Here is a 72,089-nt window from a genome sequence, read left to right as displayed (position 1 = left end):
TGATTAAGAGGTTACCCATTAGAAGCCCGGGGGCACAACATCACACATTAGAAGACTAGAAGCACAACATCCTGACTTTGTGGGTTTCAAGACTCCTCAACGTTCTGGCCTTGTGGCTTCCAAGACCCTGGGGCTAACAGACCGAGAGCCGCATGTGTAGAACATGCCCTTTCCTCTTCCACCTCTGCCCCAGGGTAACCCCTAGACTCATTATAATGCATTTGCATCGCTGTGTAGCCTAGCCCACGCCGCTATGGGGGAAGGCTGCAATCATGGTTCTAGTACAAACTTCGTAGGGTCAAAAACTCCCCCTTCCTATGGGAAGACACCCCCAAATGACTGGAAGCAGCCTCCATTAGAGACCACCCTGTCCATGACCCAAGACTCCACTCAGATAAAAGGAAAGGACCCCTGTAGTCTGAGGGCAGCTGCCACCTCTGGGCCTGCCTGCTCTCCCACTTTGAAAGTATACCATCCTTAGTAAATCCCCATAAGAGATGTGCTAAAAGTCCATCTGTTTTATTGGTTTGATCAAAGTACTAGATCTTGGGTCTACTCATCTTTTCATTTCTCACCCCCACCCCCACCCATGGTCATCTCTTCTATTTGATCTTGCATAATTTCAAAAATTTACACTTCTCTATTGCCTTCATATTGCCTATTTCACCTCCTTCCTTTCCATGAACAGTTTCCTGGTCTCAATGGAGGTGAAATAAACACTTGAAGAGATATATGTGCTATGTTCATTCAAACATTATTCACAATAGCCAATGAAAACAACCTATATGTCATTTAACAGATGAATGGATAAATAAATTTCCTTAATGGAATACTATTAAGGTTTAAAAAGGAGATCCTGCCATTTGCAACAACATGGATGAACCTGGAAGATATCACGTTAAGTAAAAAAAAAGCCAGACACAAAGAAAAATACCCTACAGTCTCAATTATATGTGGAATGTAAAGAAGTTGATTCATAGAAGTGGAGAGTAGAACAGTGGTTACTAGAGGTGGAGAACTTTTGGTCAAAGTATACAAAATTACGAGTATACAAAAGTTAAGTAGGACGAGTAAGTTCCAGGAATTTAATGTACAGCATGAAGACTATAGTTAATATTGTATTATATACTAGAAATTTACTAAGAAAGTAGATTTCAGGTGCTCTTACCATACACGCACACAAAATGGTAACTATGTAATTATGTAAGGAGATGGATATTTAATTTCTATGACTATAGTAACCATTATACTATGTATATCAAAACATTATGTTGTACACTTTAGATATATACAATTTTTATAAAAGAACAAAAAAAATATTTTTTTAAAAGTTTCCTTGATCTCTACTCTACCTGTCATGCAGAAGCTACGAAATGGGGACTATCTCTCTCCACTGGGAAACAAACTTACTTACATTTCTTTTACAATGGAAGAGGTGAGCCTTCTAAGATGCTCCTCTCTATTGTGCCTCCTTATCAACTCAACTATTGTGCTTATGTGACCTTGCTTTTAGCTGTACAGCAAACCGCATTCCCTCTCCTAAGTTTTTTGCATCATCCTTGAAATATTTTCTACTGTTTTCTACTTTAAAAAAATAAAACAGAAGTATTCATTGCATCACATCACATTCTTCCTTACATTATCATTCAGCCCTGACCTTTCCTTCTAGTTTGTCTTACCTACTTTTAAAGTTGAATTTCTTGAAAGAAAAGTCTATATGAATTTTATGTGTCTCTCTACTTTCTACTCATTATCAAATGTCACTAATCTGGCTTCTGTCTTCATTGATCCTCTAGAAACTTCTATTTTTAACGTCACCAGGAACTTCCATGTTTTAAAATTCAAAAGCAACTTTTTTTAAAAAAGATTTATTTATTTATTTGTGAGAAAGAGAGAGAGCATGTAAGTGGGGAAATAGGCAGAGGGAGGGAGAGAAATCCTCAAGCAGACTCCCCCCTGAGCACAGAGCCCAATATGCAGCTCAATCCCAAAACCATGAGATCAGACCTGAGCCGAAACCAAGAGTCAGACAATCAACTGACTGAGCCACCCAGGTGCCCGGAAAAAGAACTTCTTAAACAGTTGCTCTGCCTATCGTCCCTTTCTTAATGTACTCCCTTTGTATGATTTCTCTGATATCATACCAATTTCCTTCCTAACCTTTTTGTTCCACTTCCTTTAAATTACCGCTTTTTACATCCTCCATGTAGTCCTTAAATATTAGAGTTCATCATTGTTTTGCCTTAAGTTTTCTTCTCTTCTAACTTTACACATTTTTCCTAAATCATTGTTTTAATCCCAATATTGCTAATTATTATGGCTATGCTTACAACTCTAAAATGTGTATTAATTCACTTCTTTCCAACTTGAAGATCCAATATCCAATTTCTATGGATGTCCCCAGTTTATGAAACCACATGTTTCAGGTGCTACATAACTAAAATTACATATCATCTCAAAACCAAATTTTTCTCCAGTCTTGTTAGTCACTAGTATGCTCTCATCATCCATTTAATTTCTTGTATTCAATACAGTGCTGGCTATCCTCTGCCTATGTAATCAATACAAAAGTCCTCTGGATTCTACCCGGAATAACACGAGACTTTATGTACTTCTTTGCACATGCACACTGTCAAAACTCTAGTTTAAGTCCACATAGGCTTTCACCGAAATATTGCCTCCGAATTTGTTGTTTGTTTTTTCAGACACAATGTCTCTGTAAAGTTCATTCTCCTTACTGAGGCAAGAGAGATGTTCCAAAAAGGGAAACTATATCATGCTATGTTTGGGTTTTCCTTTTGCCTTTATGTTAAAAAGAAAAAAAAAAGCAAGCCATTCACATGCCCACAAGATGTTTGCTGCCTGACTACCATGGACTGGCCTCCCAAGTCTCAGGGTAGCTCCTTCCTTGCTGCCTTTTCCAGCTACCTTTCTTTTCATCTATTACAACATGCTCTTTCCCCTCTTGAGATCTTTACATACACTCTTCTTTTGGCTTACAGTTCTCTTAAACCATCCATACTTAACACACACCAAAATCAAACTCCTTTGTACTCCCATTCAGCAAGCTGAAGTCAATGCACTTGTCAAATCTTAGCTTAAACCTCACATATTCAGAGAGCATTTGTCTGCCCATCCTGATTAGATGAGCCCTCCTCGGTATACTCTTCCACAGCACACTGCAACTTCCGTAAGTTAGCACAGTTCTAGTTAAATGTAATATAAAAATGTTAGTTTAGTTTCTGCTTCTCAATTTAGACTATGAGTTACTTAAGAGCAGGAACAATGTCATCCTCCTGGATATATTCTCAGTACAAAGAATAGCATCTGGAAGGCAGACATGAAATATGAATTTGTAGAATGAAGAAAAAGTAACAGTGTTTGAAAGTCATCACTTTCTTGCTTTTAGAAAGCAAGAATACCAGCAGTCTTTCTCTTCCTTCTGGGAACTACCTTCTACTCTTACCCTAGGCAAAGGTCTATCTTTTCCATTGCTGTAAAGGCCAATAGTTAAGGCATCATTCTAGTGTTATTTGCCATCGCATTTTACTGTTATTTCAACAAATCAATACATTCTGGTATAATAAAGAATGCTGAATTAATTAATTTTCTATATAGAATTTAAGCAGTGGAAAAAGTCAATTTCTTGTAAAAAAAGCGGGGTAGGGGTATTATGGACATGGAGAACTAGAAATATATGTCACTTCAATAGCTGAATAGTTATTTAGTTTTAAGTAAATGAAAATACATAACCTAATGGCTTAATTACTTAAAACGCTTCAGGCAATTTCATTACTTTTCCTAATTTATTTATAATCAAGTTATTTGCAATTCAATTTTATTTAAAAGAAACACATCTAGGATTTTTCCTCTATCCAATACTAAGCATTATAAGATTTCATCTGGAGAAGGAAGATTCAATGTTAGTAGATATATAACATTTATATATTAAGCCAAAACGACATCTACTCTCTCTCATTTTACTCATTTTCAGTTAAAAGCCATTTTTTTGTTTTAATTTGATCAAATTGTTAACATTGGTTTCACCTTCTCCAAATAGATTAACCTGGCACAAATAATATGTCTTTTAAATTGATGTTGCTTCAGTTAATGATAGAGACTATTAACAGCTCCAGTTTCAAGAAGTGCCATTAGATAATGAATTGGTCCTTTTCTTGGTTTTAGAAATGGCCTCGGGAAGGCTTATCATGATGAAGTCAATGATTTCTTCTTAGAATAAGGATTGAAGAGTAATGACAATTTTTGTCAATAATAAATTAAAGACCCAGAAAAGAATGAAATATTAGGAATATAAAGAACAACAGAAGCTCCAAATAGTGTAACAAGAAACCAGAACAATGGGTAAATTAAGAGGAGGGAAAAAAATCAATGGGTTTCCCATGACTGTATAGTAAATCACTCATTGAGCAGAATTTATGACATGTTGGACTCCATTATTAACTCTTTTAAAAAGCAAAATAGTTTTCTTCTTAAATTTGGGGAAAATTTACATTTTTAAAGTTTAAATGTAAGTGTGTTTTCTCCTCTGACTTTTGTTTCATTAATAAAAGTAGTGATAATTAAGTTGTCAATTTGTCTAGTTTGGGTGACATATACATATAAATTCTTAACGATGTGACTATATTGCATATTGTATTTCTATCAAGAAATCGTATTATTTCTTTATATAGGCCCTAATTAAAGTAATAAGATGGTAGTGATATTAGGATGATAATAATGATAAGAGGTTAGCAATCATAAAGCAAATACTGTTGTTAAAAGTTGTTCTAATAGAGATACTAAATCATTTGATTCTTACAATAAGCCTCATGGTGAAGGTACCATTACCATCTTCATTCTTCTAGATAAACACCTAACTTCAAAGATTTGCCCCAGGTCAAGCAGCTGTTAAGTATACATACAAATACATTCATGTTCAATGAATATTTTTAAGTACCTATGCTGTGTCAGGTAATATGCTATATAAGTTCACACTTTGCCTCATTTTATCCTCACAATACACCAGAGAGGGAGATAATATTTAATCCTGACTCTTCTAAAGAAGAAGTTGGGTTATAGAAACATTTAAGCAGCTTACCCAACAAAGACTAGAGGGACATGAACCCAGCATCCAGACTCCAAAACTGAGCTCCTATTACTATGCAACCTTGTCTACAGGTAGATTTTAAATAGTATTCAGTTCTCCAAAGTGATAAAACCCTAATTTTCACATTTTTGTTGTACTGAGCTCATATTCAACAGTATTTAATGATCTACACAATTATCTTCTGCCCACCACATGCTAAAAGAAAGCAAAGGTTTTAGGTCTGTTCATTGGGTAGGATCATTGCTATAGAATCTAAAGGTTTGAAAAGAGAAGAAAATCTCTAGTCATGATCTGGCACTTTATTTTTCAATATGCCACAAAAGTTGACATTAAGAAATCTGTTTTAAAGCAAAGAATCAAAAAGTTGTCTTTCAGTGTTTTGTTAGTTTGTTCTCGAGGCTTCAGATAGCTTTTGCAGGATAGCTGAAAAAGAGAATCATAATATTTGGGATTAAAGTTGCTGAAGTGTCCGAACGACAACCCTGTATTATTAATGAGCTGGTACTGAATTCAATTATTTGAGAAGTGCTTCTACCTGGGAAGGATTAGCTGAGGCCAACTTTATCAGTCACTGTACAGCCCCACATGTGCCTTGTATTGATTGGAATTGAAGAGGAAAATTAAAGGGATTGTGGCATGGAACAGTAGAATCCTGGAGTTAAAACAGCATTTGACTGAGAATTCCAATTCTGGTTCTACCTCTAACATGGTCTTTTAAACTTTCCAGTCTAAATATCCTCAAAGGCTAAAATACAGGAATCAGAGTAGACTGTATTTAAGGTCGCATCCTGCTTAACAGATTATGTTTCAATAGCAATGCCTATATTATTGGAGATGAGATGGCTAATTTCCATCCTTCCAACTTTTAATGAAAATGGACAAGTAATCTGACACATCTACGCTTCAGTTTTCTGAAGCTTCATTTACATGAGAAGTAAATACAATCTTTTTTATGCTTCTCGATCAGTGCTGTCCAGTAGAAATATAACATGAGCCATCACATGATTTTTAAATTTTTAGTAGCTACATTTAAAAAGTAAAAAGAAACAGGTGAAATTTATTTTTATAAGATTTTAATTCAATATTATCATTTTAGCAGATAATCAATATAAAAATACTGATGATACATTTTATAGACACTAAGTCTTTGAGATCTGATATATATTTTACATTATAGTTCATCACAATTCAGACTAGCCACATTTGAAATGCTCATTAGCCACACGTGACTAGTGGCCACTAGTGGCTAGAATTACATAATCTATCACAGGATGTGACAGATAATGATGCAATTAGTATTATAATTGTTTTTATGATCTGCCTTATCTTATTTATACCATTTACTACTATGGCATTTATAAAAAGAAAACACAAAAATAGAAATTATAACTACAACTTGGAGTTTAATATTTTAAGCTAGATGTGTATAATACCACTCCCTGAAAGTGAGGGGCAATACAGTAGAGAAGATGGAGGTTGGGCTTTAAAATCCGAAAAACCTGAATCAAGGCCGACCTCCTTCACATAGAAGGTGCATACCTGTATGCATATATCTGTGTGCATTCCTTTCATACAGTACTCCCTCTCTGAACTGTGTTTCTTTCATCTGTAAAGTGAGAATAACAACACTTTACATGCAGGAATGCTAAAATGATTCCTGGCATACAAAAAATTCTCCTCAAATACGATTCTCTTCCTTCAGCATACTCTCCCATCTCTTGCATTTGATTCAATCTTTGTCACTCTCCAGGATCTTACAGCTGCCTACAGAGATACCAAGCATAGTTAAGTATTATATCACAAAATTTAAGTACATTGGAACTTTGTTTCATAGAATTTAAGAGTTGATGGGTGTCCTTTATTTATAAATAAAAATCCATGTAACTCCATCAGCCAGCTAACGTTATGAACTGCCAGAGAAGTTAGCAGTAATAACATTGATTCTAAGGCTAATCCTTACCTACCATTGAAGGTGTACATATCTATATCTATCTATTTCTCTACCTGTCTACCTACATATCCACCTATGACTCCATATTGGAAATTTTTCAGACATTTCATTTGATTCACAAGAATCATATGGTGATATGACTATTGTTTTTCATTTTATTAACTTAGGAACTGAGTTTTACACTGTCAATTTGCTAAATAACATGTCTGCCTCTAAGCCTGTGAAGTTTAAATTTTGTCTTGTTGCCTCTCAACATCCAGACAAGAATTGCATCAAAGTATCTTACTTCTTCCTAGAATCATAGAATGCTGGCGGGAAAACAGCCTAAAAGTTCATTTTACTCCAATTACTAATTCAATAGTAGAACCTACCCATCAACATTCTGGACATTTTGGGGATCTGAGAAGAGACTAAAATTATTTTGAAATCAAATGAGGAAGGTCTTATACTAATAGGTATACAAATATTTCATAATGGTTACAGTCCTTTGAACAGTATGCCTGATACTGGTACAAAGATATAATATAGAAAATATAATGAATAGTCAAGAAAGAAACCCAAGGAATATATGAACTTAATAGGTGCTGAAGTTAGCATTTTGAGTCTGTGAGCTTAAAATGGGTTTTTGATACATGGCATCACTTGCTGGAATACTGAGCATTATTTGAAAACTTCTGCTCAGTGCCTGGCATTTTCTATGCATTGTCTCATTTGATCTTAACAATGACCATAAGGTTTCAAAATTGAATATTATTTAAACCTTACAGGTCAGACGAACAGCTTGGAAAGGTTTAGTGACTTTCTTGTTCTCATGCAGAGAGAAAATTGCAGATCCCAGGTTCATACCCAGATCTCTTTGATAATAATTTTTGTTTTTTGAAAATCAGTAAGATTTCTCCCTAATGTCTTGAAGAGAAGTCTGATTACCCCTTGATATGTAACCTTTTATAGGACACTTAATTTTCTGCTTCTTTTTTTAAAATATAGTTTTGTTTCTCTTTCTCTCATCTCTTCCTCTTCATGTTTTTTTTTTCTTCTTGTATTTCTTCTCCTCCTTCTTTTTGTCCTTCCACTCAATCTTCTCCCGGAACATGACTGACCTCACTGACCCCATCATTTCCTGTATCTCCTACATAAATTAGGGGGTTTGGTGGTGCTGGTGGTTGGTGTTAGCTGGGGATCCTTCCCTGACATCTTAGCTGTGGTTTTTTCCTTTCTATGCAGTAAATCACTGTTGGCAGTTTCCCTCCTCCAACTAGTCTTGCCCGTATTTGCCTGAGATATAAATACGAAGTTTCAGGCATGAAGATGGTATGTAGATTGTATTTACCAAAAATGGCCACACATTTTTTTCCAGTTCATATGCAAATCCAGAGTCTGGGGGATTCCCCTAAAGAGGGGGTGTTCATTGCCCTCCCAGTGAACCTGGATGGCTTTTTCTCATTGTTCTACAAGTACAATGTGGCATAAGTGACTGTATGTGACATCTGAGAGCTGGTCTTAAAAGTGATACAGTTTCTGCTTATCTATCTCTATTGAGATATTAGCCTTTGAAGCCTTGAGCCACCAAATAAAAGTCCAGCTACCCTAAAGCTGCTGTCCTGGAGAGAACGTGTGGAAAGAACACCCAGCTAGAAAGGGGTTTCCTAGAGGGACCTCAGCTTTTCCAGTTTAACTGGCTGATTTAATCTTCCCATCCCAAGTGTCTCCCAAGTATGAGAGTCTTCAGATGAGCCCAGCCCCGTACTGTCTGACTGCAAACACATGAAACCCTGAGTGATGGCTACCTAGCTGAGCCCAGTCAACTTGAGAACTATGAGACATAAAAAAAATAAAATGGTTGGTATTTGTTTTAAAGCACTAAGTTTGGAGCTGATTTTTTATGAACCAATAGATAACTGGAACATACAATAACTTCCTAACATTAATGGTGGGATATAATTTTCAAAATACATATAAAATTCCTATTTTCATTTCCATGGAAATTTAGGAGAAGTGGAATTCTTTCATTTAAGGTCCACATTTTGTACTATAAATCTCTCTGGTTTATTTTGTTAATTAGGTAAAAAAGCTACTGATGCATTTTTCATCTGGCCGTCATTGAATGGTACTTTGCAGACTTTGCACCGCGCTCATGTGGTTTCATAATTAAGCTTTTTAAATTAATTAGGCCAATAAAAACAATTAAATCACAGAAAGACTTCCTGGGTCACTTGGTCCAAGTTCCTTCCTACATTAATAAAGTTTTCAGAGAGAAGGCAATGACCACCAAGTGTCAGTATGTTCAGGAGATTTCAAGGTCTGGGAAAGAGAAGGACGATCCTAAATTATGCCACTTAAAATTACGAATTCTTCACAATTTTGGGGACCTGCCATGTATACTGCTTCACTAAAAAATAACAGCCATAAAATACTGAAGACAAAAGGTGATTTTTATAAACATATGTTGTGTTCATGAAATCTAATGGAATCATAAATTTATTTTTAAGTCAAAGAGACTAAGAGAACAAACCTAACATTTCTATTCTGCTTGGTGAAAAAGAATAACTGTAAATGTTTTCTAACCCTGGCTAATGAAGGGCAGGACTTCAACCTTCCACACAATGAGTGTTAAGTATTCCTTTTCCCCTTGATCTGCAGCTCCAACTCTGTGCTTCCCACTGGACATTCACAAATAGAAGCCCTTGCATTTTCATTTACACTTTGTCTGCTTAGGTTGCTTTGTTCGTACAAGTGTAGCACAAGGCCTGTTAAGTAATACTCAGGGAACGTTAGATGATGGTGATAGTTACGATAACAGCTATGATGATAAGAATGTTTTTCTTAAGTCTTTAGAGTTTTAAGAGTATAGTTTATCAGTTTCTTTTTTTAATTTTTAAGTAGATGTTCAGAATTTATGGAAATTTCTCAAGCTGAAAGAGCCTCTGATGTTCAATCTACTTGATGCATATTGTATAGAAATACAAGTTTATACTTTAAAATATAATAAATTATGTAATATATAAAGTACATCTAATAATAATTACACAATGAAATATCATTTTTTCTTATATAATTTCACTCATCATTCCAACTACTAAGGACATTCTTCTATTCAACTATCCTGAGATTTTAAAACTCCAACTAAAAAGACATATGCATTAAGCTGTCCAAGAATTATCCATTAATGGATTGAAAGGGACCACAGTTCTATGGGTTCCAGCAGTTTCTGAAGTGTGCATAATGGATGCCAAGACTAAGAGACTATCCTCTGACCTAAATAAACCTGAAGCATTAATTTTAGTGGAAGTTCCACTAAAAATAAACAACAATGAAGAAAGAATGTGGCCTTCTTTAACTATAAATAAATTATAACTGAATAATGCAGTCCAAATTAGACAAAAATACTTTTTTCCAAGAAGAAAAAATATCTTTGAATACTGAAGTAAGTACAGATATAGTTCCCAGGAGTGTTAGGACATTCACAAAATTCATGTTCATAAATGCAACTCTGATGATTGATAAGTGTCCTTTCTTTATCATTTTTTATATCCATCAACTGAGATAATTAAAAGATCAGTTTACTTTCCAATTCTAGCACATTTCATTTATAGCAATATTCAAACACCACATGGTATTAAAACCATACAAACTTACTTTAAAAGCCAACTATAGTCTGCGTTCGGCTCAGGTCATGATCTCGGGGTCCTGGTATTGAGCCCCTGGTCATTGGGTTCCCTGCTTAGGAGAGAGTCTGTTTCTCCCTCTCTGTCTTCCCCTCCCCCACCTCATGTGTTTGTGCATGTGCACTGTCTCTCAAATAAATAAAGAAAAGAAAAAGAAAAGATGAAGCTCATTATAGATCAAGAAAACTACAAAAAAAGGATAAGTGGTAGCAAATTATGAATGTGATTAGCTGAATCCTTTGGTTTGACTCAAATCTTACCCAATACAATATATTTTATAGAGCCTGAAAAAGGAATGCCCAATTCTTTTCACTTATTCCTCATTCCCACAATTTTCAATTAGAAAATGCCTCTTTTAAAAGTTATTTTAAAATTCTAAAATTATTTTTTCATAAGATTTAAATCATCTATTTGAACCCTGAACATTTCTAATATTCTTTAACCATAGTATTTAACAATAGCTTAATTTCACTAAGTTATCTTAAAAATTAATGTTATTCTTAAGATTAATTTATGGATAGAATATTCAAATACTCAAGTGGTTCATTCCAAATAACTTAGTCTAAAGGGGCCAAAATAAAGAATTATTGAATTTCTGATGTTTTCTAATTATTATTTGCTAAAGAGTAGAAGATATAAAAAATAATTTTATCAAATGGTTGGGAATAATTCACAAGGTTAAAGAAAAACAGGGAAAAATAATGTAAGTACAATGACCTAGTTTCATCATTAGGAACAATACACTTATTAGACCATATAGAGGGTAGTACAATCCTAGAAGCTTTTCAGCCTCATGAATGAGAAAAAGTGGTACCTGCTAATGTTTACATACAATAGACCCTTGTGCCACCAGGGTCTGTTGCTTACCAGGAAAACTGTGAAAAGCAATATAGTTGATTCTAAAATTTATAAAGTCTAAATTTTAACTTCTATACTACCCAATGTTTCTTCCTGATGGGAATGTGTATATAGTAAAGAGGGAAAATGAAATTAGAGATATTTGATAGGGAGAATGTGTAACTTACAGATATATATACCATTCACTAATTTAATAAATGTTATTGAGAAAATATTGCATGCAAAAACTGCATTAAAATCTACTGGAGATATCTCTCTCCCAAACATCCAAACTTCATGACATTTTTTTTTGAAAACATAATAGATTAAGATCATTCTTTCATTTCCTGCCCTTCGTGCATTAGGATGAAGACAGAGTTTGCTTTTTATCTGAATTCAGAACACTAACCTATGACTACTGCTCAACATTCTTTCCTCTCTTCAAACCCAGACTGACTTTTATTTATTCTAACTGGTGATCTTAACAATTTAGTCAATAACCACAATAACCTTCCTGTTTTCCTCTCCATTCTTTTCATAATTTCCTCAGCAACACATTAGTAACTCAATCTTCTTGACCTCATCATTATCCAAGTGGAAAATTCAGTAACACTGCAATGTTCTTTTCCATCACGTCATTTCTCCTTCAGCTCAGTAAAACTTGAATCTACTCAGCATGACTATTTCTTATAAAACATACTCCTTTTCTATAATATATAATATTATAATAATTAATATTAATAATAATTGAATATTATTAGCTACATATAAATATATCTGAATAAATACCCTCGTAACTACTATATACAAGAATATCCAGTATCTTGATGAAGAAAATTCAAAACTTTAAATAGGATTAATTAATAAGCAAAAACATGTGAACTCCTCCAAATGATACCACTTGTCTCATAGATTAGTTTACCAAATTTTCATGAAGTTGATAATCTTTTTATGCAAATTTTTTAGAGAACAGAAAACAAGGAAACCTTCACAACTACTGCATTTCAAATATCCTAAGATTCATTTTTGTTTATATGAAAATATTTTTGAAATTGTGATGCACCTTACAACTGATGTGACAAAAAAAAAAAACATTCAAAGTTTAAATGACATTTCATTTTTAATTGTAATAAAATAATGGTACATCTTACAATTAAATGACATCTTAGGTTCAATGAAATAATCATAGTGCTGTAAAAGCTAATATAATCATTACACCTGTATTTTCCTAATGTTATTGCTGTTCCTATTAGTTTGAAATTCCTACACACTTAATGACTTCAAAGAACACAAATTTGGTATGTTACAGTTCTGGAGGTCAGAATTCTGAAATGGGTTTCACTGACCTAAAATCAAGATTTTAGCCCTTCTTTATTCCTTTATTAGAGGTTTTAGGAGAGAATCCATTTCCTTGCCTTTTTTTTTTTAAGACTTTATTTTTTAAGACTTTATTATTGAGTGAGAGAGAGAGAGAGCACATGCAAGCGAGTGCATGCATGAGTTGGGGGAAGGGGCAGAGGGCCAAGCCTCCTCCCCGCTGAGAGGGGAGACCAATGCTTGGCTCGATCCCAGGACCCTGAGATCATGACCTGAGCCGATGTCAGATGCTTAACTGACTGAGCCACCCAGGTGTCCCCATTTCCTTGCCTTCTACAGCTTCTACAGACTGCCCACATTCCTTGGCTCCTGGTCCCCTTCCAACTTCAAAGTCTGCAATGCCTCGTTGAGTCTTTCTCACATAACATCACTCTAACACTGACTCTTCCACCTTTCTTTTCCATGTTTTAAATATTCTATGATTACATTAGGCCCACCTGGATCATTCAGGATAATTTTCTTGTCTTAAAGTTAGCTGATTAGCGACCTTAATTCCATCTGCAACCTTAATTCTCTCTTTCCCTGTGACACAATATAGGTACATGTTCTAGGTATTAAAACATGGGGATCTTTGGGAGAGTAATTATTTTGCTTACCACAATACCCAAATTAGATAACACTGGAATAAGAAAGTGTTGACTTGCACTGTATGAACACAGGTGCAAAATAGCAAATATAAATCAATTATAGAACTCTATAATATATATAATATCTACATATAATTCACACATATATGTAATCATGAATGTGTGTGTGAATGTTATGTGTGTATCATGACTAGTAAAGTTTATTCTGGAAATGCAAGGATAGGTCAGATAATAACATTTATCAGTATAACTTCCCATCATTAAAAGGTTCTCAAAACACATGGAAATTTAAATTGATTCAATCCATTTATTCAGTAAAACATAATACAAATTCATAATTTTAAAAATTATACTGCTAATTAAAGGAGGACACAGTTACTTCTTATCAGAACTACTATATCATGCAGCCTAATTTTAAAAGTGGTACAATGTGAAGAAACAAGAAGTGTTCATCTTAGAAGTGACAGAGTGCATTATGTGGGCAGATGTTCTTTTTTCTTTTACTCTCTAAATTACACTAAGAGCTGGCAACAAGAAATTTTTTAATGCAGTAAAATGAATCTAGCATCGACCTAATAGCAAATATTCCACTTACGATGAAAACTTTACTACAGAGAATCAGCAACAAGATGAGATAGATGTCTGCTCTCAAATCAGTTATTCAGGTTTAGTAATGCGATTCCAAGAGTAAAATAAATAAGATATAAGAAACAATAACTTTCAAAAATTACTGAAAGCCACAAAATATACCCAAATAACTGGAATGTTGTGTTAGAATAATAGATAGGAAATATTACTATTTTAATGATGTCTGTTATTCGTAATTTTTTCTGCAAATCCAATATATTTTTTTAAAAATTATCAAAACAAAAAAAACAAGGAATTTTATGAAAACTGAAAAGTGATCTTAAAATTCAAATGAAAGAGGCAAGTTCCCAGATATGTTAAGATAATTTTGAAGAATACATTGAGAATGTATACCTTCTCAATAGCAAGACTAATGATAGACATAATTGCAGTTTGGTATTGTCACAGTGATAGACAAATAGATCAGTGGAACAGAATTGTGAAATAAGAAACAGACTCATACATGTATGGAAATAACATATGACAGGGCTGACATTGCAAATCATTGGAGAAGGAAAATGTAAATATCAAATTCTCCAGAAAGCACCATACTTAGGAGTGAAATCTTCAAATATTTCTAAAATAAAAAAATGAGATGGAATGCCTGCTAAAACTGATTTTATTCAACATTGTACTGCAGGATTTAGAGCCTTAAGAAAAGAAACTAGAAGATAAAGAAAAGATAAAAGAATTAAAGAGAAAGAATAAAACTCATTTAATAAGCAAATGATAGGATTTGCTGAACAAACAGTTTAAAAGTACACATATTTTGGGGCACCTGGGTGGCTCAGTTGGTGAAGCGTCTGCCTTCAGCTCAGGTCATAATTCCAGGGTCTGACTTTACTGAAAGATTTTGAAACATAAAACCAATGGACAGATTCACTGTATCTGTGTTCAGGAAGAGTCAGTGTAATAAAGGTATTTATTCTCTCCAAGTTTAATGTGATTTCAATCACAACCCATCAGAAGTTTTCATGTAAATTGGTAAGCTAATTCTACAATGCGTGCAAAGTGCCAAAATCCCTGGAGACAAAACTGAATTAAGGACATTCACCATTTCAGATCTCACAGACTCTATAAAAGTACAGTAATAAAAACTACAGTATTGACTTAAGTGATTACTTTAGGAATATATTGGAAAATAGTAAGAAATGTAGATAAATATATATTTGTACCTACACCCATATATGGATATCAGTTACTATTTCACTTAAAGTAACAAGAAATAGAAAATGTCTAACAGCAAATGTTTGGTTTAAGAAACTATAATTATGTGATATACAGAGATGCTCTTTAAAATCAAGAGGTAGAAGAAAGTTTTAAATCATGAGGTATTAGCCATAATTATGTCTAATGAAAATATGATAAATATTATTGCATCTCATTTTTGAAATATGAAATGTGTACATATCTATATGTCCATATATCTCTATAGCTATGCATAGAAATGACCAAAGATGCACAAACTCAGACATGTACCCATTTTCATGTCTGTGTGGTGGGACTGAGGTGCTATGTGGGCTTTTAATCTACAAGATTACTTTGCAAGTGTTCTCTTTACATGCATTACTCTTTAAATTAATGAAGATTCGATTATTTTGATAAAACAGTGTCATGGAAAAAATGCTGAGACTTTAAATTAAAGCCTTCAAAATATATGTAGAACAAGACAGAGCTTATTATTCAAATTTTAATATAAGCAAAATTAAAATATGTGTACGTATGCTGGAGTTTAATGTTCTTTTTATAGTTATTTTCTCTGCAATAATTTTAACTTACATATTTTTTTTTCTCATTTTCATTGTTACCATAAATGAATATTACAGCAACTTTGGTCAAGAATACCTGCTGACTGCCTGACAAAATGGGTTTGGCGCATTTATCATCAGTGAGGTCTTTGTTCAGATGATATGTACGATGACTAGGTTGTAAGAGAAGAGGCAAAATGCGCGAAGAGGGAGCAAAGGCAAGGAGGATGACCAAATTAGATATGCCTACTAAAGACTACCACATAATTATGAAGTTTTCATTTTATAACAAAAAAGAGGAAAAGCAATTATATATAAATCTGCTTGGCCTCAAGAACTTTTCTTTATGCTGCTTTTAACACTTTAGTGCTGTTATGTTTCCCTTTGTGTAAAAGAAATTAAAAGCAATGTAAAATGCTCGTGGTTCTTTTGGGCATAATAAAGTGAACTCATGAAGCGGAGTCTATTTGTCTGTTTTGTGAACTCTGACCGTTTTATCTAATGATAGCTCAACCATACCCAGAATGCTTTAACAGGATTTCCAGAGAACCTCTCCTTTCCCACTTTGTGGTGGAATATCATGTGGCTTGGACTTAGACAAGTAATTAAACTCCAGCAGAAACCTTGGTAACATTTCAAGCTGTTTTGTATCATATGCCATGAACCTTCTCTCACTATTGGAAGGAAAATATTACCCAGATCAAATTTTGCTACTTGGAATCACCGTACCTAAGTTTAGAGAAAGAGGTTTAACTGACTGAAAAAACAAGAACAAACAAAAAAATTCTAAGAAATACGAAGTCTTCAGTTTGCAATAAAACCCCTAAAGAATCCAAATCCTTGAAAATATGCAGCCACACGGCTTATCACTGCAGTACAGACACAGGTCTTTTATCTCAGTCTCTAAGACTATTGCTCTATTTTTCGCCATCAGCTTTAGGAGATCCGCACATCATACTCTTCAGCTTCTGCCAGGTTTTCTGCTGAGCATAACAGTCCCCCTAAAACCACAGCTTGGTTATCTCACTTGTACGGTAGCCTCAGTAGTTCAAAGTCCTCTAATATTACAGATCAGTTTGCTTTGTACATCTCTGAGGCTAGGGAAATATTCACAGTTCCATGCCATTACATTATTTTTAAATTCTTTCCCTGGTTCTTTGAAGATAAAACAAAACACAGAAATATCCTCTTCCTGATCCACCCCAAATTTCTATACTATGATTAATTTCCCTTTGTCACACTTTATCATATAGCTTTACTGGCACTCTTTACCATTAAAAGACAATTGCACAAGTACATTATACCTCTGGGAGAAGGGGGACATAAGTAAGAGATAAAATAAAGATAAAATAAATTTAATACTTATTTCAATACAAATCGACCTGATACTAATCTAATATAATCAAACCAATGCTATGCCACCTGTAGCGATATTCCTATTTCATAGGTAAGAAAACTGAGACTTAGATTTCATAAATTACTGAAGGTGATAAATGGCACAGATGGAACTTGAATCATTTTCTTAATTATGAATTGGTTATTATAATCATTAAATGAAATGATGGACATTTAGTGTCAGAGATTCTCTCAAGATTGCCTGGTACCAAGCCAGCTGAGACTTGTGACTCACTGTCTCCTCAACAGGGAGGGTAGCTCACCATCTTCTCTTTGTACAGGGCCACTAAGTGCCACACTATTATAAGCTTCTTGTTTGCTCATGCTCTAAGTAGGGACCTCTTCCTGGAGTATAACCCAGAGTACACTATACCCTGCCCTCACAGCATCTCTCTGGAAGATGATGCCAGCTCAGAGGACTGACTCCATGTTCTACCCTGCTAACCCACCGCTTTTGAGTTTCTTCAATAGAGTCCATTTCTTTCATCTTTTCTTTCTGTGAGGTATTGTTTCTGCCTTTAATCCCCAGTACATAGCATGTGAAGAACTTGGTAAGTGCTTGGTGAATACTGGCAGTGACTGCTATTATTATTTGTTATCATTATCAGAATGAACTATCAAGTGGAATTTTTTTAAGACTTTATGTATTCATTTGAGACAGAGAGGAGAGAGCATGAGTGAGATGAGGGGCAAAGGTTACAGGATAGGGATAAGCAGACTCTGTACTGAGCATGGAGCCCAATGCAGGGCTCCACCCCACCACCCTGAGATCATGACCTGAGCCGAAATCAAGAGTTGGATGCTCAACCAACTGAGCCACCCACATGCCCCATTTTCCTATGTTCTTTGACTGAGAAACTCCTCCTTTCTTTCTCCAGAAAACTCCCATATCACCTTTAAAGTAGTTGAAATTTCACTTCCTCTCTGACTTCCCCAGGTGGATTTAGACACCTAATTTACATATGGCTATAGTGTGTCCTAAATATACTGCAATGTTATGTCTAAACACACGACTCCTCCACTAGGCTGTGAGCACCTTCAGGTAAAGGTCAAGGTCTTTCCATGTGGATTAAAAATAGAAAGGTTGTTTTTAATCAATACAATGTAAACATTTTTTTTCTTTTAGTCCTAATAACTTAAATTTAACTATTTATTTATCTGGATTTTTTTTTTCTGTATGTTACACAGTAGAAGCATCTATTTATTGATGTCAGTGTGAATCTTCTCTCCTTATTGTTTTTGAATTGTCCTAACAAAGATATAATGTCATAAAACAGGGCTTTTCAGTTACTTTAAGGATGCCTCATGAAATTCTTTTTAGTGATCTTTCAGAATAAATATCTTTTCCCCCAAAATACAAAAGCCAAGTCACTTTCTCTAAACTGGCAGCATCCTAGTGAAAAAATAATCATGTTTGGAATAATAAATATGGAATGTTTAGATCTGGGCATATGTTATGTTCTTTGCCAAGGCTCTGGCATAGCATTTGTTATCATACTGATTTTCCTCAAATCCACTCACAACCCCAGTACTATCTGAAATATATTCCACCTCTTTGACAGAACAAAGAATTATTTCTAACTGATGGAAATCAGGTGGGAAAGCATTTGTCTTTTTATTATTCTGAATAAATACTTAGGGTTCTAAAGGAAGAAATTTAAAAAATAAAATGTATTGGGTAAACTGCTGAGTATCAGAAATCATCTTCAATTAGACATTCAAGACAGATAAATGATAAATAATATGTAAATAGTAAAGAGACAGACAGACAAGACTGACTGACAATCATATAGAGGTTTAAGTATTTCAAATACCATAATCAGGATTGCCATTGGAATATGATTTTTTTTAAATGGTGAAAAAAATCATGTTAGATTTTTCTGAAAGCAAAGTTTAACATTCCTTAGTTTAAAATGGTAGTTGCCTTTCTGAAAATTCAATGTATATTAAAACAATGCAAAAAATATTGGCTGTATTTATGTAACAGACTTAAATTCCGTGTGCATTTTTGAGTGAATTTTTTAAACCAATCCCTTCCTTCTGAATACAGCCCTCAGCCAGGGAACTTGCCTTGGCTGGACTTTGGCCTTACTTGGCCCCTTGGCCAAGCATACTTGTGCTGTAGACAAACATTTACAGAGGTCCTTGTTTTGGCTTCTGATAATAGTAAAAGTTTTTCATTTACTTCAAGACATTATAAGCTAAAGAATATTTCATTATTTCTTACCATAAGCTAGAAAATTCTTCATTATGTAGGACTTTTCTGTTCACCGTAAAGCAACTAGCATCACTGACCAGTGCAGATTTAATTTCAGTAGCTCCTATATTTGCCAACTAAAACTGATACATGCGTCTCTAAAACACACTATAGGATGGTAACACACCCACTGAGAACCCCTGCTTTAATCTTCACTTCACTGGCCTTCAAATAGGAGAAACCATGCTCTCGTATACCTTGGCACACCTTGGATTTTATTAAGAATTCTCTGTTTTGCTTTCACTTGAGCCTCACAATATTGCAGGCAACTGACAGAAGAGATGTTCTTATTCTCAATTTAAAGACAAGAATGATAATGTGACTTTGTGTAACTAGAGAGTTTCAAAACCACGATAAAATCCCTGTTGTCCTGAAGGGTTATTTTCTTACACAGTACTTCCCCTTCAGCATATATTCAGATCTAATCACCTTAGTCAGAGATTTGAGTTCTTGGCTGACCAGAATCATTCTAAAGAATATTTTGAATTCAACTGTTCTCTTGTTTTAAGTCTTATTCCTAAGTGTTTTAATCTGATCAACCTAGCTTGCTCCTTTAGAAGCTGATATTCTCAATTACTAATACTTGCTGGTGAAGTGAAATAATGCAGTGAAAACTGTTCTTATTTTTGGATTTCAAGGAAAAGACAGCTGTAGCTGCTGCTTTGCATTTTGGCTGATGGAAAATGAGAATGCTTGATCTGATCTAGTTAGAGTAAGATTTATGATCCCATCCTTGTTTTAATTTCACAGTCCTCTTATGCCAAATTTTGCTTTAAAAATGTTTTCTCTCCCATATTTGGATTGGTTCATTGCTTACTCACTCCCCAGCAGGAATTAATTAATGTAATTATTTTTTCATTCACTCTACAGCTTTTTTTTTTTTTTTCAATTGCACTCCTCCTATGTAGAAGGCATTGTGCTGGAAAATAAGGATATACAATGACCAAGATATAGTCCCAGACCCCAAAGAAAGTGCAGTCTTCAGGAAAAGACAGAGGAGTAAACAGTAATAAGCACAGAATGGGCACCCAACCTGGTTTGGGGAAGTTAAGAAAGACTTCTCAGAAGAAATGGCATCTATCCTGAGACCATAACGATGAATCAGCTTTATCCTGATTAAGATGATGAAGGATATTTTTAATAAGATAAATTATTTGCAGGGGTGCCTGGGTGGCACAGCGGTTAAGCGTCTGCCTTCAGCTCAGGGAGTGATCCCGGCGTTATGGGATCGAGCCCCACATCAGGCTCCTCCGCTATGAGCCTGCTTCTTTCTCTCCCACTCCCCCTGCTTGTGTTCCCTCTCTCGCTGGCTGTCTCTATCTCTGTCAAATAAATAAATAAAATCTTTAAAAAAAATAAGATAAATTATTTGCAAAGGTGTAGTTTGTGCACCTGATGGATTCCAATTAGTTCAGTAAAACTGAAAAGGAAGAATGAGAGGTGAAGCTTAGACACTAAACTGGACCAATATCATGACTGGTTTCATATGGTATGTCAAGGAATTTGGGCTTCATCCTTAAGCCATGGTGACATGGATGTGAAATATCAGATTTTTGTTTCATAAAAATCTGGCTGGCTGCATTGTGGAATGCAGAAGTTTCAGTTGGAGGAACAAGCCTAAAGACCAATAAAATAATACAAATAAGAAATGATAGTAGACTGAGAGCAAGAGCCTTAGCAGATAATAGGAAGAGAGAAGCAACAGGATCTTGTGTTTCATGAGATGAAGGTTGGTCTGTGGATATGGGAGAAAGAAGAAAGAATTAAAAAAAACACAGATTTTTGGAGTGACTAATAGGATTGAGAGGGACACCTTTCCCTGACATAAGAAACCCAAGCAAAACTGGTAAGATAAGTATTGAGTTCAGTTTCAATTATGTAAACTGAGTTTGAAGAACCTGGGGAACATTTAATTAGAGATATCCAGTGAACATTTAGATGTAGGGATGTGGAGTCCAAGACAGAGGCCCTAGCTAGAGATGCAGTTTTGAGTCATCAGGATGTAGAGAATATAAATCAAGGTTCATGAACTCAGTTATGAGCATGAGAGTTAGACCCAAATGGCTTAGATTCAATTCATGAGTCTCATCTATATTTGTGACCTTCAAAATATTTAACTTTTCTCTGCTTCAGTAGTTTCATATGTAAAACATGTATTATATAATATCTACTTGATGGTTCTCTTGAGTTATTACTCATAATACATTAAATAGTACCTGGCTTATGGTATGGATTAAAAATATCTGTTATGTACAAGAATGTAGCTTTCTGTTTCTATAACTCTGCTTTGGTTTATTTATATATCCCCAGTGTCCAGAACAGTGTGTGGCACATACTAAGGGCTCAATAATTTTTTAAAAATAAATAAGCTACTTTATAATATGAAATTCCATCTGGAAGGGTGGCAAAAACCTAATCTCTAGCACATCTCTCTCCAAATTTGTTGAGGCAACACTTAAATTCCTTGGTGAGCATGTATTACTAGGACATCAAAGCAGAGGTGGTACGAGATGAAAGAAGCAATTAGTCCTCCAGAATATCTGCCAGAAGGAATACATTGTCTGGTCTATCCTCCTGCCTGACCTTTTTTCCACTAGGTTCCCATGAGACATATCTAGCTCTCACCCATAATACCTCTTTGTTTATTATACAAGTATTAACTGAGCATCTAATTATGTGCTTGACAAGTTCTAGGAGCAGGGGAAATAGAGGGGAACAAGGTAAAGTTCCTGTCCCTGTGGAGTCCATGTTTATATGTTTCTCTTTCTAGTCACATGGTCACTTTACATTCAGAAGCTCCCTCTGCTACTCTGGTGCCATTTTGTGGGTGCATGGGGTACACGTGGCTGCTTCTGCAATACTCTGGCACCAGGAATCTTTGCAGTATTGTCCATGGGCCATCTGCCTGGAGGGATCAAGCAGACATTTTCTCTTTCTGGATCATTCCACTTCCACTGGTGTCACGCAGGGTCCTTCTGCTCTCTCACTAACAGGCACCCCTGCAATTGACCTCTCTTCAACTTCCATTCATCCCTCCTGCTGAGGAGACTTCTGTTTTTTTTGTTTTAAATCCTAGTTGGAAAAAAAGCACCAGGCTCTTCCCACTTGTCCCAGATACTTTTGTATATACTGAAAACACTCTCTAAGTTTCTCCAAAGCTCTTCAAAAAAGAAACCAAAGACTCACAGGCATATCTGCTGGCCGCCAACCCCATCTCTCTTTTGAGGAAGCACACTCAGAGCCACTCTCTCCCAGGCAGGGCATGAAGAGAACATTAAAAAAGACGAAACACACGCGCTTTACACATCAAAACATTATTCTGTCACAGACATGTAGAATGACACCTTAAATCATGAAGGTGGATGAGATTATTACTTCATTAATAATTCAGGTTTACCAAACCTCTAATAGAATTAATTTACTTTTACTCATTTTTTTTTCTTAAAGGCCCACTTCCCTTCAGTTCTTCTTTATGCGTTAAATGCCAATATTTCATCACTACAACTTTTAAAATATTTTTTCACTTGCCCTTCCTTCCTTCCTTCCTTCCTTCCTTCCTTCCTTCCTTCCTTCTTCCTTCCTTCCTTCCTTTTTCCTTCTTTCTTTCTCGAGAGTTTCACGTGGCCGGCAAAAAAGTCCCGGGGTGAACAACAAACACCTCGGTGCCCTGGTGCCAGAGGCTCTGCGTCCCTGAAACCGCCAGGGTCTGGCCCATGCCACCTACGAAGCAAGCTCCAATCCTCTTGGACGAGCCTTGCCTTCCCCACTCAGAGTCACAATGTGGTGGCTGCGTCTTGCCTCAGGGGCCCACCAGGTGAGGGGGAGCCGAGCTGACTGCCCCAGGCCAGCACGGGGGAGTGAACTGCGTATGCGCCAGCTGCAAGTGTCTCGCCTACCCGGATACCAAGGACCACTTACTTTTTCGTTAAATCCCATACCGATATTCCTTTTAACATGACCCACCCCCCACCTTTTTTTTCCTTGTGCCTTGTTTCCTGAGCTCCACTCCCAGGTTTTCCACTCATTAATAAGTTCAGTCACCTAGCAGGTGACTTTTTAAGAGCATTTAAAATTCTTAATCCCTCCATCCACTTTTAGTGGATAGACACACCAGTTTATGGCATTTGTTACAGACTCAGTTTTCGGGAGGGGTTTTACTTCTCCCTGCCCCTAGAGTCATCATCGAAGAATGCCAAAGCAGCGTTCCAGATCTAGTTTTTAGGCTTTTCCTTTCATAAACGAGATAATTGAGGTCAGTAGGCTTGCCCAGAGTTCTAACCAGTTGTAGTGAAAACTGGAACTACAACCCAGGGCCCCTGCTTCCACTTGAGGATAAACTCCAATGGGCTAGAAAGTCACAGGTAAAATGATTGAAAATAAAATAACAAGTCTCCCTTTTGTGGCACGTATCAAAATGATATCTAGATTAACAAATCTTGAAATGCTAAAAAGAAAAAGAGAGCAATGTGAGTACAGTTATAGCAATGTTACCCTGTACTTCCAGCAGAGGAACTGAATATGTCATAGTCACTTGGCTGAGGCAAACAGTATAGCGATGGCTTGTGAATGTAAGGTGCTTACTCCCTGTTGGCACTGTTGAATTTGTATAAATGCAATCCTCAAAAAAACTTCCTGAGATTGATAATATTATTCTTCTCATTTTACAGATTAGCAAACTAAGGTGCAGAGAGGGTAAAAACAGATTCAAGTTCACACACAGGCAAGGAATAGAGCTAGAATTTGAACTCAGACTGGTTCCAAGCAATTCTTCTAAGTTCCACAATGCCTCATCATGAGAGGGCTTCATCTACAAAATGATACAAAAACTACTACTATGTTTAATTGCCTTTTAAATAATATTTCAGTTCCTGATGAGGAAATAATATAAAATCTATTAAACCACAAAGTACAGTTGTTACCAGCTAAGCTAACTGGTCATAAACTAATTTCTATTTCAGTGCTTGCTAAAGGATGGAGGATTAATAAATAAGAGGCTTTTTTCCTTCATTGCAGTCTTTCATTGTCTAAATCATACTAATGAGAAATAAAGGTATTTGGAGACTTTTTAAAAAAGATTTATGTCATCTAAGACATTTAAGACTTGTGGAATCCACTGTCAGTGTCCTGTTCTACTAGCATAGACAAGAAGCCAGACCCTGGCTATATCTAGGGCATAGCCATATGAGATCACTCATCCATGCTTCATGCCTGGATGCTGAATGCCAAAAGAGTGACACAAAGAAACAAGGACAGTTCAGTTCCTTGATGGTGCTGGTGTTGACTTCTAGGTTTCTCCAATGGGATGCCTCTTCCTGCAGTGTGATTCTGGCTCTGTTCTTCCATTGTGCAGAGCTACCCAATACCCTTCTAGGAAACACCTTTTCTGATTAGAGTAACCAGAGTAAATATCTGTTGTTTGTAACCAAGAACCATGATTTGAACAAGGCATATAATCCTTGCTTACTGAATAACTTCTGGTTTATAATATGGCCTTAGGTCCTGTATGTCTCACTGCCTGATATTCAGGGCTCAGGTGTTATGAAATTGGCTTTCTTTATTGTCACTTCAACAGTAAATATACGATTTGTCATTTTCATGTATATATTTCCCAGAAGATAGCTTTAGCATATCATAATATATTTTCACTTCTCACCTTTATTCATGTTTTATTTCTTGGAAGTTGGTGAGGGCTCAGTCAAAAATTGTGAGCTAACTCAGACAAAACAGTTCAAGAATAGGTAAACTATTTGAAAATAAGTCCTAAATTGAATCACTAAATTCTACACCTGAAACTAATATTACACGGTATGTTAACTAACTGGAATTTAAATAAAAACTTGAAAAAAAAGACAGGAGTCTCAGCTAATGTTAGTTGTTGGGCTTATTGTTTATTTGCTTATTTTTATTTTTAGAGACTATCCATGTACCTCAAAATCATTTTTCCCCTAACATGTTTACCCATGTAACAATCTAATGTTCATGCTTTTCACATGAATATCTTAAAAACAAAACAAAAGGAAAGAAAATTAAATACGTTTAGCCTTTTAACAAAAAATATGTCCTAGCATTTGTTTATAGAAATAGGATATTCTTAAACAAATTACCAAACAAATAATAAATTATCACACATATTATAAATTATCATATATCAAAAAAAAAAAAAAGTGCCACCCCATTCTGAGGGGAATCATTTCAAGTAGAAAAAGTGAAAGTCCAGGAAATTATTTCAGAATCCTGTTTCCTGTGGTGGCTTTACCTCACTTTATTTATATTTTATATTTTTATTTTTATTTAGATCATCCAATAATTTAAAAATAATATGAGTCCATATAGTACACTGCCACATTCCCTTTTTTTTTTTTTCCTGGAGTAACAGTAAACATTCTTCTGCCCAAATTAATAATCCTGTCTAGGCTACACAAACAAATAACCAGTAAAATATTAATTTTTTTGATCTGTATAAATACTTCCTTGAAAAACAAATTATGTCATCACAGTTCCATCCCAGTAAGTATGAGGGGTCAAAATGTATTTCTTATTTTATGTTTGTGTCTTCTATTTTGACCTATATTTGACCTTCTATTTGACCTCTACCCTTATCTTGGTAATTGTTTTTCATAATAGAAATTGCACTATGAATAACCACATTTATAGACTTATTATGCTTAAATTTTAATACATATATTTCAGTTAACTTAAACTAATTCCATAATATTAGAGCTTCATTTTAAAGTCTTTGTCTCATATTTGCAATACCTGTTATATTTTTAATACTATTAAAAAAGCATATTCAGGAACAAGTAAGACACTGAGATATGGTTGATATTTCACATGGGTTTTTCACCTTATTCTGGTGACAAAGATTTTCATTTCTCATTTATTCATGGGTTCAACAAGCATTTAATGAGTTGCTTCTGTACCAGACTTTGTTCTATGCAATACCATGAATAAACAAGTGTTGTGAAAATTTCATTTTAGTGTAGAGAGCCTGAAAAAAATGATAAACATACAAATAAGTAAATGACAAGTTTACTAGGAGGTGATAAAAGCTATCAGGAGAAGGGGGTTGGAAGTGCATTGGGAAAATGAGCAGCTTGCATTTTTAAACTGGGCTAGTAAGGGCTGAGTTCAATTGTAACTGAACCAACGTGAGTTCGCTCACTTTGTTTACACATGTGTGTCAGAAACTGCACCAGGTTGAGTTATCCATGAAAAAAACTTACTTGCAGCAAATAAGAAGATCACAGAGAATGGCTTCCAAAGCCATGACTCTCTGAGAGAGGGTGAATGGATTCCTTTTGTTTACAGTTAAGATGAATATTTAGGTAGGGAAGCCGTGTCATTTTATGTAGAGGTGGGTGTAAGGTCACACATGTGCCTTAAGGAAACATGCCTATACATACATTGGAATGTTATGTAAATGAGGCTGGTGCTCCTCCCTGGATAGAGATTTTAGTATTATTTTGAAGTAAAGGTGATTATAGGTCATCCCAGAGGTCATCCATGGTCCATCTAAGCAGGTTCCAGTCAAGTTTAGCTGAAAGGGTCAGGGTGATCTTGATGAGGCGTAGGTGAGGTTCAGTGGGGTGCAGTCCGGAGCTGACAACAGAGAAGGAATTTTTTTTTTTTTTTAAGATTTCTTATTTATTTATTCGAGAGAGATAGAGACAGCCAGAGAGAGAGGGAACACAAGCAGGGGGAGTGGGAGAGGAAGAAGCAGGCTCACAGCAGAGGAGCCTGATGTGGGGCTCGATCCCACAACACCAGGATCACGCCCTGAGCTGAAGGCAGACGCTTAACCGCTGTGCCACCCAGGCGCCCCAAGAATTCTTGAGACATGATAGCTTCGTTCTTGGAAACTGCTAAGACTTGTGTAAACTGAAGGAGACTCAAGTCTTGCAAGATTGTGGTATCTATAGGCTGTTTCTTTGTCCTTTATGGCGGCCAGGAGTGCCTGAGGAATGACGCATACATTGGGGGCGGGGAGGGCGTTTACAGGGTGTCAGCTTCTGCTTTGTCCTCAGTTTGCCTTCTGTTCCCTCATTAATCTGGGTCGGTGGGAAGTCTTGTCAGGGCAGTCCATCACCTGGGGGGTAATTTCAGGTTTCATCTGCCTGAGTTAAAAGGAAAGCCAAATGAAAAGGTTAGGGGGAAAATGTAAAGCAAAGGTTAATGAGTACAAGCTGGTGCGCAGTAAAGGCCAGGTCTTCGGCTCTAGCTGGTGATAAAATGAGAAGGTAAGATTTCAGCATAATTTGAGATAGTGCAGAGTTAGATGTGGTGGGCATTTGGGCTAAGAGTAACTCAGCTCAGACGGAAGAAACAGGCTGTGCAAAAGCACGAGGGCACGAATATATGTGAGGACTAGTAAGGGGACTGGTGTGGTAGGAGCAGAGTTAAGGAGGAGAGATGAAGGAAGAGGAAATGGGCCAAATCACACAGAGTTGCTAGTGACATTGATGAGGTTGGGGACTATACGTGACGTTCAGTGGGTTGAGTCCGGAGCCGACGACCGAGAAAGAATTCTCGAGGCATCTTTGGTGCAAAATGGTGGTTTATTAAAGCACAGGGACAGGATCCATGGGCAGAAAGAGCTGCTGCACCGGTGTTGTGCGGAATGGCCCATTATATACCCTCAAATTGGGAGGGGGTTAGGGATAGCGTAAGTCTCTAAGGAATTTTGGAAGCAAGGTTTCCAGGACCCTGAGGGGGCTAGCTACTGTTGGGAAAAGGTCATTTATTACCGTCTAATAAAACCTTAGTCATGAGACCCTTCAGATGTATATTGGTGGACCAGATGCTTGGGGGATGATTACCAACACATATCTTGGGGAGGGGGGATTAGAGATAAAGGAAGTTTCCAAAGGAATTTTTATACATTAAAGTAGACTTACAGGATCTTGGTGGAGGCGAGGGGGTCAGGCTAAGACTGCCTTTTGCCCTTAGCAAGGTATTAACATCGAGGCAGCTGAGTTCCTAGAGGAATGTCACCATGCCTGTTTCAAGGACTTGTCAATGGGCTGTAGGTAGTAAGGACTATTTCTTTGTCCTTTAGGGCAGCCAGGAGTGCCTGAGGAATGTTGCATACATCCCCTTGGGTGTATGCTTCTGATTTGTCTTCAGCTTGCCTTCTGTTCCCTCATCAACATGATTGGACTTACTGATCAGATCAAGTTTCAAAAAGGATACTTTACATTGTGAGAATGTATTTTTGGAGAGGAGGAATTCCAGGAGCAGGGAGACCAATGAAGAGACTACCGCAGTAGTCCAAACTAGAGATGATGACTGGGCCAGGTGATGAAAAGTAATCAAATTGTGAACATATTTTGAAGTTGGAGCCAAGAGGCTTTGTTGATCACCAGCGGTGGGATGTGAGAGAGATGTCAACTCTAACGTTTTTGGCCTGAGCAAGATATAATACATCTTAGATATTCTTTAAAGGAAATAGATGTAGATATGTTACATCCATTTCAATAGCCATTTAATGTGCCATAGTATGGGTACATCATACTTTGTTTATCTATTTTCTTACCAAAGGACAGTTGGTTACTTTCTAACACCATAAATAATGCTTCAATAAAAAGTTTTAGGTAGAGTTTAAATAATTCTGCAAACTTTAAAAGTACTTGCTGCACCATCTGTATTTATTCAGTTCCTGAGGAATATTTGAAATGTGACTCAGTTTCTAATAAATAATTTTTCATTAGCTCCAAACAAAGAATTCACTGACAAAAATGTCCTTAATGTTTTCTTCATCTTGACTAATCCTTAGCCAGGCTTCTTCCTGGCTGTAGGCACCTGGCTCTCCTTTTCATAAAGCATTTACTTTAGAAAACTTGTCATTGCAAGTCTTTTCTCTGCCCTGTTGAGATGTAAATCTTTTTAAAAGCCTCTTGCCACTTTCGCAACTCTGGAATGTCTTTCTGGAAGACCATAAACCATCTCTTTGAAATGCAATCATTAAGGAACCAGCACTCCTCTCTCCCAGTCTCTGTGGGATAGTATGAGCCTAAATTTGGTAGGGGCCATGCTTCACACTGTAAAACCACCTCCTGTCTAAGGACAGGAGAGAAGGTACTTTTCTTTTGAGTAAGGTCAATTAGTGGTTTATGATACCCTCATCCCAGAATCTCTCCAGCCCTTTCTTTCAGTGGCATTGAGTTCAAAATTTAGTTCTAGCCTCTCTTCCTTATTGCAATAGCTTCAGTTGAAAACGTCAGTTATGCAAATCAAAGCTACAATTAGATATCCCCTTACAAGTGTTAGGATGGCTATTACCAAAGAGACAGGAAATACAAATGTTGACAAGATGTGGAGAAAGGTTACCCTTGTACATTGTCGGAGGGAATGTATATTGGTCTAATCATTATAGAAAACTGTATGGAGTTTTCTCCAAAGATTAAAAATAGAACTACCATATGATCCAGCAATCCCATTTCTGAGTATATATCAGAAGAAAAAATCAGTATCTCAAAGACATATCTGCATCCCATGTTCATTACAGCATTATTTCCAATAGCCAAGATACAGGAATAACCTAAGTGTCTGTTAACAAATGAATGGATAAAGTAATTTTTATATACATATATATATATATAGTTTATATGTAATATATATGTCATACATAATATATATGTTATATATGTATATATAGTGTATATGTAATATATATGTGTCTATACACACACAAACACACACACAATGAAATACTATTCAACCATAAAAAAAGAAGAAAATCCTGCCATTTGTGAACAATACAGAAGAAACTGGAGGACGTTATGCTAAGTGAAATAAAATAAGTCATAGAAAGACAAATATTGTCTGGTATCACTTATATATAAAATCTAAAGTAAAATGAACTCATGGAAACAGAAAGTAGAATTGTAGTTGTCAGGGTCTGGGGAGTGGGGGAAATCTGGAGATAGTGGTCAAAAGTTACAAAATTTTAGTTAGAAGACAAATCCTATGTACCTCATGTACAGTATGGTAACTATAGTTAATAATACTCTGTTGAATACATCAAATTTGCCATGAGAGTGGATCTTAGACGTCCTCATTAAAAAAAAGCAACCATATGAGATGGTGATACATTAATTTAATTCACTTGATTGTGGCAATCATTTCATAATGTATACATATATCAAATCATGATACTGTACACTTTAAATAAAAACAATTTTGTCTATCAAGCTTCAATAATTCTAAAAAAAATTTAAAAAATAAAAACAACTTTCCTGTTTAACTTTGTCCAGTGCAATCACACATTTCTCAAGGTCAAAGCTGACAGCTTCCTCAGAAAGAAAACATTACCCTAGAGTTAACACCCTCCCTTGACCATTCTGCTTTCCATCTTTTTGTGTGCCATCTCCAGGAAATGATCATATTGAATGCCTTCATTAAAAAAAGAATTATGAGAATAGTATAATCTATGTTTATGGAGTTAAGAATAGCCTTAAATTATAAAGTTCCTTAAAAAAAAAAAAAAAATCAGTGTCCAGAAATGATTATTCAGTAGAGTGAACCAGGATCAAAATTTCTGCTTCAAGAGTGATAATTAATTAGTTTATTATTATTATTAATTCTCAACAATGTATATATCACCTCTGTGTTAATGCTTTGAAAATAAAGCTAAGAGTGCCTGGAAATATTATTTAAATGTACTCTCAAGCCATACTGTTCAAAAGTTAGCATTAATTCAGAGCATTAGTATCTATACAGTTTACTCCACTCTTTTGGTGATTAGAGAAAGAAATGTACAAAATCTTTATATAAGCTCTGTACAGCTTTAAAAATATTAAATTTATACTGTAATAACTTAGGTTGTAGAAATTTTAACAGAAATAGTAGAAACCATCTACAACCACTGTTTAAAGGCAAACTCCTTTTTACTATTAAAGATCATAAAAAATTTAAGTTTTATCCTTATACTGAATGCACTGTACTACATTGTGAAATATAGCAGTCTTATATGTAATACGTTGCTCTTAGGTATTATTTACAAGTTTATTCTAAAACAGCTGTAACTAAAGTGGCTCCTGTTTTAAATTTCACAGTATTTCATGTGCATATGAGCATATTCTGTAATTCTTTTATTGGTGAGAGGAAGAACTATTCACTAAGAAATAAAAATCCATTTAAAAAGTATAAAATAAAAAATTAGAGTTCCAGAAATGATTTTGTACCCAACTGGGTACTCTGTGCAACCAGCCAAGTAACACAATGTTAAAACCAAGGGGCCAAATCGCTTCTGCTCTTTTAAAGTAAAGGTTACATTTGTAATCATTGTCTCACAGTATTTTTATAAACTGGAGTTGCTAAATTGTTTCTTAACAAAACTCAGGGACCTTTTACACAAACAATAAATGTTTTGTTTTCAAAATACAAAGTTTATTTTTGAAGTAAAGGTTTATGTTCCATGAAGTCTCTGAGCCTGAGAATGCTTTTAGCTCTGGGAAATTCTTGTTGGAGCCCAGAAGTAGCTACTATAAGAATTGAAGTACCCTCCTGGGTGTGACATTCCCAGCTTGATGACTTGATGGTTTAATTTACTTATATGGTGCTCTTCAAAGTGATTTTGTAGCTTTGGGTAGGAAACTGAAACCAGAGTTACTGAGCCTCAAATAAGTGAAATTTACACTTATGAACACTGAAGATTGCTATAATCATTTTCAGGGTGAAAAAAATTTAACCACTGACATCAAATCAAAACTTCAAATGTAGAAAGAAGCTTTACTCTGTGGTTTAAAAAAAGCCAGTGAATAAACTGAGTTCAGTTCATAGGAAGAATTATTGGCAAATGATTTAATTAAAGTCATGTTGACTGTCTATTAACAATTAAAAGAATTTGCTTAATTTGAAGGAAGACTTCCTAGAATAATAACATTCTTTCTTTGCTTAAGAGCCAATTGCTGATTTCTTTCTTTCCTCCTTTCTTTTTTTTAAGATTTTATTTATTTATTTGACAGAGAGACGGCCAGCAAGAGAGGGAACACAAGCAGGGGGAGTGGGGGAGGAAGAAGCAGGCTCCCAGTGGAGAAGCCTGATCCGGGGCTCCATCCCAGAACACTGGGATCAGTCCCTGAGCTGAAGGCAGACGCTTAACGACTGAATCACCCAGGTGCCCCCCAATTGCTGATTTCTGCATTCAAATCTCTCCGATGACCTCCAGTGTCATTTCATTCAAAATCTCACTGGATCATCCAGGATGACACTGAAGGAGGAAAATACAAAGGAGTTTTGAAGGAAAACACTCACAGATAAAGTAATTACTGCTAATTATGGAGCAGAATTGAGAATAGAGCCCATTTATTATTCTGGTTTTGGTATTACCTGGCTTTATTATTTGAAATAGAGCTTGGGGAAAGCTGGAGCCCTATCTCTATCTACCTCTTGGGTGCTCATTTCTGAACTGGGACAATGGAAAGAGTGTTGCTGCCTCCATCTTCATTTTGCCTTCACAAAAATGTATATTGATACAGAAACTCCATATTGGATGCAATTTAAAAAAATAATTCAGAACTGCAAATGCTAAAAAATGTGTAGGTTAACAAAGAGGAAATATTATATTATCATCATCAAATCTGTCCTTAGAGCAATATATACACTCATAAATAGTATTGTCATATGAGAGAATAAAAAATAATGTATATTGGGGTGCCTGGGTGGCACAGCGGTTAAGCGTCTGCCTTCAGCTCAGGGCGTGATCCTGGCGTTCTGGGATCGAGCCCCACGTCAGTCTTCCGCTATGAGCCTGCTTTCTTCCTCTCCCACTCCCCCTGCTTGTGTTCCCTCTCTCGCTGGCTGTCTCTATCTCTGTCAAAAAATAAATAAAATCTATAAAAAAAATTAAAAAAATAATAATGAATATAAAACTTTAGGAAGAGATAAGTCAAAAAACCTAAAGCAGAGGAATAGATTAGATTAGGGCAAATTATTTAGAAATGAGAATAATTTAATTGATAATCAAGTTTTCTTGTAAAAAGATTTATAAAAGATAGATTTTCCTTAAGTAGTAAGGTAAACACAGAGAAACTGAAATGTAAATATGACCTTAGTAATTGAAAGTAAACTTAAAATCTCTTTTTAAAAAATTTTATTTATCTATTTGAGAGAGAGCATGCACGTACAAGTAGGGGAGAGGGGTAAAAGGAGAGGGAGAAGCAGGCTCCCCACTGAGTAGGGAGCCTGACATGGGACTCAAACCCAGGACCCTGGGATCCTGACCTGAGCCAAAGGCAGACACTTAACTGACTGAGCCGCCCAGGTGCCCCTGTAAATTTAAAATCTAATTTAAAAAAGGTGCTGCCAAAATGTACTTCTAATAGTTTGTAAAGTTTATATGAAATAGATTTTTATAAGTATCACCAAATTTACCTAAAGAAGCAAAATAAGTCTCAAATAGATTTCAATTTCATGGATGCCATAAATTTTTTTAACAGCTATCTTTGAAATAGATGGTTTTGCAGGAAAATTCTACAAAACTTTGAGGAAAACAATATTGGTTGTTTATGCAAACAGTTTGTGAGCTGCTATATAAACAGAGAAATCCTCACAGTGCAATTTCTGAAACTAAACTAAGTATAAAATATGACCAAGGTAACCCAATGAGGAGTTCTAAATAACAATTTTAATTGTGGAATCCTATCCTGAATAATGATAAATTATATTTCATAAAATAATGAAATAATAACACAGCATGACTGAATAGAGTAGGGAGGTTTTATTTCTCTAAGAGAGGGCAATATGTAGCAGAGGGCTAGCCAATCTCCAAGAACTTGGTGTTTATAGTTATAAATTTACTGAGGAGTTGGGAGTATTTGTAACCATAAAAAACATAGCCAATCTTATGTGTGTGATACCCAGTAGAAGACTATATAATAAATATATAGTTCTTCAGCTAGAATAAGCAGATAAATTAATCCATCATAGTGGAAATCTAGTGGCAGTTTTAAGTATCTTTAAAAATTTAGTACAAAATAATCCTAATACTTTTAAATAATGTAAAAATATTTTTTACACAATTAAGAGTATTGAGCCAAAAGACTTACCATTTAGAGAGAAAAAGCTTGAATCCTGCTTTACTCTTTAATATTCTAAGGGTAAAAAAAAATATATGTAAAACCCTATAGCACACAACAGATTCAGGTATGATTATCTGCTTATTCTTTGAATGGTGCAGGTCTTTTTAAGCATGAATCCACACATGAAAACTATGTATTTGACTCCATATAATTTTTTAAAACTTCCATGTATTAAATTAATTTTTTAAAATATTTTATTTATTTATTTGACAGAGAGACAGAGCACACAAGCAGGGGGAGCAGCAGGCACAGGAGAAGCAGGATCCCTACTAAGCAAGGACCCCAATGTGGGACACGATCCCAGGACCCTGGGATCATGAACTGAGCTGAAGGCAGCTGCTTAACTGACAGAGCCACCCAGGTGTCTCGTATTAGATTAATTTTAAATATATTAAAAGGTTCATGAGAAACTTGTAAAATACATTTGCATGAAGGTCAATTTACTTGTATTTTTAAAAATAAAATCTTATCAAATTCTTGCTAAGTGCCAATGTTCTGAGAACTTTACATGGCTTACTCAATTAGTGATCACTCATAGCTAGTTGCCTCCTCAGTCTCCTCCCCAAATATTCACCAGAGGACACTGGAGTTCAGAAAGATTTAGTAAACATGTTAATATTTTTTTTTAAAGATTTTCTTTATTTACTTGATAGACAGCCAGCGAGAGAGGGAACACAGGCAGGGGGAGTGGGAGAGGGAGAAGCAGTCTCCCAGCAGAGGAGCCTGATGTGGGGCTAGATCCCAGTACTCCGGGTTCACGCCCCGAGCCGAAGGCAGATGCTTAACGACTGAGCCACCCAGGCGCCCCTAAACATGCTAATATTATCCAGCTAATAATTAGAAAATTCAGGATTCAATCTCCAGTAGCCATCCAATCTGGATCCAAACCTTGCCCTCAGGGCCAGCTTCACGGGCATGTGACCTGTGTCACTGCACAGGGCTCCACACCCAGAAGAGCCCTGAGTTGATTGTTCTTTTGCTACCATCTTGAAATTCTTAATTTTTGAACAGGAGAAGCTGCATTTTCATTTTGCACTAGACCTTGCAAATTATGCAGGTGATCTCTCTTCACCTATCCACAATACTATGTGTGTGTGCATGTGCATGTGCACGAGAGTGTGTGTGTGTATGTTACAAAATATTCCACCGAGATGGGCTTACCATTCCCTTTAGGTTGCCTAAACTTTAGATAGGCTTTGCCTTCCTGCCTCAGGCCCCAACTTCCCTTTTCTTAGAGCATTTTACTTTAGAAAACTTGTAATGGTAAATTCTCACTGCCCCTTTGAGATATAAATCTTTTAAAAGGCTTCTTGCAGATTTTACAACCCAGGAATATCTTCCCCAAGGACCTGGGAGCTATCCCTTTGAAATGCAATCATCAAGGAAGACAGCACCCCTACCTCCTAGTTTCTGTGGAGGATAGGAGGGAACTTGCTCCAAGTTAATAAAACTACCACTTCATGAATAGAGGAGAAAGTTCACTTTTGTTTTAGGCAAAGCCACTTAGAACACAGGTGGCCTAGGATTCCCCATTCCAACTCAAAAACTCCTGCCTTTTGTCTTAGCAGAGTTGTTAGGTATCTAGATTTGGTCTCTGCCTCCTCCCCTATTGAAGTAATAGTTTCAGAATAAAATTAACTTTTTTGGTTATGTTGTCTGGTGCCATTTTTTCTTCAGCATGTTCTATGCATTATTTTTAAGCTAAATGTTTCAGTTAATGATGTATTCCCATAGTCTATCTAAGGCAAAGAATATCAATAGTGAGATCATCATTAAAAAAAAAACAAAAACACAAAACATTGCATACCATTTCATGATGTGGCTAGATAATAATTTACATAATAAAGTTTATACTGTTGGGTGTCAAAGATTTTGGAATTGTATCAGTTTTGAATAAAATTGCTATAAACTTCTGTCCTGATAAATTCATGTGGAATAAAATGTGGGTAATTTCTAAAAAAATAAAATTGGGGGATAAAAATATTAACAGGATTTTCCAGTTTGTTTAAAAATACCATAAAATTTTATTCTCAACTAATTTATTTGCAACTATGCAAAAATCCTGTTTGTCATAATATTTTTGCCCACTAACTTTAACAAGCACTGCTAATTCTAGACTGAGACTAAAGTTTGCCAAATGGTAATTTTTTGTTGTTGTTGCTGTCACTTATTTTAAATTTATTGTTAGGAATTACAACATTTAAAAATTTAACACAATCCCCATTAAAAGTACTGTCAGTTTTTCTTTCTTTAGAAGTTAGGTAAGTTAAATATAAAATTTGTTTGTGAGAACAAACAAGGAAGAATGGACAGGAAAACCCTGAGAATAAAAAAAAGCAAGAAAGAGGAGGTTTCTAGCTTTATTATATATTACATCATATATACCATGAAGTTTATAATATTAGTAATGGCACAGATTCAGAAAAACCAATGAAGAGAATAGAACATTTGGAAAGAGATCTAATTACACATGCAAATTTACTAAATGATAAAGATGCCATCTCAAATTAGTGAAGGAAAGTAACTTTTCACTAAAAAGGCATTTAAAAATATGTAATTGGATCTCACCTATGCATAATATATCACTATAAATTCCAAATGGATCAGAGATTTAAATGTAACAAATGATACTGAAGCAGGAGAGCAAGGTTCTTGTCTCACGGAGTCCAAAGAATGAATCTCACGGACAAAGGAGAATGTGAAAGTGACAAGAGTTTTATTGAGCAAGGATGCAGAAAAAGCTTGCAGGAATGAGAGGGGTCCCAACCAGGTTACCAATGAGGGCTTTTCATTTCTGGCCTTTTATTAGGTCTTTACCAGGAAACTTGCCGATGGTTAGGTCAGTGGCCTGGAAGTAGACATGACACTTATACATTGTATGAGAGTTTTTCTTTCTGTGACATCTATGATCTATAGATATGTATTGCTAGGTCAGGTTGATCTTTATAGTGAACTTTTCCTCTGATCAGTTTTTGTGGTTATTTTTATTATCTGTGTTCACAATGTAATTATTAGAAAAACATTTTAACCCTACTAATTGGGATAGGGTGGTCTAAATTTTCCTGATCTCTTTGTTCTGTTTCAGCGTCTACACACCTGAAATACCCTCCAAGACTTGTCAGGGGCCTCCTGTCTCTCCCTGCCTATACCTTAACCCTTTCCCTACTTAATACCATACAAGTATTATAAGCATTATAAGAAACACAAGAGAATTCCTCTATGAGCTGGAGTGGGGAAAACTTTCCTAACCATTTTACTAAATCCAAGGGGTTGGGGAACATAGATAAATAGGACAATAAACACAAAAGAAAATTTTGCATGTGTGTACACACATGTAGTCAGAATAAAAACAAAAACTTGTATGAAGAAAAAATATTTAATTTACATTAGACTAAAAGTTTGGTATTCTTAATATACAAAAAGTTCTAAAAAAGAAGAAAAAATTCAACAATCTTTTAGAAGAAATAAGTTAGAAATATGGACAGAGAGATCATAAAAAATTAAATGCAAATAGATATTAACTGCATGATAAAATGATCACCCTGGCACATAGCAAAAGCAATACAAAGTGAAATTACAGGGGAATAACATTTTTCACCTATTAAATGGGCAGAAATTCAAAAATTTGACAACATACTCTGCTGGCAAGACTGTGGGGAAATAAGCACTCTCATAATTGCTGGCAGCATTACAAACTGGTACAACATCTAGGGGGGAAATTTGGCAATATCTAGCAAAATTACATATGCAATTACACTTTGATTAGCGATTCTACTTCTAAGAGTCCATTTCAATGACACAGTGGTTAAAAAATAAAAAAGACAGATGTACTATTTGTGATAGTAAAAGACTGGAAGCAACCCAAATGTCCATCAGTAAAAGGCTAATTGAATAAAATATGTTAGAGTAACTAAATGACATACTATGCAGCTGTAAGGTCAGGAATCTAGCTATATATTTTGATGGATGGTCATTAAAATATTTTTAAATAAAAAAAGCAAGAAGAGCAAAATGTTATGGTATTCTATTATTTTTTTAAATATCAAAATCTGAGACTATTTATGTATTTGTATATATACATTTAAATGAAAGGACAATTTATATAATTGTTAAAATATTTACCTATAAGGAGGGGAGAGTGGAACGTATAGGAATAGAAGGTAGATAATTTATGTAATTATAAAACAAAATTATATGGAGGAAAAAATGCCTAAATATAAAAAATGCAAGTAAAAAGAAAGAAGAACCTAAGTGTGTATCTAGTTGGTGGAATGAGCTTACATAAACTGTTTCAAATTACTTTTAAAACAAGTTGTAACTATATATATTCTTGAAGGATACTGTAAGGACAAAAAGTGGGAAAACAGGAGTGCCTGGCTGGCTCAGTGGGTGCAGCATGCAACTCTTGATGTTGGGGTTTTGAGTTTGAGTCCGTGCTGGGTATAGAGATTACTTAAAAATAAAATCTTAAAAAAAAAAAAAAAGAATTAGGAAAACAAAACAAAGTATCCTGTTTTGTTGGTTTTATAATTTGTTGGTTTTGTTATTCAAATATTATGTGGGGTACATTTGAATTAGAATTATCAGTATGAGTTCATGATGTATTTTACCTGTAAAATATTTACCAACCATGTACAATGAAAAGGTATAGAGCCCAGATCGAGTTCTCCAAATACCATTTCCCACTAACAGAAAACAGGACACTTGGGAGAAATGATGAAATCCACGTCTGGGGCATTAAATGTACAAGATAAAACTAAAAAGTGTACCAGTTCCCTCATTTGTAAAATGGGAATAATAGCAGTACTTTCTCTTGGACTCATGAGAATTGAGTAAGTACTCCCAACTTGTAAAATAATACAACAGGCTCAGGCTCAAGGTAGCACTACAACAGAGCATCTATATAAACTCACAGAAAAATTGGAAGTATATAAATGAAATTGCCTTAAGTGTTAAGATTATATTTAATAGTATTTTTTCACTTATAGTTTTCTATAATTTTCTGAACGTTTATGTTAATATATGATGATATTTTATTATAAACATGTAATATATAAATGATAAAAATAATGATGTTATGTAAAAATGAGAGAACAAATTTGAATGCACAAGGATATATGAGCTGCATTTATTTTCAATATCTTTGCAAGATGGAAGTGGAGGGAAAGGGTGTGTACTTTAAAACCAAAAGGGGACGCCTGGGTGGCTCAGCTGGTTAAGCAGCTGCCTTTGGCTCAGGTCATGATCCCAGGGTCCTGGGCTCAAGTCCCACATCTGGCTCCTTGCTCAGCGGGCAGCCTACTTCTCCCTCTGTCTGTCCCTCCCCCTGCCCCTCCCCCTGCTTGTGCTTGCTCAGGCTCGCTGATAAATACATACATACATACATACATACATACATACATACATACATACATAAATCTTTAAATAAAATAAAATCAAAATGGGTTTAAATTTTAGCTCAAACTGTTGGCTTGCAGAGAGGTGTTAGGCAGGTCAGATTCCTTCTTGAGGAGTCATGTTTTTTAAATGACTAAGTTTTATTTTTAGATAGTGTTAGTATATCATCATCATAAAAATGTTGTCAAGAATAACAAGGGAGGGAGAACCCAGAAAAATTCTGAGCACATAGTAGGACATAAGTAGAAATCAACTATTTTAAATTTTTAAAATAATTTTAAATAACACGCTGGAAAATTATAATTTTTTTGAAAAATTATAAATCTTGCCAAATAAAAAGATATTAGCATTTATACTTTGTTACTTTTAGAAGTTCTTCAATTCTATTTACATAACTTTTCAAGTGCATCTTGTTTTTTTTTCCCCTGAGAAAATAAATTTGTAAAGGCCAAATTTTCTGCCATTACTTTTATCTTTATAATCACTCTGCTTATAAGAGAAGGCAATAGCAGTAAAAGCAAATGTAGCCATGAAATTATTCCTTTTACCCTTCACAAAATGATTGCTACTTAAATGCTATACATTTTAAAAAATAATTTTTCAGATGACTGTCCCGAAATTATTTTGGCTTTTTCAAAAAATATTTGTCCTCATCACATTTGCAATTTCTTCCCCTACAGTATCTGCCATTTAAATATGTTATTATTCATTAAGGACCAATTTTGGCCCAGTTAAGTGAAGCTGCAAGTACTCAGAATTTTCTATCTTATGGTAGCAAAATGGAAAATTAAACTGGAAAGTTTCCATGGCCTAACCTTTGCCTATTAGCATTTTCCCTCTTTTCTTGTTTCCTAATAACTTGGCATGCCCTGATCCTTTCAGCTAATGGAGCTGCTAATATGGAGGGGAATAAAACAACTGGGCAATTTAATCTCAAAGAAAAAATAAGTGCATTTGCTGATACTAGTATATGACTCAGAACTAAGAGAAGGTAACACACACACAAGTGCTCACACACACACACACGCACACACACACAGACACCAATAAATTTAAAAATAATGCATGATTTCCTTCAGGGTAGTTTTACCTGAGAACTGGTCATGAAACAAGGGTAATTATATTGATCCTGAAACAAACAAGCCTTTTAACATTGGGGATGTCACTTTAAGACTCTGGTGCTTCATTTTGTAGGTCATGAAATAAATTGCTAACAGATTTGTTTTGTTCCTTTATTTAATCCAGAGTTGCTAATGGGATACATGCTAATATAGGAATCAAGAGTAAATCCTTGAGCAAGGGCAGATTTTGTAGTTCTGGGGTAGACAGAAGTTGTAGCTCACCCTGCAACAGAGCTGTGAAAGCTAACAAGAGAAAACAAGAGTGCTTCCTTCTGTATTCTTGTGTTGTCCCGCCCCCACTGTCCCATCCTTCCCCACTGATCAGTATTCTTATCCTTGAACCAATACCATACTGTCTTGATTATTGTGGCTTTACAGTAACTTTTGTATTCAGGTAATATAAGTACTCTAACTTATCTTTGCTTTTGCAAAATTGACTAATCTAGGTTGTTTGTATTTCCATATAAATATTAGGGTAAATTTATAAATTTTGATGGGGATTCTGTTGAAATGGTAGAGCAATTTGGGGAGAATCCTCATCTTAAGAAGGTTGACTCTTCCAATCAATGAACATGGAATGTCTCCATTCGTTAACATCTTTTTAAAATTTTGTTCAGTACTGTTTTGTAGTTTTCAGTTTCTAAGTTCTATACTTCTGTTGTTAACATTTATTCCTAAGTATTTTATTCTTTTTGATGCTATTTTAAATGGATTTTTCCCTAATTTCATTTTCAAATTATATGTTGCTAATACTTTGAAATGCAATTAATTTTAGTATATTGATATTGAATCCTGCAACCTTGATGAACCTGTTCATTGGTTCTAATAGGTTTTTTTTGCCCTTGGGATTTTCTACATATGGAAATCACATAAACTATGAAAAAAGACATTATTACTTCTTCAAATCCAATCTGCATGTTGCAATTTTTTTTTCTTTATTGCACTGTCTAGAACCTCTAAGCCACAGTCGAAAACAAATAGTAGGAGTCAGCATCCTCAATTTGCACACCCTGCCCCCAGCTGGGCAAAGAATATCCGAAGCAGGAATGACTGTTGAGTGTCCCATCTTCTCATATCTGTAATATCTTGTATATCATATGCTTGCATGGCAACGATCTATCTGTTGGGTATAAATTTTGAACTTAGAGATTATATCCAAACATGACTAAAGGCTTAAGAATATAGATGACACTGGAATATTATGCATTTTAAAGGAAAATTTGAAATCATTGAGAGAGAAGGAGAGACAAAAAGGGGAGAAAGGAGGAGAGAGGGAGAAAGAAATAAGTCCTTAAATATGACAGAGTTATTTCAGAACAGAAAATTACTTTGTCTAGTCATATGACTTTAAAAAATTTACTTGTTTCCTCTGCAAAATGGGGGGGGGTAATACAAGTAATAATCTCATGGGCAAAATTAAAAGATTATTAATGAGATGCTTCACCTAGAATGGCACTTGGTGATTCTCTACATAATTGTTAGAGTTATTATTATTCAGCCAAGACATTACCAAGTCATCACATTACCAATTCTCCTTCAAGATGTAATAATAAAAATGTGCTGTATCTGTTTATTCTTAGGCTTAGATACATAAGAAAGAAAATTCCTACTGAATTTAAACAGAATTTTCACTTGTATTTATTTCAAATTTCTATGGGTCAAAGTAATATTTTTTTTCCTTTTTTTACTGAGATATAATTGGTATATAACATTATCTTGGTCTTAGGCATATAACATAATTGGATAATTGCATATATTATGAATTATCAGCACGATAAGTCTGGTTAACATCCATTACCACATAGAGTTATAATTTTTTTCTTGTGATGAGAGCGTTTAAGATTTACAATCTTAGCAACTTTCAAATATACACAACAGTAGTATAAACTATAGTCACCACGTCATAAACTATATCCCATGACTTATTTAGAGTAACATGGTTTTTATTCTGTGAAACACACTTTAGCTACATTAACAATGGAAATAGAATGTGAGGTTTGACTTTTTAAGTATTTGTAAAATCAAACATATTTTGAAAGATAGTGAATATATTTAAGTGGCTTTTTGCCTAGGATTACTCAATAAATCTACTCCTAATTTGCTGCTAGTGTGTGATATTTAAAAAAAGTTATTATTTTTAAATGATATTTCTTCTTAATATATTACTTTTTGAGAAAAAATGTAAAAATAGTAATGTATTTGTCTAGTCTAGTCAAGAATAACAAGGGAGGGGCACCTGGGTGGCTCAGACAGTTAAGCATCTGTCTTAGGCTCATGTCATGACCTAGGGGTCCTGGGATTGAGTCCTGCTCAGTGGGAGTCTGCTTTTACCTCCCCCTCTCCCTCTGCCCTGCCCCCCTGCTTGTGCTTTTGCTTCCAAATAAGTAAAATCTTTTTAAAAATAAAAAGGAATAACAAGGGAAGAAAGAAAAATCAAAAAGACAAATTATGGAACAAGGAAGTTCATATAACCATAGTTATGGAAAGTATTAAAATGTATTAAATAATTATATATGCAGATTTGGCTAAAATATATTATCTCATAATAAAAAAAGTCTCCTAAATAACAGAAGAAGAGTTAGTATATTAGCTGATCTGATGAAAAAAATCACAGAATACACTAAAAAAAGGTTAAAGAATTACGTCTAAAATGTGTAGTCCCAGATGGTTTTAAAAGGAATTTATTTCAAAATTTATAGAAAAATTTTATTTGATATGAGTTATTCCAGAATACCAATGGTGAGGCATTCCTAGCCAGTTTTTATAATGTAACAACTTCTAGTAGCAACATCTAATAAATAATAGCTACACTCCTCCAAACATAGACATGGCACAGAAGGTGAATGATAATCTGGATTTAAATGAATAAGCAAGATAATATAGCTACTCAGGACCCAAATTTGGTTTTGTTTTTAGATTTTTATGAACTCAGGCCCATAATTTTCACTAAGTGCTCAAATGCCTCCACTGAACATTTTATACTTTTGTAATTTGAATAAATAAATGAATGTGAACAAAAATAAATACCCTAAGTTGAATGAATATCATTGGGGATGAGAAGGCAATAGGTTATTTTCAACATTTCATAAAGTACATATAAATCTTACTTCTGGAATTATAGCACCTGTTATCACAAGGGTAGATGTTTCTGTCATTTTGGGGATGGCACCAAGGAACTAGTAGAGCAATGAATGTCAAATATCAGAGCTAGCTACAACATTCAAACTGAAAATGTGTAGTAAGTAATGAAATTCGATCATTGATTAAAAAATTAATTGATCTGTTAGTAGCAAAGAATAAGTGGCAAGATTGGAAACTATTACTCTAATTTTCAAGGTTACTTGCTTTTTAAAAATGAGAATTTTAGAAAGTCCAATGTCTAAACCAAAGGAATAAGTCCTAAATGTGCAATTTCAGGAACTTTGTCAAAGAGTGGACAAAATCCTTGCCTAGCAGAAATCTCTCTTGAGTGCCTCTCAAATAAACCTATTCAGATGACTACCTAATCCATGTACATGTTAGACTGCCTTGCTTTGGTATTTATATGATAGAGTAAATCTTCTGAATCCTCATTTGGTTCTATTTATGACACTACGTGAGGCCATTTTTGATGTTTATTATGACAATTTGAATAGTCTATGAGGTAAACGTGATTAAGTATAATGCCCATCTTTAATCACTCAGGTGATAAAAGATAAAATGATGACTGATAGGGCAATTGGAAAACATTAGAGACATAAAAAGTAGCAGATCTAAAATTTTGTTAAATTCAGAGTTATTTCATCCATTACCATATGAAAACACTTAGCACAAATTGAGGCTTGGTAGTTGTTGCTTCATCCTGTCAAGAGGTTTGTATAAATAACACACCAGGAGCAAGTTATTAGTTATTTCCCTTCCTTCCATTTTATGATTACCTATAAGAATTCACTTTGGTACAGCAGTTTTCTTCCTTTCATTATGCATACATAGACACACACAAAAAATTACGCCTTAGCATCACACTTTGTTTTTTACATTTTATTCTGAGCTTCCCATGGTCTAAATGCTTTGAAAAATGAATGCATAAATATTTTTAGGGTTCAGTGCAAAGTCATTAAGGTGTTAAAATATTTGAAAATACTGTCTTCAGAAGGGCAGTTTAAATTCTGCGTTGCTTTAAATGTCACAATACAAAACAGAATGTCACTGCATATGATCAAAAGGCAACAAATAACATGGATTTTTTAAATGTCAGTGATTTATATTTAGCAGTAGATATTTATTTTTTCTAAACAGGTAAAATTAGCTTTCATGCAAAACAAAACAAAAAAACCCCAAAACACCAATTTATTTGCTCCTTTCCTGTTATTCAACTTACCCTCTGGCTCTTTTATACACAAATTCATTCATAGTACTAGCTAAACCTAGGATCATCTGGCATGGACAGTGTGTGATAAGATATTAAATGTCAGATGAGAAGATCACTGGAAAGACTTCCCTCTGCATCACTATGTATATTTGAAATTTCCATTATTTAACTAGAAGTCTCCATTATTTCATTGGATTTGACTATCCCCTCCATTCATTTTGTCCCCTCTCTCTCTCTCTCTCACTGTCTATCTAAGTTTTTATTTAAATTCTAGTTAGTTAACATATAGTATAATATTGGTTTCAGGAGTAGAATCCAGCGACTCTACTCATCACTTACATATAATACCCAGTGCTTATCACAACAAGTGACCTCCTCAATGCCCATCACCATTTAACCCATCCCCCACCCAACTCCCCTTCAGCAATCCTCAGTTTGTTCTCTATAGTTAAGAGTCTCTTATGGTTTGCTTCCTTTCCTCTTTTTTCCCCCTTCCCTTATGTGCATCTGTTTTGTTTCTTAAATTCCACATACGGATGAAATCATATGGTATTTGTCTTTCTCTGACTTATTTTGCTTAGCATAATACACTCCAGCCCCATCCATCTCATTGCAAATGGCAGGATTTCATTCTTCCTTATGGCTGAGTAATATTCCTTTGTATATATATAAAACATCTTCTTTATCCATTCATCAGTCTATGGAAGTTTGGGCTTTTTCCATAATTTGGCTATTGTTGATAAAGCTGCTATAAACATCAGGGTGCATGTGCCCCTTTGAATCAATTCTTTTGTATCCTCTGGGTAAATACCTAGTAATGCAGTTGCTGGGTCATAGGGTAGCTCTATTTTTAACTTTCCAGGAACCTCCCTACTGTTTCCCAGAGTGGCTGCACCAGTTTGCATTCCTACCACAGTGCAAGTGCAAGAGGGTTCCCCTTTCTCCACATCCTCCCCAACATCTGTTGTTTCCTGTGTTGTTAGTTTTAGCCAGGTATCTCATCGTAGTTTTGATTTGTATTTCACTGATGATGAGTGATGTTAAGCATCTTTTCATGTGTCTGTTAGCCATCTGCATGTCTTCTTTGGAAAAATGTCTATTCTGGATGTGACTACTGCATGAAATTAATTCAATTATGACTGAAGTAGGTAAAAATAATTGTTAGGAAATTAAAAAATGTTTTAAGTCAAGAAAATACTTTACTTTTCATCCTTTTTATAAATCCAAAATATTTTAGAAACCCCAGATTAAATTATGCACATTGCCTAAGCCATACCTTTTCACTGTTGTGCTGTCATAGAGGAACAGAAAAAGATGAATTTTAAGATCAAGCAGATTTGAATTTTACAATTTCTTAACTTCTTGGGGATTCAGTTTTCCATCCTCCAAAACTAAGGTACTGAACTTTTGATCCTTAATCTGCAAAATGGGGATATTAGTTTCTGACTTTAGCAACATGGAAAACTAAACTAATCTACCACATCCGTGGAGTACTGGGAAAATTTAACAGTTTAAAGCACATACAGCAGAGTTCTACAACATCAACAACAACAGAAATATACATGTATTTGTGGGGGGGCTGATTTTTAGGATTGGAAATGAAGGGGGATCTCAAAGTCACAGTGGGAAGTTCTTTCTGATGATTCTGTGGGCAATTGGGTGCTGAATAAACGCTCTGTGAGCAGGACCAAAGGTATTATTAATCAGTAGGGAACTGAGACTCTCAAATAAAGTCAAGTTCTTCAAGGAGAACTAAAAATAACTTTCAGAAAACTAGGAACCAGAATGAAATATCTCAGTCTGATAAGGGGCACCTATAAAAATCTTATACTTTATGTTATATTTGGTGGTTAAAGACTATTTCCCCCCCAAGATTAAAATATGGCTCTCATCACTTCTTATTCTGCAACGCACTGAATTCCTAGTATAAATAGGTAAGCAGAAATGTAAAATGCATACAGCTTAGAAAAGAAAAAAAAAAGAAGATATTAATCATCTATATGATTTTGTATTAAAATGGAAAAACTGAGTTCTTCCCGACTGTGTGTTTCTTTCCTGTGTGACTCCTTTGCTCCTCAGACAAAACACTTCATTCCTGACACTCTGGTCACCAAATGTGTGAAGGTTTTCCCACAGATCAGCAAACTATTCTTGGGCACCAGCAGGGTGTCCTCAAAATTCAACTCAATTCTGACACTATCCTACTGGGAGATAGCTTCAGATTACATAGGTTAAAGGGTCAGTCCCCCAAGACTGCTCCCACTTCACTGCAGACGTCAATCTTAAGTAGTAGGCTCTTAGGTTACCCACAACTTCTGTCCAATTTGGCTACAAGTAGGAGGTTCCCACAATTCTCTCTTCAAGTTTGATTAATTTGCTAGAGTGGCTCACAGACAAGGGAAATACCTACTTATATTTACAGTTAATTAAAGGATGTGATAAAAGATACAAATGAACAGCTAGATAAAGATACACAGGGTGAAGTTTGGGAGGGTCCTAAGCATGAGAACTTCTGTCCGCCGTGGAGTTGGGGTATGTCATCCTCCCCATGTGGCTGTGTTCACCAACCTGGAAGCTCTCAGAACCCCCTACTACTTAGATTTTATGGAGGCTTACTCACATGGGCATTATCAATTATTAACTCCATTTCCAGCCCCTCTCCCATCTTTCAATAATGGTGGGTGAGGCTGAAAATTCCAAGCTTCTAATCATGGCTTGTTCTTTTGGATAACAAGTTCTCATCCAGGAGCCATCCAGGAGCCCACCCAGAGTCACCTCAGTAGAATAAAAGATACTCCTAGTTCTCTCATCACTGAGGAAATCCCTGTGTCTGCAACTGGGGATAAAGACCAAATATTTATTTATTTATTTATTTATTTATTTATTTGAGAGAAAGAGACAGAGATAGCAACAGAGAGCATGAGCTGGGAGGAGAGGGAGAAGCAGGCTCCTAGCTGAGCAGGGAGCTGGATGTGGTGCTCAATCCCAGGACCCCAGGATCATGACCTGAGCTGAAGGCAGATGCTTAACTGACTGAGCCACCCAGGTGCCCCTATATTTATAAATCAGGATATCACACCTATATACAAAAATCCAAAGAATCCTCAAGAAAACTATTAGAACCAATATTAGTATTAGCAGTGTTGTAGGATACAAGGTTTATATGCAAAAACCAAGTTACAATGAACAGTTAGAAACAATATTAAACATTAGTACCAAAAAACAGTACTAATAATTAGTATGCTGAATCCTCCAATACACTTACGAAAGAAATCAAAGATTTCCTCAATAATTGGGGAGATACACTGTGTTCCTAGTTTGGAAAAAATCAATATTGTTAAGATGCTAGTTCTCTTCAAGTTTATTGATAGATTTATCAGAATTCCAATCAAAATCTCAGAATGATTCTTTATGGAAATCAGCAGGCTGATTCTAAAATTTATGTGGAAAGATAAAGGAATGAGAGTAGTCTAAATGATTTTGACTAAGAATTACAAAGATGGAAGACACAACTGTATATCTATATGAAAAAATAAAAACAAAAATTCCAATACCTTATCTTGTCTAAAAATCAGCTCATATGTACCATAGCCCTAAAAAAAATCCCTAAAACTATAAAACATCTGGAGAGACACAGGAAAACAGTTTTGTAACCCTGAATTAAATATTTCTTCTATATAACAACAAAAATAGACCCCTAACAGAAAAAGTATGGAATTGGATTTCATCAAAATTATAAACTGCTGCTCTTTAAAAAGAAAATGTTAAGAGAATGATGAGACAGGACATGAACTGGGAGAAAATATGTTCAATAATTATATGTAATAAAGAATTTGTAGAAGGAAAATATAAAGAGCTCTCAAAATTCAATAAAGTGATATTCAAATCAATACCATATGGCAAAATTTTTGAACAAACACTTCAGCAAAGAAGATATTCTGATGGCAAATAAGCCCACGAAACGATGCTCAACCTCAGTAGCCATTAGAGAAAAATTAAGAGCACAGTGATATATTATTACACAATTTTAGAACAGATAAATAAAAACCAAACCAAAACAAACAAATGAACAATCGAAGAAAGAAACAGACATAAACATAACAAAACCTGTCCATGCCAAGTGCAGGCATGTATGCGAGATTGGAATTGCCATCGAGTTTTGGTGGGAATGCCACAAACTATAGGCATTTTGGTAAACACTGGAAATTTTTTATATAGCTAAATATGAACTTACTACCCATGAGTTAGACTTGGGATTTTATTCCTTTTCTCTGCGCACACATAACTGGTCAAGATGGATGTAGGGAAACATGGATTTTACATGGAAAAAATCCTATGGAATCTGAAAGTAAAGTTCATACTAAATAAAGGAGAATTAATTAATAAGGATTAATAAATGAAAATTTAAAAAACATAAAGATCAAGTAGTTACAAATCAAAACTAATTGGAAATATGTAATATGAAAAACATTAAAATAGTTTAAAAAACCTATCCATAACAGAATGAACATAGCCAAAGATTAAATTGGTACACTGTGCCATCAAAATGAGGAACTGTATTACAAAAACATTAGAGGTCCTAATTTAAAAAATAAAAATTTAAGATACATAGAAAGGAATATTATAACTATGAATCAATAATAGAAAAAATAAAGGGAAGACAGATTTGATGAGAAATGATGACCACAAATTTTTATAAGCAAAGAAATATGAAAAAAAATCAGATGACAATTAAAAAAATCCGGAAATTAGAAGAACAGCATTTTAATAAAAGCCTTGGTTAGAAGAAAAAAAAAGTAAAGTTATATTTTCAAAGTTTTGAAGGAAAAAATTGCATCTTACTATCTTATATCTGGTTCACTATCTTCAAAATAAAAGATTGAAATGCAGTATTTCAGAGATAGAAGACAAGAGAACAAACAGGAAAAGGAAGAAAAAGAAAAGAAATCTAATAAGAAACTATGAAACAATCCCTTATCATCCTCATATTCATAAGCAGGACTAAAATTCCATATGCGGTCAGTGAGACAGGGAAGAAAGGAGATGAGGGTATGCAAAGGGGAATTTGTTGTTTAGGGAAGTATTATAGATACTTAAGCATGGATAGAGGAAAATTAAATGAAAGTGCGATTGTTAGGAGAAACATCAGACAAATAGAGATGAAATGATTAATTTTTAGTCCAGCAATTATAATTCATTTTAACTAACTGAAGGTAGTAAAGAAGGGGGGGGGAAAGGGAGGAGCAAATGAAAATTTGCAAAATATAAAGCATGAACCAAACACATATATCTCAATATAACAGTAGTCACAGGAAATTAAATGGTTTAAATTCAACAGTCGAAGTGGAGACCCTCTCAGCCTGGACAATCAAATGAGATTCAATATGTTGTAGTTTAAACTAATATACTTTAGGGGTGCCTGTGTGTCTCAGTCGGTTAAGTGTCTGCCTTTGGCTCAGGTAATGATCCCAGGGTCCTGGGATTGGGCCCCATGCTGGGTTTCCTGTTCAGCAGGGAGCCTGTTTCTCCCTCTCCTCCCTGCTCATGCTCTCTTCCGTTATTTCTGTCTCTCTCAAGTACATAAATAAATAATCTTAAAAAAAAAACCCAACAAAATAAATTAACAGAGTTTAAATAAAAATGGTCCAGAAAAAAGTCAAAATAAGGGATTAAAAACATACTATGGGCAGTCAGAAGAAAGCTTGGATAACACATTTAGTTTCAGAGCAGAATAGAATTTAAGATGAAAAGCACAAATAATATTATGTTCTGATGCAATAAATAAAGTGAAAACAGTATTGCAATGGCCTACATATATGCATCTAATAGGCTTCCTTCAAAATAATAATAACTAGCAAAGATAAGGAAAAACATAAATCGACATTAACGGGATTTTAATCATTGTTAGGAAAAAAGATAAAGCCAAAAAAAAAAAAAAAAAAAAAAAAAAAACCCCNCGTGTGTGTATGGTGTGTGCATAAAACCATAAGATCCTATCAGTGGAGATACATATAGATAGATAGATAACTCAATCAATCTTAAATGAGATGTAGAGAAAGCACTATCTTTTTGAACCAAAGGATCATTCATAAAAATCAGCCGTATAGGAGGCCAAAAAGAAAGTCTCAGAAATATAATATATATCAGAGTGTACTCAGAACCACAGACAGGTTATTTACTTTTATTTTAAATACGTATAAATGGCCTCCACTGTTGAGAGTATTCTACGAGTTGTGGCACACGTGCAACATTTATAACAAATATTGGCATAGATAATAAGACATATGTATTTTGGGAGTCAAAGACTTACTCATAAATTATTTTTAGATAACGGGGTGAGATGATGTTTTTTATCTGTTTAAGCAAGGACCACGGAGCTGACCCACCTAATAACACCCTGTTCTTGTGTTTGTTGAAAGCTGCAGTCACAGAGCTACCTTCTCCAGGGCTCACTTCTGGCCTCTGCTGGCTCAGGGTGGTCCTTAAGCAGTCTGGAAGGAAGCTGTGACCTGTCTTGGCCCAGGAAGTGTGTGCACCCCCTTAGTAGCCCTATACCCCTCCTGCTACGTCCCTGAACACCTGTATCTTGCTCTGAATGCCATGAGGGATGATGGAATGGCTAGGCCAGCCTACAGGGACCCTGGAAAACAAAGCAACTCATTCTAGATTATGACAACTCAAATTCTTTCTTTATATTATTAATATATAATATATATAATATATATAATTTGTTCTCCATATTAATATATAATATATTATATATTATAATGTATATATTACATATTATAATATATAATATAAATATTAATAAATTAATAATTTCATAAAGTGTAAATAGAACATACCTCACAGGACACATTTTACAATGGTTTCTAAATTGTCTTCTATTTACAATGATAAAAGAATCTTCAGTTGCCACATGTAACTATTTTGATACTATCAGTCACTTAGCTTGGGAGGGTCATGCTATTAAGGGCGAGTTAATTTTGTATAAATAAACAAAACTTTGTTATATACATATAAAGAGGAAGAAAAAAACACAAAGATACGGAATATAGAGAGCAAGAGTTCAACTGAATGTGAGTTTAGTCACTGCATGTAGAGCTAGCAGAAGAAATAAGTTGTCTATGCTAAGTGAAGAGCTTTGTTACCAAAAATAAAGCCATAGGAGATAGAACTTAAAAGATTGTTATTATCTATCAAAATGTGCTTTTCAGTTGCACTTAGCTCACCTAAGATCTGCTAACAGCAAGTTTCTTCTCACAAACTTGCCATTGAAACTAACATTTTTATGAAAGAAGAATGAGTCTGATGAACCAGATAGCACTGTTTGATAATCATTGCTAGAATTTTTATGTAATAGGATTTAGCATTTTGGAAAGGCTTGGTGGCCTTGCACTGTATCTGGGGAGCTGGTTTAGAGCAATGCCACTTGGCTAGAACTTCAGAAATCCATTCTTAGGTAAATCAAAAAGAGGAAGAAGCCGGAGAGAATGTGACAGAAACTCCTAGCATAAGGAAACACAGGCAAAGTACAATCAAGGATATTTGAAATTCTGTTAATGAGGTCATCTCTGCCATTCTCTAGTGTGTACCCTGCATTGTCATTATATCTCAAAAAGGGACAGTTTGGTTTGAAACTTTGTCAACCATATATTAATAACACAGGTCACAGAGCAGCTCTTTCAAATACTATCTTATTAAGAAGAGAGAAAGTCTTCATTTACACAGCTGATATTTTTGCAGTTTCAACTGTTGCTGGTATTATGAGATGCACCTTATTTTTTTTCTGTTTGGTGAGATAACTTTTTTGCTTAATAATCAGAAGAAGGTGGTTTGCCTTCTGAGTTGAAAGCTAGTGAAGGAATATGAATTCTGATTCCGTAAAAAAATTTGATGTTCATGTGTTCTTTTTTTTCTAACGAAGCAGAATCGAGGGCAGGTTTGTCTCTATTTAGGAAGGAGATGAAACAGCCTCTGCAATCCATTCCAGGATTTACCAATTGTATCTGACGAGCTTCTCCTTTTAATTAACCCTAATCACAACTCACTGTCTTTATTTCAGAGATGGAGAATAACCAATCGGTATCTTTCAGCCTTTGTTTTTCCGATTTAACAATTGTGGTTCTTAAAATTCATCACTGATGCTTGCAAGAGAGTATTTTACCCTGAATTTCCAGTCTTTCTCGGAAGTACAGTTGGAGTAAAACTTGATCTTTCTTTTGGAATATGTTTCCCTGATAGTCCCCTTAGAACTTTCCTTTTTAAAATTTTAGCTCAGATGTTACCAGCTTTGTGAAATTCCCTTGACTATTTCCTGGCTTAGTGTTTCTTTTTCTATGACACAATTGTACATTGAATATATTTCTATGTTTTAGAAATTATCACTTACTCTCTTAGTGTTCATATATATTTGTCTTTGAACTGTATTGTGAGCAAGTTACTTGGGAATAGCTACCTTCACCCCTTGAAACCTCTCCCACCCATCCCCTCCCCCACCATCTTGGGGTTCTTGCTTAGAATAAGATAATCATTTAAATATATTTTCTAATGACTGAAGAAAGCACATGAAATCAGTATTCCTTTCTTCTTGCATTCCTTGTAATCATTTGTGGAACTTATCTTAACCCACCATAGATTCTTCACATCTCTACACACAGCATAAAGCAAACAGTCAAGGGGCGCCTGGGTGGCACAGTGGTTGGGCGTCTGCCTTCGGCTCAGGGTGTGATCTCGGCGTTATGGGATCAAGCCCCACATCAGGCTCCTCCGCTGTGACCCTGCTTCTTCCTCTCCTACTCCCCCTGCTTGTGTTCCCTCTCTCACTGGCCGACTCTATCTCTGTCGAAAAAATAAATAAAATCTTTAAAAAAAAAAAAAAACAACAGTCAAGACTCTCCTTAACTAGGTAATCTCTACGCTAAGTCTGGAAAGCACTTTCTTTTTTTCTTTTTTAAAGATTTTATTTTATTTTTTATTTATTTGACAGAGATAAAGACAGCCAGCGAGAGAGGGAACACAAGCAGGGGGAGTGGGAGAGGAAGAAGCAGGCTCATAGCAGAGGAGCCTGATGTGGGGCTCGGATCCCATAACGCCGGGATTACGCCCTGAGCCAAAGGCAGACGCTTAACCGCTGTGCCACCCAGGCGCCCCTGGAAAGCACTTTCTAATGCATAGATGGAGGTAGAATAATTTATTTCATCATTGCTCTGAAAACATCTTTGCAATTATCAATGTTGCAACCAAGGAATCTATAATTAGATATTGTAATGACATGGTCACTGTGTATTTAAGGTGTATTACCTAAAAATTGAAAGTCCAGAGGAGGTATACACAACTCAATATGTGATTTAGCAAAAATTATTTTTTCTTCAATGATGCCTTTTTAAAGTAATTCAATAAACAATCAGATTAACTGAATGTATAAGTTTAGCTAGCTTTTATGATTTGAATTTTAAACTAAAACTAAATCAACTGTGTAAAAATGGAAAAGATTAAAAATATTTTACCTTAAATGAAAAAAATATCAACTTTATGTTTTGTTTTTGAGAGGCAGAGTAAATGAAAGTATTCTAATAGCCACTATAAGATGTCAGAGGAAAGCTGAATCTAAAATCTTAGTCATTAAAAATTAACAAAATCCAGCAAGATTGAGAATTTAACTTGCCTATATTAAGTTACTAATACTATGTGGCATTATTTTCTATAACTGATATCACTTTTCATTCTCCTATACCCAAATATGGAGGGAGCAGGATAGGGAGTTAGGGGATAGATATTTGTACTTCTCGCTCAGTGATAAATCAGTGAGCACTGGTTTGAATTATCCTTTTAATTGAAATCTTCCCTTTTCAGTAAATATTGCATCAGTTAGAAATAAAATTCTTAGAGTTTTCCTTTCTTCTTTCTCTTCTTTTGTAATATGGTGCCTGGATATAGTAGAAATCAGTCTTCATAGATGACTGTTGGCAGGAGAGAGGAAGTACAAACCCTACATTGCTCTATAAGGCTTCCATCTAGGCAGCAGCCTCTGCCCACACTGACTTCACCTGTGACATACCAGGTCCTGTCTGGCTTTTGGGTATGTGTTGGTGTCCAATGCTGCTGACAATTGACCATATATTTGTCAATCTCTTGTCATTGTGTTTTCCACACATAGCAGCCTCTCCTTCCCAATCACAGGTCTCTGGTAGTTCCTTACATGTTTTCACTGTTCTATATCCTGTGCACAAATTATGGAGAAGTAGCTACATTATCCCATGTGATTTATTTCACATATCTCCTTCCACCAACCATGCCTTATTGCTCTGGTACCATTTTAAACATAGCACTAAGTAAAAATGGAACCTCTCCTGAGACCTGTAGGCCACTCAAACTTCAGGCGATGCTTAGGACAATAGGCTGCTGGGTCTTGTATTTTCAAGGTCCCCATATATGTCTGGATATTTTCACTAGTTACAATTACTTCTTCCCACCATCTCTGAGGCTGCAAAGGTAGAATTTTTGCCTTTGCATTTTTCAGCAATTTCCTTTCTATCATAGTATCACTTAACTCTATCATCACTTATCATCACCTATCTTCATAGTAGCTGTTCTCAATCTTTATTGTGCAATGGAATCACCTGGGGGCTTAATGAAACACAGATTGTTCAGCCCCACTCCTAGAGTTTCCTATTGAATAGTTCTGGGAAGAAGCCTCAAAATTTACATGTCTAAAAATTCCAGGATGATGCTAATGTTACTGTGGGGGGGGGCAGGTGGAGTAGGGAGCCCTGTGGGGCCTGAGGCCTCTGCCCAGCCTATCCCTGGGATGTCACCATAGGCTCTCACAAGAAAGAATTCAAGGGCAGATCAGACACAGTGTTTGAGCGCTATAAGTGGGAAAGTTTATTAAAGTAAGAGTACACGCTTGAGATGGGAAAGAGGGCAAGCTGAAGGAGAGCTGCACACCCAGGGTTTGGGTCTCTATCTTTTATTGACAAGTGTTAACTAGGGGGTGGGGGGCGCCTGGGTGGCACGGCGGTTAAAGCGTCTGCCTTTGGCTCGGGGCGTGATCCCGGCGTTGTGGGATCGAGCCCCACATCAGGCTCCTCCGCTATGAGCCTGCTTCTTCCTCTCCCACTCCCCCTGCTTGTGTTCCCTCTCTCGCTGGCTGTCTCTGTCTCTGTTGCATAAATAAATACAATAAAAAAAATTTTAACTAGGGGGTGGGATATTTATTACTTGGGGAGGGTATTTCCTTGGGAGCAGGTTTCTCCTTTACTTGGTCATGGTTTCTGGCCTTCTTTGTCTTGGGCCTGTCTGGTTTGATCCTGCTTCTGGTGGCTTTGTTTTTGGACTATGGCCAGGACAGGTCTCTAACTTTCAATAGCTAGCCGTGACTCCTCCTTTGCTGGCCTCCAGGCATCCTGTTAAAACCAAATACAGGGGCCATATTTTGAGAAGCCTTGACTTACAGACAATATGGCATTCAAGATCATAAGCATTATTTTTTTTAAAACAACTTTATTGAGGTATAGTTGATTCTGATATTGTGCTTTATAATAAGAAAGATATAGTTGGGGGAAAAATATATATTTGGTCTTCATCTATCATTTCTGGCACAGAGCTTCTAAAACCTTTGGAATATTCTAAGTGAGGAGAAGAATAAAGGTGTCTTTGTTAGGCTGATGAAGTGACTTTTGGAAAGCACCTCTGGATGGTGGCTGGTTGCCAGGAGAACCAACCATGTGATTAGAACCAACCATGTAACCTCCAGGGAGGGGAGAGGAGTTGGCGGTGAATCAGTAGCCAATGGCCAATGATTTAATCAGTCATGCTTATTTAATTAAGCCTCCATTAAAACCCAAAAGGATGAGTGTGGAGAGCTTTCACATTGGTGAATACATGGTGATGTGGGGACAGTGGCACTCTACCTGAGAGCATTGAAGCCCCGTACCTCTTCCCACATACCTTGACCTGTATATCTCTTCATCTGGCTATTGATTGGTATTCTTTAATATCTCTTATAATAAACTAGTAATGTATTGAGTAAACTGGTCTCCCGAGTTCTATGAGCCACTCTAGCAAATTAATGGAAGAAGCCAAGGTAGGGGTCATGGGAATCTCTTATTTATAGCCAGCTGGTCAGAAACACAGGTAGCAACTTGGACTAGTGATTGGCATCCGAACTTGGGGGCAGTCCAGTGGGATTGATCCCTTAACCTGTAGAATCTAGCGCTATCTCCCAGTAGATATTTTCAGAATCGAATTGAATTGCAGAAACCCAGCTGATGTCTGAGAGTTGCTTGGCATGTAGGGGAAATGCCTCACACATTGGAACTGTTGACCAGAATTGTACTGATACACAAAAAGATTGCATATCAACAATGCCTGACTTTTAAAACTATTACCTTGCAAGGAGTTAAGAAGAAAAACAAAGTTGAGAAATGATTTTGTTTCTCCAGCTGGTAATCCATCCTTGCTTTGCAGCATTGAACACCATTGATTCAAAAGGAGGGAAGGCAGAGGGCAAGAGAATTTTCAGAACATGAAATATTGTAAAAAGTATTATCCTTTCTTAAAAATGAACAAAAAAACCAAGATGGAAACTATCGAACAACACCTACATTACTGGAACTAAGTAAGGGCCACAGTCCTATGCCGTAATCTCTTAAAAAGTAGTAACCAGCGAAAGAGAGAGAAAATAGAGCAATAATAAGGCAGTTTCTACTTAGCCTTCCAAGAAGCAGTGCAGAGAAGCTAATGGGACACAATCTCACAAATGCTTCACACTTGGAAAAAAGCAGACTGAGAAGATGATGAGGCAGCCAGAAGGAAGGACCTGAAAACCCATGAATGAAGTCCTTCTCAATCACCACAGAGTTCATCAGGCAGAGAAATTCCCAAGATGTGGGTTTTCTACATTCTGTGAGGAAAATGAGAGAGACCAACCAGTATAAATGTGATCTTTCAGAGATAATTATTTCTGCTCAAAACAGGCCTGAACATAAAAAAGCAGGATGTGATCTAAGGAGGAATTGGGCAGCCTGGGGGGGAAGAGGAGTTCACAAGTAACAGTGTGGCCCAAATTTTCAAGTTCCCCTTGTCTTTTCTCTTAAGCTGCTGTGTAGGAAAAATGAAGGAGTGAAACAAAGGTTGAAAAATTGGGGAAGAATACTGTATTAATTTTGTATTGTTGTGTAATAAAATTGCCACAAACCTAGCAGCTTAAAATAACTTTAATATATTAGCCAAAAGGTTTAGTAAATCAGGAGTCTGGGCATGGTTTGCTGGCTCCTCTGATTTGTGTTGGTCTCACGGTCTACAGGGAAGATGTTGGCTAGCTGCATTCTCATCCGGAGCCTCAAGGAGGAAGAGTCCATTTCCAAGATCATCTAGGTTGTTGGCAGAATTGCGTTCTTTGCTGCTCTGTGACTGAGGCCTTCAGCTTCTTGTTGGTTGTTGGCTGTAGTTTGCTTTTAGGCTGTCCACAGTTCCTTGTCATGGGGGATGTCTCAAACATCCACTTCATCAAGCATGCAAGGAGAGCTTGTGGCTCCAGTGTGCTAAGATGAAATCTTATGTAACAATCCTTTATCATGGGAGTGACATCCTATCATCTTTGCCATATTCCGTTGGTTATAGGCTAGTCACATGGCCTGTTCAAACTCAAAGGAAGGAACTTTCTCACAAAAGTATGAAGACCATGAGGTAAAATCATTGGGAATCACCTTAGCATATGTCCACCACAACTAGTTCTATTAAAAAAAGATCCCAGGACCCCACACCGAATTAGGTAAATAGTGTGGGGCCCAGGTCCAACATCCCCATTCCTTAAAAAAGAAGATACTCTACATCTTCATCTTTGGTATGAAATATTTAAAGAAATTACAGAAGTCATATCAAGCAATAAGTATTACTGCCCAAAAATCCAGTTGAGCTTTCCCTTAACTGCCCACTCTCCTCTCTCAGACACTGCAAAGGTACGTATAACAAATAATACTTAACTCATAAACTGAATGTCTTAGGAGGAAGGAAACATGATACTCAGTAATATGGCATGGAGGAAATGAAATTCAGATGCACTATATTGAGGCCAAAGGGAGGCCTAGAAAAATCAAGCATCCACTCTAGGAGAAAATATAACCCAAGAAACAAAACAGAAACCTTTTCTTAGTGAGGGTTTTGCCCTAGGGAAGATCTTACAGACAGCATTACTAGGGTGAAAAGAAAAAGGAGTGAAGCAGAAAGGCAAAGACTAGGAAGGACAATGATTCTCAAACTTAAGGAGGTGTCCAGCATTGCTTAGGAGATGATTGAAAACAGATTGCTGGATTGAGTAGGTCTAGGATGGGACATAATAACATGCACTTCTATTAAGTTCCCTTTTGATGCTGATTCTGCTGATACAGGACAACAGTTTGGGAACCATTATATCAGGAGTGGGTTACATTTTTTCAGAATTGCATTTTATATTGTAACAAGACACGCCAATTCAGTTTTCTGTCATCTATATCAGTTTGATTCTGTAAGCGGTAGCTGATTTTAAATACTGTCTTTGCTGTATATTCTGTTCCTGGTCATTTTAACTTTTTTTTTTTCAATTTTTCTCAATTGTACACACATTGGGTATAGTAAAAATACCTGCTATATTGGTACACAATTATATGAAACATATATAAATGTACTTAGTATAATACGTAGCATTCACAGGCACTCAATAAATGTTGTTTTATTTCCTTCTTATCTGACCAAAAGAAGAATGAAAAATTATATTGTTGATCTGAGACCAATTATTACAATACTGGCCCATGTATAATTTTATCAATATCTAAAATTGAGATCTCAAAGTTCACTAAAATTTTTGTTAAAACATCTTTTCCCTAAGAATATGTGCCTTTCCTTTCAAACACCCTTTGATGCTCTTTTCTGGTTAAATACATGGAACAGAAGTCCAATTTATATTATGTGTCAGAGAATGTGTCAGAGTAAGTAAGTAAAATGACTTAATGACAAAATTATCCATTAGCAACTTTAGGATAGGTCCTATTTCTGCTTATCCTGGCCACTCCATCATAATTTAATTTCTGATACCTTTCACTGTGATTATGTAATTTCCTCTACTGGTCCTCAAACTAAAGTCACACCAGATTCAGCACTACCACCAAGAGCTGACTTTAAAATAAGTAATAAATTATAATGCAGATACAAGTGTATAAGTAATAATACAACAAAGTGATGAAGATTTTTCCATGGACAGCCTTGTACCATCATCTTTCTCTGTTCTTACATGAAGTAATTGGTTGAGAGTGAAGACAGTGATAATAAGGAAGGGAGCTTAATGAGCCTTAAGATTTCTAGGAGTCTACAGAATGGGGATAATGAGATCTTCCCTACCAGCACTACAGAAATTTTTGTGTGAATCAAATAAATGATGTATGTAAAGGTTCTCTGAAAAATGTAAATTCTGATTTTTAAATAATCAGTCCATAAATAAACAAGACATTCTCCGTATACTTCAGAAGGAATTAAAGGTCTATAAAAGGTTTCTCAATTTAATAGCAGAGACTAATATGACGTATTGAATGAAAGAAGGAAAAAGGAAGGTTAGAACAAAAGAAATATTGGTAAAATATGAACAAAAGGATGAATTAGACTGATTTAATTTAGACCAAATACATAGAATCAAGCTACAATTGTGTAGGAACTTAATTCCAATTTTTTAAAACTATGCTTTTGTAAAGCAAAATGGATGTGTTCTAAAAGAGGTAGCTCTCATGAAGAGAGGAAAATCTAAAGCGAATGGAGGAGCAAAGACAAGCCAAGAAAACTATAGGAAAAGGAGGACATTAGAATCACCATATCATCAGAGGAGCGTAGAATTCTAAATAGCACGTATCAAAAAGGAATGAGCCATTTTGTATATGAGAATAGCTCTGTATCTGTATTAGTCTCTTACTGCTCCTGTAAGAAATTACCACAAATTTAGTGGCTTATGAAAACCCGATTTATTTTCTTATACTTTTGGAGGTCAGAAGTCTCAAAATGGTCTTATAGGGCTAAAATCTGCATGGCTATATTCTTTCTGGAGGTTATAGAGGGGAAATTATTCCTTTGCCTTTTTTTTCTTTTTTCTTTTTTCTTTCTTTCTTTCTTTCTTTCTTTCTTTCTTTCTTTCTTTCTTTCTTTCTTCTTTCTTTCTCTTTCTTCTTTCTTTCTTTCTTTCTTTCTTTCTTTCTTTCTTTCTTTCTTTCTTTCTTCTTTCTTTCTTTTCCTTTGAAAACCTCCTATATTCCTTGCTTGTGGGTCCTTCCTCCAAATTCAAACTCAGAAGATAAGCATCTTCCAATCTTCCTCTGCTTATATTCTGGATACCTTGCTCTTCCTGGACAGTGAAAATCAGTTGTTTTTATAACTTCTTAATTTCATCCATGAGAGTTTGTAGCCACTCTGGGTAAAGTGTTCCATTCAAATACATAAATAATTGTCATAAATCTTTTAATGTCAAATGATATTAACTTATTTATTTATGAAAAGCAAATGATGGAAATACAAAAAGTGACTGATGTAGAGGCCAAAAAATATCTCTTAATTCATGGTTCTCTTCTGCTAATAGAGAAGACAATGAATAATCAAATATTAAAAATACAAATGTATGTAATAATATAATCATATATTATGTACTATGATAGTAATACATGGGATAATGGAAAGAAAGCAATAGGCAAGGGCAAGGTTGGTAATAGAGCTACCATAGATAGATTGCTAAGATATGGCCTCTCCCTGAAGGTGACATTTAACAAAAGGCCAAAAGTATGTGTGAGAGCAGGTCATGTAAATATGTGGTTCTATGAGGCAAGCACTCTCCAGATATAGTGAACAGCAAGGACAAAGGCCCTCATGGAGAACAGTCCTGGTTTATCTGAAGAACAGACAAGCCTGAGTAGGTTAACAAAGTGAACAAGGAATGAATGGCAGGGAAGGTCATGAGTGACTTTGGAAGGTGTTATTATTATTATTTTTTTCTCGTTATGCTATGGAGATCCACAAGAGAGCATTTAGTGTAAGAGTGTGTAAGAAGAAAATCAACTAAGAACAATAAGCACAAGGTTTTATAAAATTTTACAATGTGAGAACAACTCTAAGATGAGGGCTTTGGGAGGCTATGGAGCTTAAAGATATTATAGGATAGATTGGAGAAGGTCAAAAGTTTAGTTTCTCTGAGAATTTTTTACAGTTCAAATTCTCCAAAGGTATGGGAAATTTTATATTAAGTTAGTAATGAGACAGGATGTAGAGGCAGTAAGACTAGGGTTCTGGTTTAGTAGCCATCGGTCGACAATTTGGGTTTATTAAGAAAGATGGAGAGGAACAATAGTGGGCTAAGTTCCAGTAAGGGCTACCAAGGAAAACCTTCATTCTTTCAGAAGCTTTCACAGGAGAGACATTATGTGCTTTATTTTCAAAAACATCTTGCTTTCTCTGTGGATAATTGACTGGAGGAGGTGGCAGGGTGGAAGAGGGAGACCAATTAGGAGGCACTTCAATGGTCTAGGCAAGAAGTAATGGTGGCTTAGGCTAGGGAGTATTGACATAAGTGCAATGAGAAGCTGTCCCACCCAATTGCTGTTAACTTATCTTTTTAGAAGTGAAAAAAGAATACATATGACTTTGTGAAAATATTGCTAAGGCCTTCTTGGGGCCAATGCAAGCACAGAGCTCTTACATTTAAATTTTATGAGTTTCATAGCATATACACCTCTGTTGAGAACAGTTTAGTAATGTGATGAGGATAAAAGCCTGATAAGGCTAAGAGAATATAAAGAGAGGAAGTGAAGACAACAAACTTAGATACCTCTTTCAAGGACTTTGCTTCAAAAGGGAGAAAAGAAATGGATGGGGAGCTAGCTAGTTGGGAACATGGGTGAGAAAAAGCTTTATTGTTATTATTATTATTATTATTATTATTATTAATTATTATTATTATTATATGCTTGGAGATGTAATGACATGACTATATGACTCTGTAAATGATTCAGTAGAGAAGTATAAACTGACGATGTGGTAGAAAAAGAGATGTTAGAGGTACCAAACCTTTAAATAGAACCCTCAGACAGACTATCTTTAAAGAGAAGTAGGGATACACATTAATTGGCATGTAAGTGAAGACAGAGTATGTGTTTATAAAGTTAAGGAATTAGCATAGCAAGATGAAGAAGTTTTCTCCTAAATGTCTCTATTTTCTAAGTCAAATACCCATATTTGAGATCATTCTCTGAGAGGTTTCAGGGCCAAAAGCTATAAAATTGCAATCTGGAAAACTGGGAGAATGAATTGATAAAGAGTATGTAATGGAATCACTGAAATTACTGAGGACCCACTCGATGTTTATGGGCATAAATTTAAAATGAGATCTGTCATCTTGATTTAAGTATTCCTCTGGATAGATTCAGCTGCTTCTGTATAGTCCCAAAATTAACACAATGGTGGATTTAACCAGGATTTGGATTTTACCACATGAGAACACTGGATGAAACTGTGTGCAAGGGAGTACAGGGAGTCTGTAAGGATAAAATTACAGAGATGAGCTACAGAATCTAAGTTGGGTAAAGACAGAAGTTAATTTTTAGGCAGCTTATGAACAATGCAAAACATAGCAGGATTAGTGATTGGAAGGCATTGGTAAGACCAAGTAAATTTGAATACGGTTTTATGAAAAATTATAGATAGGAGAGATTGATGGGGTGTCATGAATGTGTCAAACTTTGTAACTAACAAAAATCATATGCATTTTTAGTGTTTATGAGGTATTAAAAAAGTCATTCATGCATGAGTCATAAAGAAAACTTTAATTTTGAAATTAAAGAACTGAAGAGATTCTTTGAAAAAAAAAGAATTGCATTATAATAGAAAATAAGAACAAAAGTTAAAATACAACTCTACTAGTTAATGGTTAATTTGTTTTTAAATTTATTTAATACTGTCTTTTGAACAGATGTTTTTAATTTTGATGATCTCAAATTTATCACATTTCATTTTATATTTAGTGTTGTGTTCCAAGCTATCTTTTCCCACTTCATAACGGCAAAGATGTTTTCCTCTGTTATGTCCTAGAATCTTTATAACTTTAGCTTTTATGTTTATGATCCATCCTCCATTAATCTTCTTGTAGGATGTGAGGTAGGGCCAAGGATCCCCTCATAATCCCATATGGGTATCCAGTTGTTACACTACCATTTGTTGAAAAGACTATCCTTTCTCCATTGAATAGTTTTGGCACTGTCCTTATAAATCAATTGACCGCGTTGATTTTGTTTGTTTGTTTCTTTATTCTATATACTTGATGTATTTATTACTTCTTACACAAATGCTACTTTGTTTTCAGCTTCATTGTAAGTCTTGAAATCAAGTAGTGCAAATCCATCAATTCTGTTGTTTTAAAAATTGTTTTATTCTGTTCCATTGATCTATGTGTCTGTTTTTGTTCCAGTAACATACTGTTTTGATCACTACAGCTTTGTAACATAACTTGAAGTCTGGAATTGTGATGTCTCCAGCTTTTCTTTTCTTTTTAAAGGTTGCTTTGGCTCTTCAGGGTCTTTTGCAGTTCCGCACAAATTTTAGGATTATTTGTTCTAGCTCTGTGAAAAATGTTGGTATTTTGATAGGGATTGCATTAAATGTGTAGATTGCTTTGGGTAGTATAGACATTTTGACAATATTTGTTCTTCCAATCCATGAACATGGAATGTCTTTCCATTTCTTTATGTCATCTTCAATTTCTTTCATCCGTGTTTTATAGTTTTCAGAATCTAGGTCTTTTTCTTCTTTGGTTAGGTTTATTCCTTGGTATCTTATGGTTTTGTTGCAATTGTAAATGGGATTGATTGCTTAATTTCTCTTTCTGCTGCTTCGTTTTTGATGGGTAGGAATGCAACAGATTTCTGTACATTGATTTTGTAGCCTTCAACTTTACTGAATTCATGTATTAGTTCTAGCAATTTTTTGGTGGAGTCTTTTGGGTTTTCTATATAGAGTGTCATGTCATGTGCAAATAGTGAATATTTTACCTCTTCCTTGCTGATTTGGATGCCTTTTATTTCTTTTTGTTGCCTGATTACTGTGGTTAGGACTTCCAGAAATGAACCCACAATGATATGGCCAACTAATCTTTAACAAAGCAGGAAAGAATATCCAATGGGAAAAAGATAGTCTCCTGAACAAATGGTGTTAGGGAAACTGCACAGCAACATGCAAAAGAATGAAACTGGACCACTTTCTTATACCATACACAAAAATAAATTCAAAATGGATTAAGGACCTAAATGTGAGACAGGACACCATCAAAATCCTAGAGGAGAATATAAGCAGTAACCTCTTTGACATTTGCCCTAGCAACTTCTTACTAGATATGTCTCCTGAGGCAAGGGAAACAAAACCAAAATTAAACTACAGGGACTTCATCAGATGCTCCTGAACAGTGAAGGAAACAATCCAATCTGAAAGGCAACCTTCAGAACCTTCAGAATGGGAGAAGATATTTTCAAAAGACATATCTGATAAATGGTTAGTATCCAAAATATATAAAAAAACTTATCAAACTCAACACCCAAAAAATGAAGAATCCAATTAACAAATGGGCAGAAGACAAGAATAGAAATTTTTCCAAAGAAAACAAAGACACATGAAAAGATGCTCAGCATCACTGATCATCAGGGAAATGCAAGTCAAAACTACAATGAGATATCACCACACACCTATGAGAATGGCTAAAAATCATCAACACAAGAAATCACAGGTTTTGGTAAGGATGTGGAGAAAGAGGAACCCTCTTGCACTGTTGGTGGGAATGCAAACTGGTGTAGCCTCTCTGGAAAACAGTATGGAGGTTCCTCAAAAAGTTAAAAATAGAGCTACTCTACGGTCCAGCAATTGTACTACTAAGTATTTACCCAAAGATTACAAAAATACTAATTTGAAGGGACACATGCACCCTGATGTTTATAGCAGCATTATCTACAAGAGCTAAATAATCAAAACAGCCCAAGTGTCCATTGACTGATAAATGGATAAAGAAGACATTGTGTGTATACACACACACACACACACACACACACTAGAATATGATTTAGCCATCAAAAAGAATGAAATCTTGCCATTTGCAACAATGGATATGACTCAGCCATCAAAAAGAATGAAATCTTGCCATTTGCAACAATGTGGATGGAACTAGAATATATTACACTAAGGGAAATGACTCAGTCAGAGAAAGACAAATACCATATGATTTCACTCATATGTGAAATTTAAGAAAGCAAACCAGCATAGGGAGAAGAAGAGAGAGAGACAGAGGCAAACTAAGAAACAGACTCAACTATAGAGAACAAACTGATGGCTACCACAGGGGAGAAGGCTTGGGGGAATGGGTAAAATAGGTGATGGGGATTAAGGAGTTCACTTGCTGGGTTGATCAATGGGTGTTGTATGTAAGTGTTAAATCACTAAATTGTACACCCAAAACTAATATTACATTGTATGTTAACTAACTGGAATTTAAATAAAAACTTAAAAAATTGTTTGATCCTTATTTTTTCTCTATAAATTTTAGAATCAGTCTGTCAGTTTCTAAAGTGTGGGGTATTGATTAGAATTGTAGTTAACCTATAAATCAATTTAAGGAGATTTGTTATTATAATAAGATTGATTATTCCAATTCATAAGCATGATATATTTCTTAATTCATTTAGGATTTCTTTAAGTTCCCTGTATAATATTTTGTATTTTTTCTATGTATAGATTTCACATATCTTTTGCTAAACTAATTACTAAATACTTTATGTTTGATATATTTTATGTTTATGTTTTAATTTAAAAAAATTTCCTTCTCAAATTGTTTACTGTTAGCATTTAGAAATGCAATTGATTTTTGTATATTGACCTCTTCTCTGCCAGATTGATAAATTCACATAATAATTCTAGTAATTTTATTTTTATTTTATTTTTTGAAGATTTTATTTATTTATTTGAGAGAGAGAAGGCATAGGGGCATAGGGAGAGGGAGAAGGACAAGCAGACTCCCCACCGAGCAGACAGCCAAAGATGAGATCCTGAGATCATGACCCAAGCTGAAGTCATATGCTTAACCGACTGAGCTACTCAGGTCCCCCTATAATTCTACTAATTTAAAAAATAGTTTTCTTAGGCTTTTATACTTAAACAATCTTTCTACCTGGATGTAGAGAAAGTTTTACTATTTTTTTTCTTTCCAAGATTTAAGCCTTTCATTTCTTCCTTAAATTACTATATCACTAGGGCCTCCAGTGCAATGTTAAAGTGGAAGTAGAGAAGTGGACAACCTGGCCTTTTCCCTGGTCTTAAGGAGAAAGCATTCAGTATTTTACAAAATGTATGGCCTAGAATAAAGTTAAATTAAAGGGCCCTCACGTTTAAAAATTATTAAGTATTTCACCCAGTGCACCACACAATGCTTAATAATTTTTAAATGTGAGTGCTATATGCAAATAATGAATCATGGAACATTACATAAAAAACTAAGGATAAACTGTATGGTGACTAATTAACAAAATAAAAATTATTATTTAAAAAAATTATTAAGTATTTCAAGACAGCAACTGCATTAAACAAAGTTCTGTAATTTCTCTTTTGTCATGTCTTTGTCTAGTTTTGGCATTGTGGTTACAATGGGTTCATAAAACGAGATGTTTCTTCTATTTTCTGAATTTATATAAGGTTGGTATAATTTATACATAAAAGTTTAAGACAATTCACCAATGAAGCCATCTAGGCCTGGAGATTTTTCTGTGGGGAACTTCTTAAAATTATTATTATAATTAAGTTATAATAATTATAATTAGTGCTATGAATTCATTTTCTTTAATAGAGATAGGTTTATTCAGGTTTCTATTTTCTTTTGTTTCATCTGGTAAATTGATGTTTCTCAAGGAGTTCGCATTATTCAGCCAAAGGGGCAACCTTTCTCCCAGAAGGGCTTTAGCATTATCTCTGAAATTGTAAGATCTCTGTTTTTCAGCTCAGATTCCAAACTTCCACTCAGCCAAAGGACTGGTATCATTGCTTATCGGAAGTTGAATTATTGGAGATTTGGTCATAGCTTCCATAATTCAATTCATTTTTGGCTTCAAATGCTTTGAAGGTGGATCCAGGGTTTCTCTCCCTCCAGATGAGCCCTGAGACGAAATACCCAAGGATGCTGGGTCCCTAAACCACAAGGAATCAAGTAGGCTATGTCTCATAATGTTTGCCAGATTTACAGACACTCCCAAACTGGGAGTCCTCTCTGCTTTTCAGCCTTTGCCTCATCTCTGTTTGCTCTGCAGAATTCCCCTGAAAAAAGCTCTTGGCAGAGGTTATCTTTGCCTTTTCTTCTCCTCTAATTTTTAATCTGACAGTCCAGCACACAGATTTCTCAAGGTTTCTCTTTTTTGCCCTCTGATAGACTCCTTCTCTGGGGCTTCTTTCTTTGTACACCTGCCCTAACCTCATCAACTACCCCTAGATGTAAAAGTGTCCCTGATCTTTAGGTCTGGAGGAAGGACTCATAACTCCAGAGTTTAGTAAAAGGTTTTCTTAGAATCTACAGCTTATCACTGCTTTTATAACAAATAATGACTGGTTTTTCTGGTAGCTTACTGTTGTTTCAGCAAGAGTGAAATCTTCCATGCTCTTCTATATCCTAATCAGGAATGAAACCTCCCTCTGCATACTGGTGATAACTTTTTTCATGGCGGTGATGTTTTTGCAGGAACAGGTCTAAAAGATTTATATGGAGACAAATTTTAAAAATGGAAAAATTTTTTTAAAAGATTTTATTTATTTTTTAGAGAGAGAGAGAGCAAGCATGAGTGGAGGGAGGGGCAGAGGGAGAAGCAGACTCCCCACTACGCAGGGAGCCCAATGTGGGACTCTATCCCAGGACCCTGGGATCATGATCTGAGCCAAAGGCAGATGCTTAACCGACTGAGCCACCCAGCTGCCCCAAGATTTGTTTTTTCTTGATGTTTAAAAATTTTTAATCATGCACATAACAGAGGCACATCAAAGATAAATAATAGTTACTTAATTTTCTTAGCATATCACTACCTGTTAAATAATTTCAGAAATCCNCTGCCCCAAGATTTTTTTTTTCTTGATGATTAAAAATTTTTGATCATGCACATAACAGAGACACATCAAAGATAAATAATAGTTACTTAATTTTCTTAGCATATCACTACCTGTTAAATAATTTCAGAAATCCTCCTTATTGAGAAATCACTAAACATAAGGGCAGTGATAATGCCACATTTAAACCTGAAGCAAATAGTCTAAAATATTCTAAAAAATATCTTACTTAATAAAATCATGTGTCATGTAATTTTGTTATTTCCCTTTAATATTTTGACATCACTATGTTTATACTTCCAAAAATCATTTTAGAATAATTTATGAGTGACCCTATATTCCATCTGTTGTAATAAAATACATACCATCAACTTTTAATATGTAATTATGGTGACTGATCATTTCTAAATTGTCATGATGCTGTACGAATTTAAATTCTTCTCATGATCATATTTTTATTCTGCATCTTCCATTATTAAGAACGTAGTAAGGTATTTAATTATATGTATTCCCATGTTATCTATTAAGATGTTTTATGTGATACTGAAACTTTGCTGTTTTCAATTCTTTACCGGATTTGTGTAATTCTGCACAAATGCAAGGTTTTTATTATATATCTGGAATAAAGAGTGAGAAGAATGTTCATCTTTTATGGTCTTTCCACTTGTTTTCCTTCTCTATTATGTATATGTTTTGTAAATCCTCACAGACTGGAATAATTAGGCTTCCTGGACAGCTGCAATACTAAACTTTCCATAAACTGTTAGTGGAAAGATTGCTTCAAAACACTTCCTTTATTTTACCTATAATTTCACCTTACAGTTTTCTATAAATCCTTCTATAAATCACATGGGTTCTGCAATTTTTTAGCACTTGCTGTTTTTCCCCATTGTTTAGTAAAACTGCCAACTACAGTGTTTCTCAAAATGTGGTGAAGAGCAGAAAGAATCCCATGTATGAATACAAAACAGTCTGGGTTCTCAGCACTCCCAATGACCAGGTAGAACTAAGGAAGCTCTGATAAGTTGTCATGCAGAGTGGGGCCCCTTGCCACCATTGCATGAGGGAAAAGCAAGCAGATGGTCCATTTAGTTAAAGCTCCATGTGTTAGGGTTGTCAACCAGGCATCAGAAACATCACAACCAAGGTGATGCAAATTATCATTGTTGCAAATAACCTTGAACATTTTACTATACAGGAATGTTTGTAGGCAACTGTAGTATTTATTCTACCATAAAATAATATTTCTGTTAATACCATAAAAATGTATTTAAGCAAACTTCTGACTTTAAAGATATCTGCATCTTATAATAAAGCTGAGAAGTAAAAGAAAAGATTGTTTTCAAAGTCTAGTAGTTTTTTCTACTGGAATAGTATATACATGTAATATATACTGAAATATTACATATATATATTTATACATATCTCCTATTGGTTCTGTTTATCCAAAGAACTCTGACTAAACCAGACTCCAAAAACAACTTGCCCAGAAAAACTGTTTCTTCTTTTTTTTTTTTAAGATTTTATTTATTTATGTGACAGACAGACAGACAGCGAGAGAGGGAGCACAGCAGGGGAGTGGGAAAGGAAGAAGCAGGCTCCCAGCGGAGAAGCCCGATGTGGGACTCGATCCCCAAACACCGGGATCACGCCCTGAGCGGAAAGCAGACACTTAACGACTGTGCTACTCAGGCGCCCCAGAAAAACTATTTCTTACTTGTGGCAGGATAAATACTAACCCCTGGAACCTATGAATATTACCATTTACCATATAAAAGTTCTTGAAGTGGGGAGATTATCATGGATTACCTGAGTGGGCCAGTTAAATGCCTTCACATTTATCCTTACAAAAGAGAGGATGGGGAAGCTTTAACAAGAGGAGAGGGAATGCAACCAGAGACAGAAATGTGGCTGGTGTGATTACAAGGTAAGGAATGCTGACAGCCACCAGATGCTGGAATATGCAAGGCACAGATTCTGCCTCAAAGCATCCTGTGGGAGCACACCTCTGCCAATACCTTGATTTTTACTCAGCGGAACTTATTTCAGATTTCTGGCCCCCAGGACTGTGAGAGAATAAATTTCTGTGGTTGTAAGCCACGAAGTTTGTGGTAAATTGTTAGAGCAATCATAGGAAACTATCTTTACTCTCACCACCAATATGGATCTCCCTTTATGCTGATTTCTCTTTTCTATAGAATTACTGATAGATAGAAGGGACGAGAATGGGGAAGGTTATTACTATGTGTTGGATACTCCTCTGTGTCTTGTGCAATGCAAGACATTCAAAATACACTGTCTTATTCTCTCATCTTCCCTGAGTATCTGGCTAACACGACAAAGCAGCAATCATGGAAATTCATGCCCCTTTAGATCATCATGCTAACATAATGACATCATTAAATTTCTTCAATGGCTATCTAGAGCCCCATACAGGCAATACAATCTGGTGGCCTTTGAGCAGAT

The sequence above is a fragment of the Ailuropoda melanoleuca genome, chromosome 4 (assembly GCF_002007445.2).
Source record: "Ailuropoda melanoleuca isolate Jingjing chromosome 4, ASM200744v2, whole genome shotgun sequence".
NCBI lineage: Eukaryota > Metazoa > Chordata > Mammalia > Carnivora > Ursidae > Ailuropoda > Ailuropoda melanoleuca.
The sequence above is the reverse complement of the archived record's forward strand: the minus strand, read 5'-3'. Positions refer to the sequence as shown.